Raw genomic sequence first — 72,089 nt, forward strand, 5'->3', positions numbered from 1 at the left:
ACGCAAAATTTCGCTCGGAACTAGCACGAGATGCTTGGTAGTTATCACGAAAATATTCTATATTTTCCAGAAAAGTTGTGCAATTTTCTGAAAATAGTATTGCAATAATTTTCCGGATGTTTTTATTTTCTGAAAACTTTTAAGAGCAAAATTCCGTTATTGCAATGTCACAGTTGCTAGACAGCTATAAACAGAACACGATGTAAGCTTACTGCAGTTCAGTGTTAAATTACTGGGGTTCGACAGTGTTTCAAAATGGCAGCTCTGGGCACTAAATGCAAAAAAAAAATATTTAAAAATCGAGATAATATGGTTAAAAATATTTCCAGGAAACTTCTCAGAAAAGTTCGGAATATCGAGATTTCTTTTTCTAGATAATAAATGGCAGTCGTGGGCACTTACGCCAAAAGTATCGAGATAATAATGTAAATTATCGCAATAATGTTTGCAGAAAACTTTCGAAACTGAGAAAATATTTTCAGAAAACTTTGCTATATCACGATAACTCTTTTAATTATCGCGACAGCTACCTTGCTATCTCGTGGCAGAAATATACCACCATTATTCATGAATGTAATCACAAAGACGACTCATGAATGTAATCACAAAGATGACAAGAAAAAATATTACTAATATTGCTCTTTTGAAAACGTTAACTTTATGATGAAGTTAATTAATTAAACAAATTATTCCCAAACAGACAAAAACACAATAAGAATTTTACTTACCTTGAAATATTAGTTAACAATAAACTGCATTAATACAGTCTACATTAAAACAGCATGCCTCAAGATCGTTCAACAGAAAACATTTTTTTAGATATCTTGAAATAAATGCTATATTTCATAAGGCTTAAGGCTTTAAAATTTAATAACTGACAAACTTTATGTTACGGAAGAAAAACTCCAGGTAAACTGTCTCGATTATAAATATCTATATATCTTATATTATTCGCTACTTCAGTTATAGCGCTATTGGTTACGACGGCGGAAAATGTCTTTATTGCCGCGGCGGTCCGGGGTTCGATTCCCGGCGCGGTCATATTTTTTTCTTGATTTGGAACTTTTAAAATATTTTAAAAACAAAAATTCATATTCTAATGTTCATAATATGACCAAACTTAAATTTGAAAGAAAGAATATTTTTAAGCCAAATCTGGAGGCATGTTGCTTTAATACCCTATCACAAGGTAATTGTGATGTCGAAATGTTGTTGGATTCATGAAAGCAACAACCTTTATTTAGCAGAAAAGTTCCAGTCCTCTAATTCCTTCTAGCAACGACAAAAGGAAAGCTAAACAATAGATCTGAAATCCTTACGATTTTGTATCTTTATAAAAAAAAAATACTTGTATTATGTGGTTAAGTACAAAGATGTGTATGTGACCGTGTCTTCTATATTAATGTAACAGATGATTTTATTTCAATGAGCTGTTTTGACACATTTTGATAGTCTTAGAAAAGTCATGTACATTAATGAATAAATTAAAGTTTTTACTGCATATATTATCTTTTTGTGCATCAAGCATGTAGCTAAATGCTAAATTTTCATGCACGAGGTAATCAATCCATCATTTTTATGGAATTAATGTTATTCGTTCTTTTTTGTGATGAAAATTTAGATTTTACTTCTCCTTTTTTTTTCGCAATTTTATGTCACAATTTTCTTCCCTTTTGAGGATTTATGACAACACAACAGTGCTATTATAATGTTAGGCAATATTGTCAAGATTCTAGATCTTTGAAAACTTTTCATGAAATACAACGTCATGGAGAAAAAAAGCCTCATCCAGATATCTGACTAAAGACACTACGATTAATCATATCGAGCTAGGGTTGGTTTTGTGTATGTTCTTATAATGCTACTTTTTATAAAACTTGATTTTTACTCACAGTAAGACTGCAGCACATATCAGTTGTATGATCATAATATTACGAATAAACAGATGGATATTACTGCATGTTTAATGAAATTCCATCTTAAATCAAAGTAACTTGGATGGTGTGATATATATTTTAGGCAATATCTGAAGAAAACCTTCTAACTTACCGTTAATAGTTTAAATAAATCAGTTTATGACAATTTGGGCTTCAATTTCTTCTTAAATGTCTTTTTTAAAGCAATGATAGTGGGAACGTCTTTTAAAGTGTGTTACGGAAAAAAATACGTTGTCTGACAAGAAAAGAAACATATTGTATTGTCATAGTACAAAATAGGTAATATCAGTTATGTTTCGGGAATATTTTCTAAATAATTGATGCAACACAAGGCTTCTGAAACGGTAACGTAACATGTGTAATGTATGTTACTTTTTTAGTCTTCCTTCAATAAAGTGTTCACTTATATGTCTGCTAATATTATTGGCCACATAAAATTTGTTTTTTCATTGATAACAATTAATTATACAATTTTATTCAGTTTAGGGGTCTCTAAATTTTATTCGTTGTCTGTGAAACTGGTTCATTTAATGCAAATTAGCTGAGCACATCCACTTTTTGAGTAAAACATACCACAAGAGTAACAAAATAATATATTTAAAAAGCAATTAGAGACTTTGAAAACATGTTTTAGTTTTGCTATAAAGCTGATTGGTCTGAATTGTTATGAAACTTTGTTTCCAAGTTTCCAAGTTTAGTTTATTATTAAATTCTCAGTATGTACAAAGCATAAACATGAGATTCACATTCTAATAAATAACAATAATAATAAAGACACATGATCAATAGAGGACAAATCTTATTCAAAAAAGTGAAGGAATCATAATTGGGGTTGTGTTCAAAATCAATACAGTAATTTATTACACATCATATCAGATCCAACATTTGGTTCTAATTTTAGTGCCTCGTTACCTATTCTATAATTAGAAGTTTTAATTACCTCATCATCCATCATTGGCTAGGTTTTTGATTGGTCAGATTAATTGCACGCGCTTAGAACTGTGTAGCATAATGACCATAAATATGTTACTACGTCAAACATTTGAGTTATTGTGTCATAATCATTGACCGCGAGAATTTTGAGAAAAGCATGCGTTTGAAAATGTTACTTTTAACAAAATTTTGTCATTTTGTAACATTGCCATGGAAACAGTGAAATCACATTTAGTTCAAAAACGTTTTTTTTTTTCATGGGAATATTTTTTTATAGAAAGAGTTTGTCCTGCTATATAAGTTGGTACCTATGAAAAAGAACTAGGGGGTGCATGGTAGGCCACATTGGCCCCAGTACTATTACATTACATGCTTTTGTATTCATGTATCCTTCCATATCTTATACACTATCCTTCATTAACGCATGTCTGTATCTTATGTATAATATTATTTCATATTTTATAGTATATTTACATTACATGTTTGTATTCACGTATCCTTCCATCTTTACTGCCGCATATCTATATCTTATGTATTCTGTTATTTCAATATGAAATACTTTTTGAGCTAGGTGCGTCAAAAGGTGAAAATGTTCAGGATTTTTTTTCCATTTCAGGGACCATAACTATGAAAATAGGGGTTGGGACCGGTTGAAAAATAAAAGTTCATATAATGATTAAGACTAATGCAAGGTTCCATAAATACCTATAAAATAGTTTTTGAGCTAGGTGCGTATCAAGGTGAAAATGTGCGTTTCTGACTATTTCAGGGGCAATTTCCCTGGAAATTTAGGGCGGATCCAAACGAAAAAATAGGAGGAAGAACTGCTAAGTTCATGTCATGTTAAAGACTTCTGCAAGATTTTATCAATCTATATCAAACACATTTTGAGCTAGGCGCGTCACGAACTTCGGACAGACGGACGGAAAGGACAGACGCACACGAGAAAGAACAAAAATAGATATGCACCCACAACTCATTGGGGTCACAATAAGAGCTGTCAGTTGACATCGCGCTCGACTATTCACAGTGCTTGATAGTATAATATAAGCTATGAGTAAAACTTTAACATTACAATAAACATATTCTAAGTCCAAAAGGGGCCATAAATCAGTCAAAATATTTGATAGAATTGTCTGCTCCTGACTACAGACTGGGGTCATGATGGTAAACAAGTATGCAAAATATGAAAGTAATATCTCAATGGACTTTGAAAACATGAAAGCAATATCTCAATGGATTTTGAAAATATTTGGGGTGGTACGCAAACTTTAACATTACAATAAGCATATTCTAAGTCGAAAAGGGGCCATATTTCAGTAAAAATGCTTGATAGAGTTGCCTCCTCTTTTCTACAGACTGGGGTCATGATGGAAAACAAGTATGCAATATATGAAAGCAATATCTCAATGGACTTTGGAAATATTTGGGGTGGTGCGCAAACTTTAACATTTATTTTAAGTCGGAAAGGGGCCATAATTCTGTTAAAATGCTTAATAGAGTTGCCTCGCCCTTTTTACAGACTGAAGTCATGATGGTAAACAAGAATGCAAAATATGAAAGAAGTATCTCAATGGACTTTAAAATATTTGGGGTGGTACGCGAACTTTTAACATTTGTGTGACGCCCGCGCTAACGCTCACACTCACGCCGACGCCGGGGCGAGTAGGATAGCTCCCTTATTCTTCGAATAGTCGAGCTAAAAACGGCACCATCTTAAGTGATGGTACGATTAATTTGTACCTTCTCTCAATGAGCTCTATCATTGCCTGAAGTTACAACTTTCAAAACTGTTGTAGTTATGCTCCGTGTGGATGACGGACAGAGGGACAGACGGATGGGCAATGTTGCGACTGTCTCCCACACCCAATCCCCCTCGGGGGAGCATAAAATGCTTATTTCATCAAAATAAAGGTCGCTTGGGGTCCAGGACTAACCATGTAGGTGTTAAATTAGTTACTAATTTGAGGCAGGTGTCTGGAAGTTGCGCTCGCTCGACACCGTCTAACCTAAACATTTATTCCGAACAAAAACGGATTGCATTATTCATGACAAATTCACAGCCCGGAAAGCTCTAAATGACCTTTAAACCCTAAGTGTGACTTTGACATTTGGATAAGGTCCTGGGGTTTTGCACGTGGCACTCGGACTCATATAGGTGAACATGTACATCAGCTGAAATAAGATTACTCCATACTTACCAATGTTATGGTCCTGACAAGTTCTAAATTGACCTCCGACTCCTGTAATTGTGACCTTAAATATAAATCTGAGGTTCGTGTGCGACACTCTGTCTCACTGATGTTAATATTTATTCCAAATATAAACAAAATTCCTCTATTCATGTCAAATTATGGTCTGGACAAGCCCTGACATGACATTTGACCTCTGATCTTTGAAACCTTTGGTTTGCGCCTGACACTCCATCCCATTGGGGTAAACATTCAGTTTGGGTTGGTCAAGAAATCATTTACCACTAGATTCTGTGACATGTGTGTAGTAATAGAATGAAAGACATTTATAAATATGTGAATGCTGAAGAGAGTGTCGTGATGACCCTGTATCGCTCACCCGGGTAATATAAGCTTCAAATGTCAAACTCGTGCTAAAATATTAAAAAGGTATTGACAAGAAGGTCAAGATGGCCCTAAGTCGCTCATCTGAGTAACACACAATAATGGTGTAAACATGCTTTACCTAGTGATTTCATGCAGACAAATACTCTGACAAATTTTCATTAAGACATGACCGAAAACATGGCCACTTAAGTGTAAACAAGCTTATTCTTTGATTTGACCTGGTGACCTAGTTTCCTGCACATCAAATGAACAAGAGTGTTAACAAGCTTTTCCTTTGATTTGAACGGTTGACCTAGTTTTTGACTCCATAAGACCCAGTTTACTGACTTAAATTGTGTGTAAGTGTGGTTAAAAACAAACACAAAATGTCACACCTATCCTGTACACAAGGTATAAAATTAACAAATTTTGGCTCTTTCAGAGGTCAATCAGGGGCCGTAACTCCGGAACCTATGATTGGATCTGACAGATTCCTCATGGAATCCAATATTTTCTTGTTGTTGAACATATTTTGCAAGTTTGTATAAAATCAAACCATAAATGAAGTCTCTATATGGCTGCAATAGCCAAAATAACAAATTTTGGCCCGTTAAGAGGGTCATAATGACACTGGATCGCTCACCTGAGTAATATGAACTACATGTTTCAAATGTCAAACTGATGACAAAATATTAAGAAAGTCAGTAGGTCACATTCATGGTCAATGAAATTCAGTTTTACGATTTGTGTACAAAATTGTGTCTGTCATCAAAATTTCAAGGCTGTTTCTTAAAAAAACAAGAAAGTAGGTCAGTAGGTCAAGGTCACAGTCAAGTGACATCATATTACTTGGGGTCATCAGGTAGTTATAATTAAACAGTCTTGGAATAAGGATCAGATGATTCAGTATTTTTTCCTATATAACTCACATAATAACTAAGGGACCCCAGGGCGGGGCTCTTTTAACCCCAGGGGCATAATTTGAACAATTTTGGTAGAGGACTACTAGACAATTCATCATACCAAATATCAAAAGCCTAGGTCCTATGGGTTTAGACAAGAAAATTTTTAAAGCTTTTTCCTATATAAGTCTATATAAAACTTGGGACCCCTAGGGCAGGGCCTCATTTCACCCCAGGTATACAATTTGAACAATTTTGGTTGGAACAATGCTACAAACAAAATATCAAAGGTCAAAAGTGTGGTGGTTTCAGACAAGACGATTTTTAAACTTTTTTTCCTTATATAAGTCTATGTAAAACTTGGGACCCCCGGGGCGGGACCATATTTGACCCAAGGGGGATAATTTGAACAATCTTGGTAGTAGATCACTAGATGCTGCTTCATACTAAATATCAAAGCCCTAGGCCATGTGGTTTTGTACAAGAAGATTTTCAAATTTTCCCTAAATAAGTCTATATAAACCATGTGACCCCCGGGGCAGGACCATATTTGACCCTAGGGGGATAATTTGAACAATCTTGGTAGTAGACCGCTAGATGATGCTACATACCACGTATCAAAGCCCTAGGCAAGAAAATTTTCAAAGTTTTCCCTATATAATTTGAACAATTTTGGTAGTGGACCAATAGATGATGCTACACACCAGATATCAAAGCCCTAGGCCCTGTGGTTTTGGACAAGAAGATTTTTAAAGTTTTTCCTTTTGGTTGCCATGGCAACCAGAGTTCTGCATGGAATTAAATTCTTTGAACAATTTTGAAAGGGGAACACCCAAGGATCATTCCTTTTGAAGTTTGGTGTAATTTTGTTCAGTGGTTTTCAAGAAGATTATTTTTAGGAAATGTTGACGGACGGACGACGGACGCCGGACATTGAGCGGTCACGAAAGCTCACCATGAGCCTTTTGCTCAGCTGAGCTAAAAAGCCGATGTATTATGGTAAAAAAAAAAATTGCGCGCAAGTTTGATTAAAGTTGATTGCAAAATGTGGTCTCTGTCGTGTTCACAAGCCAGAAATAGCACATGTGTTCCTTTAAGGGACCATTACTTTGGAACCCATGACGGGAGCTTGCCAGTTTTCGAAAGGAACCGAGATATTATGTCAATACAAGTTGCGTGAAAGTTTGATTAAAATTGATTGCAAAATGAGATCTCAGTTGTGTTCACAAGAAATGGTGAACGGACGATGGACAGAAGACGAACGACGGAAGGATGGATAGACGATGGACAAATTCAATCACAAAAGCTCACCCTGTCACAACGTGACAGATGAGCTAAAAACGTAGGTCAGTAGCTTACATTCACCGTCAATGAAAGTGAGTTTTAGGATCAGATCAGTGTATACTAGTCTAGTATATCATCCATATTTTACAGTTGTATCTTAAAAAACAAGAAAGTAGGTCAGTAAGTCAAGGTCACATCCATGATACTTGGGATCATCAGGTAATTACATTAAACAGTGTAGGATATGTGCTAAGTGTTAGAGTATTTTTCCTACGTAACTCTTAAAACAAGTGACCCCGGGCGGGGCCTCATTTCACCCATAGGGCATAATTTAAATAATCTTGTTAGTGAACCGCTACCCAATGCTTCATACCAAATATCAAAAGCTTAGGCCTTGAACTTGAACAGACAAAAAGCCTTTCCTATAGAAGTCTATGTTAAACTTGAAACTTGGAACCCCTAGGGCAGGGCCTCTTTTCTTTTTTTTTTTGGTGGATTTAACGTCGCACCGACACATGATAGGTCATTTGGCGACTACAGCTTTAATAGTGGAGGAAAACCCCAGGTGCCCCTCCGTGCATTATTTCATAACGAGCGGACACCTCGGTAGAACCACCGACCTTCCGTAAGCCAGCTGGATGGCTTCATCGCATGAAGAATTCAAGGCCCCGAGTGAGGCTTAAACCCACATCGATGAGGGACAAGTGATTTGAAGTCAGTGACCTTAACCACTCAGCCATGGGGGGGGGGGGGGCTCTTTTCATCCAACAGCATAATTTGAATAATTTTGGTAGAAGACCACTAGGTTAAGTTATGCTACATAGTATAAGTCTATGAAAAACTTAGGACCACGGGGCGTGACCGCTTTTCACTCATAATTTGAACACTTTTCATGGAGGACCATTAGATGATGTTATATGCCAAATGTCGAGGGTGTCAGAGGTTTTGCACAAGAAGATTTTTTAGTTGTTCCTTTCGGTTGCATTGGCAACCAGAATTCTTCAGAAGATATTTTTAGAAATTGTAGACGGGTGTATGACGCATGAAGCACGACTAACAAGGGAGGACGGGCATCGAGCGTCGCAAAAGATTATCTTGAGTCTTTGGTTCAGGTGAGCTAAAATGATTCCAGTGCTATTGTACCCTTCCACTATGAAATAGCATCCTGCCCGTTTTGGACAGCTCTTGAAATAAAACTAGCATTTCTAATAAATTTCAGCTGAATATACACTTGTCATTGTAATTATTTGACAAATATAGCACAATAGCTTTTAGACTAAGGCGTACAGATTTTTTTGTTTTCGGTATCAATACCGACCCTTATTGTTTGGCACGACCCTAAATGTTTTTATGGTCTTGGAAAAAATTGCAAAACTGGACTTTCTATGAACTAAACATGGCCACTGATATTAGAAATTAACTAACTGATGCTCAAAAGTTTCTCTTAAATTAAAAAAAAAAAAAAAAACAACTTCAGACCTACCTACCCTATTTTTATGCATGTTAACAGAAAAACAATTTAAGCCTAATACTTCTCAGTATCTTGGATAGGCTACCTGGGCAGGAATACCAAATTCTAAAATTCCTTCAATGAATATCTAACTTGTACTAAAAGAATCTGTGAACATTGACAATTAGAATAAGTGTATACGGTCATTTGTTACTTTACACTAAACCAAGCACATGACTAAACTTTGATTAACCCCCTTTAAATATCTTAATACAAGTTATTTGCTCATATCCAGTATTCACTACAATCAAATGTGTTCTGAATACAAGCTATTCGCTTATATCGAGTATACACTACAATCGAATATGTTCTGAATACAAGCTATTCGCCCATATCGAGTATTCACTACAATCGTATTTGTTCTGAATACAAGTTCTTCCCCCATATCGAGTATTCACTACAATCGTATTTGTTCTGAAAACAAGCTATTCCCCCATATCGAGTATTCACTACAATCGTATTTGTTCTGAATACAAGCTATTCCCTCATACCGAGTATTCACTTCAATCATACTTGTTATGAATACAAGCGATTCCCTCATATCGAGTATTCACTACTATCATATTTGTTCTGAATACAAGTTATTAACTCATACCGAGTATTCACTACAATCATCTTTTTTCTGAATACAGGTTATTCCCTCATATCGATTATTTACTACAATCATAATTGTTCTGAATACAAGTTATTCCCTCACATCGAGTATTCACTACAATCATATTTGTTATATGGTACAGAAGCTTTGAAGAGACATACCGGTATTTGAATCACGGTGTGTTTTTTTTTCTCATATGTTTTTGAGATTACTGATTTATTTACAATTAAAACATTTCTTTCCCGCAGTCTCCTGTATCATGTATTCTCATATGTACCACAATAATCACATTTTTATCAGTTTTCCCATATGTTGCTTCAGATTTCTCTTGTATTATATGATTGGTCACATCTATCACGTTTAAATATTTTCTTCCCGTTATGTTTATGCATATGCTTTTTGAGGTTACTACCGTAACTGCTTGCGTGACATGTATAAGCGCAAACATAATATTTACTTTCTTTTCCAGTGTTCAGTTTCATAAGCCTGTTCATTACACGCATAATCACAAACATCATAAAATGTTTCACAACTGTAACCACTGCACTATGTCTGATCAGGCATAAAATCATGAACATCATACTGAAAGCATTTCTCTTCATTATATTTTGCCATAATTATGCCTGTTCAGAGTATTGCGATGGTAACATGCAAAATCACAAACATCACATTTATTAAAAAAGGTTTTTCTCCCGTATGCATTGCCATATGCCTCTTCAGGTTACTGCTGCAGTGACATACATTGTAATCACAAACATAACATTTAAAGTAGTTCTTCCCTCCTGTATGTATCTTAATATGAGTTCAAATTACAAGAATAACCAAACATTAAATCTATGGCAAGTCTCTCCAGTATGTATTGTCATCTGTGTCTTCAGACGATGGATCTTATAACCTGCATAATCACATAAATCACAGCTGAAGCGTTTCCCTCAAATATGTTTTCTTATGTGAGATGTCATATTACTTTTCGTCTTAAATGCAATACCGCAAATGTCACATTTAAAGGATTTATCTCTTGTATGTTTTACCTTATGTATGTTAAGCTTATAACTCGTATAAAATGCATAATCACAAAAATCACATTTAAAACCTTTCTTTCTAGTGTGTTTCAGTGCATGTCTTTTCAGCCTACTTCGGTCGGTACATACATAATGACAAATCTTACATTTAAGGCATTTTTCTGTATGTATTCTCATATGGATTGTCAGACTACCACTTCGATTGCATGCATAATCACATATATTACATTTAAACAGTTTCTCTCCTGTATGTTTTACCTTATGCATTTTAAGCTTATTACTTGTATAATATGCACAATCACAAACATCACATTTGAAACTTTTCTTTCTACTGTGTCTCAGTGCATGTCTCTTCAGACTACTGCTGCCAGTAAATGCATAATGACAAATCTTACATTTAAAGCATTTTTCTCCAGTATGTTTTCTCATATGGATCTTCAAACTATCACTTCCATTACTTGCATAATCACATATATTGCATTTTAGCCGTTTCTCTCCTGTATGTTTTCCTTTATGCTTTTTGAGCTCAGAACTCGTATAAAATGCATGATCACAAACATTACATTTATAACTTCTCTTTCCAGTGTGTCTCGGTGCATGCATTTTCAGAGAATTATGGTCGATACATGCATAATCACAAACATCACATTTAAAGCATTTTTCTCCAATATGTATTTTCATATGGCTTTTCAGTTTATTACTTCTATTACCAGCATAATAACATATCTTGCATTTAAACTGTTTCTCTCCCGTCATGCCTGTATGTTTTCTTATATGAGCTTTGAGCTCATGCCTCGTATAAAATGCATTATTACAAACATCACATTTAAAACTTTTCTTTCCAGTGTGTCTAAGCATATGTCTCTTCAGACTACTGCGGCGGGTACACGCCAAATCACAAATCTCACATTTAAAGCATTTGCCTCCTGTATGTATTCTCTTATGGCTCTTCATATTACAGTTTCGATTACACACATAATCACATACTTTGCATTTTAACTGTTGCTCTCCTGTATGTTTTCTCATATGTCTCTTCAGGTTACCGCTTTCATTACATGCATAATCACAAACAGTACATTTAAAGGATTTTTCTCCTGTATGTTTTCTCATATGTCTCTTCAGATTACTGCTATCATTACATGCATAATCACAAATGTCACATTTAAATATCGTCTCTCCTGTATGTATTCTCGAGTGTCTTTTCAGATTACCACTTTGGTTACATGTATAATCACAGGCATTACATTTGAAGCATTTACCCCCTGTATGTACTGCCATGTGGTTCTTTAGATACCCTCTCTGATTACCTGCATAATCGCAAAGATTGCATTTAAAAGATTTCTCCCCTGTATGTATTCTCATGTGTTTCTTTAGATACCCTCTCTGATTACCTGCATAATCGCAAAGATTGCATTTAAAAGATTTCTCCCCTGTATGTATTCTCATGTGTTTCTTTAGATACCCTCTCTGATTACCTGCATAATCACAAAGATTACATTTAAAGGGTTCCTCTCCTGTATGTATTCTCAAATGACGCTTCAAACGACTCAATGTTTTAAATGCAAAATCGCACGTATCACATTTAAACCTTTTCTTGACTTCAGGCATTTTGTAGTAATGATTTTGTTCTGACTTTCTCTGTTTGCATTGTTATATAGATCCTCCTAATGATGTTGAAAACTGTAGTTGATATTCACCACAAGTTTTCACAGATCTGCAAAATAGTTGATATTCACCACAAGTTTTCACAGATCTGCAAAATAGTTGCTATTCACCACATGTTTTCACAGATCTGCAAAATAGTTGATATTCACCACACGTTTTCACAGATCTGCAAAATAGTTGATATTCACCACATGTTTTCACAGATCTGCAAAACATAAACAGAACATTAAACACATATATTACATAATACCAGATACTTAAGGTGCCGTTTTCATGTCATACACATTCGGAAGTGCCCAATTGGAAATAAGTGATTAGTTTTACTTTGACGGGTCATCCCAGGTGTTAAGATCATATTTTTATTCTATGTCGTAAATTATGAAATATACTTGACGTAATCTTTCTTGTATTAATAAGCATAATTATTTATTTGAAGATTTTCATACAATTTCAATCAAAGCATTTTATTTAATATTGATTATTGTAAACATGTATTTTGACTGTACGAGGGTTGGTTTAAACAGTATTTATTTAGAAAACTGCACATATAACAATATATATGAATTTGTACATGAATGGATTAGAAAACAAGTGTACAAAAACTTATATGAATTCTTCTCCATTAAGAAATATTTACACAAGTACACAGATGCGTTAGCAACATTGTCGTGTAACATATACAGATGAGGTACGAAAGACAAACTTTTGATGGTGGGATTTAGGAAAGATTAAATACTACTACAATATATGCCTATTATTAGGTAGCAAAAAGTGAGTTTTTTCGGTAAGTAGGCATTAAGAATTTTGAAAAAGAAATCAACAAGAGTGCACGGATAAAAAACAAACATGGACACAGTAAATTCAGCACACGGTTACAAGCGATGGTCACTGGGCAGGTCGTCGATGACAACAAAGACTGATTAAAATTACATATCAAAGCGCTTTGTTGATAAGATGAATTTTTGTACTTTGACAAAGAGAAGGATGTTTTCGTTAAGTGTAAGTGATAGGTGCTCGTTCCCGAACAAGAGGTTATTAAGGGTCCGCGGGCATGGGATATCTGAAAGAAACTGTTGGCGTAATTGTATATAGTTACTGCAAGTAAATAAATAATGGCTAAGTTTCGACCGATCCACAGGTGCACAACGGTGACTCTACAATCGACCTTCTGTACAAGTCACGATTTAAAGAACTGCATCCTAGTCGCAGGCGAGCGTGGAGGATTTGACCATGACGGGTACCCGAGTTGTAGTATTTGGGGGTTCGCCGTGAGGTACGGTTGAGAGATGCTTTAAATGCTTCTATTGTCGTGATTGAGCAAATTCTGGCCCTTTAAGGGGCAATAACTCTAGAACCCATGATGGGATCTGGCCAGTTTTCAAAAAGGAACTGAGATATCATGCCAATACCAGTTTTGTACAAGTTTGATCAAAACTGCTTGCAAAATGTGGTCTCTATCTTGTTCACAAGAAATTGTGGACGGACGACGGACGGACGACGGACGAATGGCGATCACAAAAGCTCACCCTGTCACTACGTGACAGGTGAGCTAATAAAAAAAAATTCTTCATGAAAAGTTCAAGAAAAGCTCAAAAAGTTTCTTTATGAACTTCATGAAATTTACTAAAAATAATTCATGAAGTATTCATGCCAAAGAAGTGAACTGCAAATGAGACAATGAAATAAAGAACAAAAACTTCATGCATTATTCATGAAGTGTTTTTAAGAATATTTACATGAAGTCTTCATGAAGAATTATTAATGCACAGTTCAAGAACTTTTCATGCAAAATACCCATGCTTGATTTCATGCATTTTTATGCATCCATCAATTTTACTGAAAATAACTCATGAAGTATTCATGGCAAACATGTGAACTGAAAATGAGTCAATGAAATTAAGAACACAAGAGGGTCATGATGACCCTGGATCGCTCAACTGAGTAATATGAGCTACATGTTTCAAATGTCAAACTGATGATTTTTATAAATTTTTTGGAAGATTTTCCGATGTACAATCAAGTAACCCCTGGGGCAGGGCCAATTTTACCCCGGGGTCATGATTTGAACAAAGTTTTTAAAAGTCTATTAGGCAATGTTACATATCAAATATCTAAGATCTAGGCCTTTTGGTTTAGTTTTAGCAAATTTATGAAGATTTCCCTATGTACAATCAAGGAACCCCTGGGACTGGGTCAATTTGACCCTGGGGGTCAGGATTTGAACAAATTTTGTAGAGGTCCACTAGGCAATGCTACAAGTCAAATATCTACGCTCTAGGCCTTCAGGTTTATTTTTAGAAAATTTTGAAGATTTTTCTATGTACAATCAAGTAACCCCATGGGGCGGGGGTCAATTTGACCCCGAGGGTCATGATTTGAACAAATTTTGTAGAAGTCTACTAGGCAATGCAACATGTCAAATATCTAAGATCTAGGCCTTCTGGTTTATTTTTTTTTTTAAATGAAGATTTTCCTATGTAAAATCAAGTGACCCCTGGGGCGGGGTCAATTTTGACCCCAGGGGTAATGATTTCAACAAATGTTGTAGAGGTCCACTAGGCAATGCTACATGTCAAATATCTAAGCTCTAGGCCTTCAGGGTTATTTTTAGAAAATTTTGAAGATTTTTCTATGTATAATCAAGTAACCCCATGGGGCGGGGGTCAATTTGACCCCGAGGGTCATGGTCCGAACAAATTTTGTAGAAGTCTACTAGGCAATGCTACATGAGAAATATCTAAGCTCTAGGCCTTCTGATTTACTTTTAGAAAATTTTGAAAATTTTCCAATGTAAAATCAAGTGACCCCTAGGGCGGGGTCAATTTTGACCCCGGGGCCATGATTTGAACAAATTTAGTAGAGATCTACTAGGCAATGCTACAAGTCAAAAATCTAAGCTCTAGGGCTTCTGGTTTTTGAGAAGAAGATTTTTTAAGATTTTCCTATGTAAAATCAAGTGACCCCTGAGTCGGGGTCAATTTTGACCTTGGGGTCATGATTTGAACAAATTTTCTAGAGGTCCACTAGGCAATGCTACATGTGAAATATCTAAGCTCTAGGGCTTCTGGTTTATTTTTTTTTTAATTGAAGATTTTCCTATGTAAAATGAAGTGACCCCTGGGGCGGGGTCAATTTTGACCCCGGGGTCATGATTTGAACAATTTTAGTAGAGGTCCACTTGGCAATGCTACATGTCAAATATCTAAGCTCTAGGGCTTCTGGTTTATTTTTTTTTAAAATTGAAGATTTTCCTATGTAAAATCAAGTGACTCCTGGGGCGGGGTCATGATTTGAACAACTTTAGTAGAGGTCCACTTGGCAATGCTACATGTCAAATATCTAAGCTCTAGGGCTTCTGGTTTTTGAGAAGAAGATTTTTTAAGATTTTCCTATGTAAAATCAAGTGACCCCTGGGGCGGGGCAATTTTGATCCCAGGGTCATGATTTGAACAAATTTGGTAGAGGTCTACTAGGAAATGCTTCACACCAAATATCTAAGCTCTAGGGCTTCTGGTATTTGAAAAGAAGATTTTTAAAGCTTTTCCTTTCGGTTGCCATGGCAACCACAGTTCTGCATGGAATTCAATTCTTTGAAAATTTTTGAAAGGGAGCCACCCAAGAATCATTCCTGTGAAGTTTGGTGTAATTCTGTCCAGTGGTTGTCAAGAAGAAGATTTTTTTAGAAATTGTCGAAGCACGACGGACGATGGACGACGCACGACGCACGACGGACGACTGACGACGGACGACGGACATCAAGCGGTCACAAAAGTTCACCTTGTCACTTTGTGACAGGTGAGCTAAAAATATATTGGTAACTTTGTAACAATTAGATTTACAGAGAATACTCCCTGTTGTTTGGTACCAGCTATCCAAAGAAGTATAAAATACATATATTTATTTTTATAGCTCTTTGAGCTATCTATACAAAACTACGTAAACAAGTAGCTATGCTGTAATTGTACGAGGGTTGTCCCAGGAAATAGCGATTTTCTTAATCATTTCAAAATAAGCAACGAATAAAATAATTATTATAACCGATGGTATTTCAATGTATACTTGACTTGACTATAGAGCTTAAGATTAAATACCTCTCATATTAGTATTTTTTAGATAATGGACGGTAGTCAGTGCTTGTCAACGCACGCTCAGTTTTGCTCTTACAAAAAGATGCGGCTTCCAAAATTTCAATAAACAATAATTTCTTCATCAAATATCATGTGATTACAATACATTTTTACAAAAGCTAGAAAGACTTAGAATTCTTTTTAGGAGGTCATATCGTTTCAAAATCGACAGCTACTACAGCAAGCAGTATTCTGGTAAGTATTGTGACCAAAAACTTACCTAAATATATCAATATTATCTACTTCCTGCGAGCAATCAATTAGTATATAAATTCGATGAAAATGCCAGTTAGTTCTGATTATTTCAGATATTTTTCATTTTTTCTTCTTTTTTTCATACAGACATCATCATTTCATTATCGATAGGACATAAACATGTGTGTTTACGACATAAACATCCATACCATTACACGGGCAATGCTCACAAAAGTCAGATCTATCAATTTTATTTTTAGAAACGGTTACTGCCACAAAGTAATTGGCAGAATAAAATGTAAACTGCAGCATTTTTTTTTACACAGAAATGTGTTTTGTGCATAAGAATGTGATCAAGAGCACATAAACAAATATTTTACTCATAGGCCTATATAGATATATATATGATTTCATATATACATATATAGGCCTATTAAGTAAAATATTTGATTACGTGTCTAGCACCTGTGATCAAGAGAAAGCACATGACCATATGGAGAACATAATTTTCGGCGCTTTACGTAAAAACGGTTTTAGGGCTGGATTCACAAACGTTAAATTTATGCTTAAATCTACGTGCTAAACACTAAGCATATAATTCAGGATAGTATCGCATATGGAAACGATTGGCATATTCGGATATTTTTACTTGACTAGGTAATCAAAAGGACTCCCGTTTGTTGACATTTTTTGACAGGTCGAGTTGTCTGCAGGAATGACGGTAAGTGCAAGTTTATATATAAATCAATTATTTTGCAACGCGTTCAAAACAAGGCGGATAAACAGTCTTCTGTATTTCAATACTTGGAAAGGATTTGCCGGGTTATGACTGTGCAAATCTTTTGTGAACCAGAGATGCTTTTGAGAAAAGCGCACATCTCCCACAACTGCCCCTATGAAAAATGTCTAGTTTCTCTAGATAGCTTAGATGAATTGACCCAGTTAGACGGCTTGGACGAATGGACTCAAGGGACATAATTCGGAAGTGCCTGGGCGCATTTGGCTAGTTATTGAACTTGGACGAGGTCTTATGGTCAAACACATTCAAACACATTTTGTTCAGTTTGGTGAAGATCGGATGAGAAATGGTTGACTTAAGAGTGCGGACAAGCTTTGTGACAGACAGACAGACACACAGACATATACAAAGACTGGAATAAATCAGTATGTCTCCCAAACCACTGTGGAAGAATTTTGTTTACAGATTTTATTTGGAATCGTTACAAATACATTGTACATGTACCAAAAAATATTCCTAACTTATCTCATTGGAATTTTTCCTGACAAAAATATCTGCATATGCAGAATAAATTTGGACGTGATGGGACAGCGACAGTCATTTTAGTCCCAAATATAAGACTTGACATAACTCATACCACTTTATAAGTTCATAAGAACTGATATTTCGTTCAATTTCCATGTTATGTCAGGTCTTAACGTTGAACTGAAAATAAAAACGTATAGCACAAATATCGCTTCAGATCTGATTTTTGATCTGAAGGTTTTTTAACGACTTCTTGGCAAAAATGACTAAAACTTTCGTATCGAGTATGAAGAATAAATGTGCTTTATGGCAGCAATTAAAAGTTATATTTTACCTTTTTTGTTATTACTTATCAGATTTATCAATCGAGTACCCAGTCCGTTGAAAATTTTGAATAGTGGCACGATAACCCAGGGAATTTCAGATGTTAACATGATATGCATATCAGGATCATTTTTCGAAGGAAAGGTACCTTTTCACTATCACATACAGAAAAACTATAAATGTCAATAATCTTTCTATTTTCAGAAGAAACATTAAAATTTATAAGGATACAAATCGAAAATATATATGTATGATGAAAATAAATCAAAATGAAAATATTTGGCGGGATATATTTTTTCGTCTTCCGCCGATCAAATTTAAGTGGTACTTTCAATTTCGAAACAATATGGTGACACGTCAAATATAAACATTCGATGTCCAAATCATGTAGCGACATTTTGTGGGTAATAATGGATTGTAAATCATTTTAACCTTGCTGAATTGACGCAAAGGTATTTTTGTTCCATCTAGGTACAGACTACTGTTTACCGACTTTATCTGTTTATAATGTTTTAGATATTGAATTTATGCTACATTTCTTTCATACTAAGCGTTTAGACGTCGAAAAAGGCTTTGTTAGTAAAAATATAAATGTCAGAATATTGAATGTTGAACGTCAAATGACAACTTTTTCACGTCTAATTACTGGACAACAGTCATTCATCACGCTGTACCAAGACCATCTTGTAATACAATGTACCTTAGAAAAAACTTTTCAGCTTAGCAATATTAGAGCATTACAAAAGATCAATTTAAAACTGACACAAAAGAAAATGGAGTATAACTTACTCAAAGAAAACTGCATGATAGTAGACGCCGAAAAATGTGTAAATCCTGTACAAATGGCGTATATCTACCGAAGGGAAGAAACTGTAGTAAAATTTAACGGTAGAAAGGGTACTGTACAAGAAAATTTAACGAAGAATAAGGTCTGTTCATGTACACAAAGACAAAGATGACAAAAACATTTGAAAAATATAATATTTCTCTTTTACAAACGTTATCTTTATTAAGAAGTTAACAGATCTAGATAAAACAAATTATTCCAATACAAAAAGACAAAAAGACAAAAACACAATAAGAATTTTACTTACCTTAAAATGTAGGGATAACGCATTTTTTTTTTCGTGTTATAACATTTGTAGAATCCCGAGGGACTGGTTGGTTGAAGTCATCTCCTTTTAAATTATCCGTTTCGAGGCTGTAATACGTTTACGCTTTGCCAAGGAACGCGCATAAACAAAAAGGTGTTATAAACAGTACGTGAGCGCGAGAATCTCTCTGTTAACACACGTTTTATCTCCTGTTAAAACACCCTCGAAAAGTGAAAATAACAGCAGTTTTATGCTAGAATATTAGTTAACAATAAACTGCATAAATAAAATACCCTATCAGAAGGTAATTGTGATGACGAAAAGTGGTTGGACTTATTAAAGTAACAACCATTTCTTTAACCAGAAAAGTTCCAACCCTCTTATTCTTTCCATCAGCGGCATATAGGCAAGCTAAACAAAAGCAATCCTCACTATTTTGTATTTTGATACATAAAAAATCTTAAATTACCATCGGCGCTTTGTGTACAGGTATGCGTTTATGACCGTGTCTGCTATATTATTGTAACAGATAATTTCATTTCATAGCTCTGTTTTGACACATTCTAATAGTTTTATAAGGCGTAAAATATTTGTTCCGATATCCACACCTACATCTTTGAAAACCATTTATCTTGGAAACGTAAAGGTAAAGGTAAAGGTAAGCTTTATTTTACGTCGCATATAATCCAACATATAACATGAGCTACAAAGCTCTTGTGCGACAAACTAGGTATCCAGTAACAGATACTTACCTGTGCTTATTTTACCTCCTGGTACAACCCTTTCAATGCTGAGTGCCAAGCAAGGGAGCTACCAGTACCATTTTTCACGTCTTTGGTATGACGCGGCCGGGGATCGAACCCCAGACCTCCCGCACTCAAAGCGGACACTCTACCACTAGGCTATTGACTGTTAGTAAATAATCTTGCCGGGATTCTGTAATTTTCTGTGTGTTAAACAGTCGGAGCTACCGTCAATCTTAACGTGGAATTGTAAAAATCTAGCTGAAACAGATGTGTGTGTAAATGGATAGAGGAAGTTATAGCCGTTAACCCCTTATACCAAACCTTTAATGTTGATAGTACGAAATGTTTCCAAATATGACTTTTCTTATTTTGACTGTATGTTCTCCGTGACTATTTAATAAACGACATTGTGTCTGAAATCATTAGTCCTCCACCTCTGATTCATGTGTAGAAGTTGGCAGTTACTTGCGGAGAACAGGTTTGTACTGGACAGAATCCAGGAATATTGGTTAGGTTAACTGCCCGCCGTTACATGACTGAAATACTGAAAAACGGCGTTAAATCCAAAAAAACAAACAAACTTATTCTGACTGGGGCAGTCTTCTTAAGAAAAGTCAAACTGCGCGCAGGAGTTGCTCCCTTCAATATTTAGAAATCTTCATCTATAGGTAAGTGAGATTACTGTGTAGAAGACTGAAGGAAAGAATTATTGTTTGATCAGTTCGGTTTTTTGATTTCTTAAGTATCAACTTTCAAACACCTATGCGGCATTATCATTTAATAATTTAGCATTCACAAAAGCATACCGGCATGTTCAATAAGATACGCATAATACCACTTCAAGATTATTTTTTAATCTGATACGAAATAAAATGCAGTGTAAAATTCGAATTATGATAAAATAAAACACACTGACTTATACATTTTATTTGGCCTTATGACTGACAATGGGTAATTCTACATCTTTGAAAACGTTTCATGAAATACAATGTCATGCTATCTAAAAACTATACATCTTTGAAAAGGTATCCTGGATTGCAATGTCGTGCTATCTAAAAACTATACATCTTTGAAAACGTCTCAAGAAATTCAATGCCATTCATTCTAAGAACCATACTACATCTTTGAAAACGTTCCAAGAACACAATGCAATTTTATGTAAGAAAGTACTACATCTTTGTAAACGTTCCAAGAACACAATGCAATTTTATGTAAGAAAGTACTACATCTTTGTAAACGTTCCAAGAACACAATGCAATTTTATGTAAGAAAGTACTACATCTTTGTAAACGTTTCAAGAAATACAATGCCATTTTATCTAAGAACTATACTACATCTTTGTAAACGTTTCAAGAAATACAATGCCATTTAATCTAAGATCTACAAATACTATAAAAGCAGTCCGACCGCTTAGCTCAATAGGGAGAACGCGGTTCTACGGATTATTTTTTATACTAATTTGTTTTAGCTCGATTGTAATGAAAGCTTTAAGCTTATTGTAACCACTCTCCAGTCCGCTTCCTGGAAAAAACTAGTACTGGTGTCATATGAGAAATCATGGTCGTGACCCCAGTGGGGCTCGAACCCACGGCCCCTGGAATGAGCGGCCGACACCTTATCCACTAGACCAAATGCTCCCCTTCTACGGATTGAGGGTCATTGGTTCGATTGTGATGATCTGAATAAAAACATGAAATGTCGGCAATAACTTGCACAGAACATGTTTTTACGGGAACCAGGAACACCGGTTAAATTAACAGTACTGCCCGAAAGTACTTAACTGAAATATTGTTGAAACTTGAAACGGTGTATTAAACCCGAACGGAGGTAGTTTTACTTAAAACCAAACATTAAAATAATTCTTTTATGAAAAAATATTCATAAGATCCAGAAAAAGGTTATTTTTTTATTCTTCTTTGTTAATATTAGACAAATTTATCGATTTCCCGTTAGGTCGATGCTAAGCCCTACTAAAATATCGCTATGACAAACAAACAAAATTCTTTAAAAACAGTAAATATTTCTGTGTTAGCCTTAATAAGTTCATCTAAAAAAAGCGCAAAAAAATTAATAAGTCCTTCTTTCAGTCAGTGCACTTATCCACTTGTTCTTGCCTTGAAGTGACGAGCTGTAGAGCTGGTCTGGAAATACATTCGGTATTTCTTCTACAAGGCGATTGCTAACATTCCAAATATTTGGACTTTTGTTGTAAAACATAGTTCCCCTGCAAATAGCTTCGTAAGACTTTTAACTAAAGAATTATCTAGTTTTACACAACTCTCATGCCATTATTATATAAAGATAGCCAGATCTCAAATATCAGAATTCTACTATAAACCATAAAGTTAAGACGTTTTATTTAACTCTTATCATGCTGGATACGATTAATTCTACCTTTGCCAACAGTGTATATCATGATTAGCCTGCACAGCCATGCACTCGGATCATGATCTTCACTTTTTTCCATCCAGTCAGTAATTATTTGGTATGCATCCCCTTTAAGTTCATTACATTATAGAAAGTTTAGCAGGCAATGGTAGGCAATCCTAAATGGTGCAATCAGTAGACTTGGTTTATCAGAAGTTTTAAAATTAAACTCAGATATTATTTCTTTTTTGTTATTCTTTCGGGGATGGTGTGTGTCCTGGTGTTATTGGTGGACGATCAGAGCGCTAATGTGTTAAATGTGTGCTACTTGAGAGTAACTGAAAGAAATCCCTTATAAATAGATCCTGTTTCTTCTGTTCGGTTGCGTAAAAATGAATGCTGTAAACACATTTTATCTGTTAAAATGTCGTTGAAGAGCATGAAACAGCCGTTATACCTGTTAATGTGTGAAGGCTGCTGATCTTGATAATAAAATCATACGATTTAAATGAGTTCTACATGCGCAACGTTACACAGATTCGTTTATTTTAAAAAATTATTCTGAAAAAAAAAATTCAGCTGGCCAGTGTGGGGGTCGAACCCACGACATTCGCGTTATTAGCACGACGCTCTAACCGACTGAGCTAACCGGCCACGTTCTGCATTGTGCGATTGATAGTTTTAATGTATAAGATGATAAACGCATATACTAATACGTATAGATATTTATAGTTGTATAAACCATTACTATTTTCGTATTGTTCAGTATATACTTGAAGGAGGTAGCGTGGCCGAGCGGTCTAAGGCGCTGGTTTTAGACACCAGTGTCTTCGGACGCGTGGGTTCGAATCCCACCGCTGCCATATAATTTTCCTTTTATTTTAGAAAAATACTCTGGTACTTATAACATTTGTAAATGTTGAGTTCTGCTCAACCCGGGGCTAGAGGGCGTAGACGGTAGTTTGCACTTCCACTACCGTCCATGAACAGGCTCAATCAAACCGAGCCTGCAACATTTTCATTTATGTCGTGTCGTGCGACCTGTGGTTTTCCACTGTTTTATTTTACTTAGAAGAACTGCCTTGTTATCCTGAAGTTACTGACAACTTTTCCACATGAAACTTTGCTTAAATCACTGGTAGACATTAAATAAGTGCTCGAAATGCGGAGAAGATTTCTTCCGCCCAGAACCGGAAGTGTTGGCATTTGCGATGGTAATGGGAAGCAGGCTCCCCGGTGAGCTTTCGGGTTCATTGCAGGTGTTCGTGTTAGTAAATTGCAGTTGTATTCCACTTTATAAAGCATAAATTGTACGCCAGAGTTTACAACAGTGCTAATTATGCTGGGATTTTAGTTAAAAGGTTGGTCATATAATGGCGATTTTCCAGCTTCCGTGATGGAGAAAGATCCCCGGGTGCCGATCCGGGCGATTTTCAGACACGCGTTGAATAGAAGCCTTCCTTAAGCTAGAGCGTGATGGCTTCCTCACATGAAACAATTCTACATCCAAAGTGGGGTTTCTTAAACACACAGGTGAGGGTCAAGTGACTTTTTTTAGCATTCCTCCACGACAGTGTAAATTAAGATAAGAAATGAAATAAAAACAAAAATATCAAACCTTGGAGAATCCGGGTATCGATCCCGGTACCTCTCACATGCTAAGCGAGCGCTCTACCACTTGAGCTAATTCCCCGATGCACTGTTAAACGCACCAATAGTTCGTTTGTTACACATACTAGTTTACTACAGGTACACGTTATTTTCTTTATCTAAGGTTGACATACGAAGCTGGTAGCGTGGCCGAGCGGTCTAAGGCGCTGGTTTAAGGCATCAGTCTCTTCGGAGGCGTGGGTTCGAATCCGGAGTCGCGCCGTAGACAGTCAACATATTGGCTTTGCGACCAGCTAGATCCGCGCAGTCTGGTCAGGACCCATGCTGTTCGCTTTTAAAGCCTTTTGCAATTAGGGAAACCATCTGCGGATACGCAGGCTGGTCTGGAACCGTGCTGGTCTCAAACCCACTGTGTTGGTTTTCTAATTGCGCGGCTCGTTCTATAATATACGGTACAGACTTTGTGGAAATTATGTTACCTACATAATAATAATTCTTAAAGACTATCTATTAGAAGCAAGAAAAAAAAAGAAAAAAAAGTAGACTTGGCTGATGAGAAGTTTTGCAATGAAACTCCGATATTATTCATTACTTCGACAAGTGTTCTTGTTCTATTACAAAAGTACATCAGTTAGGACCGACAAACATCCGTATTAACCTTAATCATGCTAAACACGACTGAATCTGCCTTTGAGACCAGTGTAGATTGTGATCAGCCTGCACATACGTTCAGTCAGTATTTTTATGTAAGCACCCCGTTTAACAATAATGATACGTCCCATTGAGAGACGGACAAGTTCATTATAGAAATTTAGCAGGTAAGGGTTTAAAACTTAAATTCGAAGCGCATAATGAAACTTGGAACTTTATGAAGTATATACAAGTGAGATCACAGGTACAAGACACAGTATTTAATTCACCGCGTCCATTTGTTGGTTTGAAAAAGAAGACCAGTAACGTATGATCTCGGATCAAGTGGAGCGAATTGTGGGATTTTAGGTAAGACGACTGTCATTTATTTTGTGTTTTAGATATTATTAGACATTTAGCGCAAATATGCTCTTAAAATTGCATAATTATCGTTGCTATTCGTTTTCCACCACACCTATGCATATTTTCTTTTAAACTTTAGAAACAATGCGAAAACAGCAGATAAACAATATTGTGATACAGTAAAAGCATTATTTCCAATACGTTCCCTATAGCAAAAATACACGTTAGCTCATTCGGCATTCTTCGTGACTTTCCGTAAAGAACGTATTATCATAACGGATCAACTACCTTAAATTGAATAAAGCTTAAGATCAGTTATCAGGTGTTCCGGCTCTTTTAGTACCCGGTAATTCAAAAAATCAACTGACACGGAAAAATTCGCCTCGGTTTTGGATTAGGCACACGACCTTATGACTAAATTGCATGCGCTCTACAAACTGAACTTATCCGGGGCGGCTTTTAGACAACGATGTGTCAGTTGTTAAATTTTATTGCGCAGTCAATTTTCACAAAGAGGGCAGCCGTGTATGTCTGTTTTATACCCGTTGTTGCAAATTATTGCACAGTCGAATATTCCCGGACATGACGTCACTTGATCCGTCACAATTGGACGGCTGCTGGTTGTTTTTGATGCAAATTTTCCTGGAGGATCAGTTGCATTGACTGGAATAAATTAAAAGAGTCATAAGAAATCAACATGAAGTCTGATACAAAATTTATCACAAAGATGCCAAAAACTCGTTCCTTTTTAAAAGCATAATTATATAGTTTTATCATTTTGAGGTACAAATCAGGTTAAGAATGGATAGCAATTTGAAAAAGGTATGGTGGCATTCAGTCAAAAGACTTAGAACCATACTTGGTAAAGAACAAAATAATATTTCTATCAATGTAGTTGCAGACGGGAATATCCGGCTAGAGGGTAAGTCTTTTTGCGGTAGTGAGATTTTGAGAAGTTACCAAGATAAGAGATACCCAAGAACCGGATATTTCACCTTACACCTGGAAATGATAAATTATGTTTTCTCCAATGCCGTATTCTAGAAAAAGCAAAAGAACAAACAAAATAATCGAGTCACTCTCTTTAAAGCACCTTTTTTTTTTAAAAGTAGCGTATTGATCTCGAGGTACTGAGCTGGATACAGAAATGACCGTAATGCGACGTTTTAGAGACGAACAACAACGTAAAGCTCTGGTTTGTCTAACAATTTGTAGCACTTCTTAAGACCACATTTTCTTATAGACAACTACACTGCAAGGAATAGAGAACAAGTATAAAGGTATTTTATTATTATCGAGTTTACCATGAAAAAAAAGTTAATTTACTTCTAAAACAACGAACTTGGATAGAAGTCATTTACAGCATGAGTTATCTGGCATTTCCTCCATTTCCGGTATACGCCATTTCCGGTATTGGAAAAACCACCGGAAATGCTTGTCAAGTGTGCAAGCATGTCTATTTCGCTGTTGTTTTAAGAGAGCAATATGTAATATATACCTCGTAAAGTAGTCTTTGAGCAAAACGAGAAAAAGGACTGAAAACAAGGGTCTTAAATCAATTACTCAAAGCAATTACTCAAAGAGATTGATATTGTTTCGATCTACAATACCATTTAGTTTGAGAAAACGGTTTATTTTGTTTAATTGATAGACAAGCAGACGTACAATTTTATTTATACTATGCAGATTTTAGGGAAAATCGGAATACTTTTACAAGATCATAAATTCCTGTCACTGTTACCAAAAGCATAGTTCTTCACTTTTTTTTTTTTTTTTGATTACCTGGTGTGTCAATCAAAGTTCCGTCCAAGCATTCACACAAAGGACAGTTTGAAGAATCGGTCTTAAAACCAAAATCACATATCTTTGTACAGTAGAAAGTATCTAGGCAAGACTGAATCTTAGTGGATGTCGTCGGCGCATACGTAGTTTTATCAGGCGTCGTGATTGGTTGAACGGTTGTTGTGTCATTAAATGGTCTCTGAGTTGTTTGTATTGTCTGCCCATTCAGCGTTTGCACGTAGGCTACCAGTTCTTTTGAAAAAGAGGAAAACAGTTTAATGCGGCTTAAAAGGAGAATCGTATAATGGCGGGTTCAAATTGTCCTCCTTTTTTATTTTTTCTTTCTTTTTGTTGGTTTTGCTATGTACATTTTCTTTGCATGCTTTTGCTGAAATCACACGACAGATCTATGCTTGACAATTAAGTAGCATAATAAAGTGACAAAAGTCGGCATTGATACTTAAGTCATACACCACCACTACAATTTGGGGTCTAGTTTTTAAGCTGATTTTTGCAGTTTATGTTTGACTGAAAATATTTTCTTGTATCAGAAATAACCCAAAACTTTTCCGTTTAGAATCAGTACTGACAATAACCTCCAAGAAAATATAAAATAAAGTCAATTAACAAGATTCTTCAAGTGATGAGTGCTGCAGCTATTGGGAATATGTCAACATTATGCAGAAAAAAAGAGTATTGTAGCCAAGTACTTCCCAGTGCGCATGAGCTTCTTTTCTTGAATGCACTTCTTTTCTGAATAGGTCTGATCTGATAGGTGCTTACAAGAATGAAGCGCGTTCGCCTCTAACTGAATATTGTTTTATTTTTCAATTTAATGCTTATGTATATTTCTTTTCTATCAAGCAATGAAAATGAATTAATTCCCAACTGTATGACTGAAAATATATTCCGGCTGAAAAAAGGGTTTGGTTGCTGCCCGAGCCCGCAGGGAAAGGTTAACAACGTTTCCCAAGGTAATCTGAAGATGTTATAACACGAAACGAACATGCAATGACGCTAATTTTACATAAAATGCGTAAAAAAACTAATAAACGAATAAATTGTCCCTCAACATGAATAACTGTCAATGAAATACGTTGTTTTTTCGCGTTGGCGTCATTTCCTTTTGAATTATCCGTTCTGGACCGTAACGCGCATATATAAAAAGGCGTATTAAAAGCACGAGAGCGCGAGAACCTCTCTGCTAAGACATGTTTTCTCCCCTGTTAAAACATCCCCGAAAAGTGAAAAGAAAGGCAGTTTTATTTTATGCTAAAATATCTATCTATAGCTGAAAATTGTTAACTTGTATGCAACATCAACAAAATCTAAAAACCATAAACCGCAACTAAGCTAGATATAAGCTGGCTCGGTTTGAACGAGTCCCTACGCAAGAGGTACATGTAATTCGAAAATGTGCAACACCACTCACGTCCCTAGCACACGGTGCATATTTATACCGGGGTTTTGAATAATTCCATTTACATTTCGGCCTATTTGTCAGTATTTCTTTTTGGAAGAATATTGTAAAATGAATACAAATAGTCCATTTGATATCAAAGCAAAAACTCGTTAACGACTGTGGAAAAGGTCAGATTAGTGTTCCATGTCAGTACACCATTAACTAATTTCATCGAGTTTGCGAGCAAAATCTCTGATAATTAAAAAGTAAACACTACAATACATAGTAAAGACTTTCTAATGTTCCGTGCTCTACTTATTTTTTGAGCAGCATACCTATTTTCATGGATTGCAGCTCATTCTTTCGCCTCCTCTACCGACCTGGACATCGTTTTTAGCAAAGAATAGCCGGTGCCGACGCAAAGAAACCGCCGATATAGCAGATTTCGCAAAGAGTCCGCCGATATGGATATGCACCGTGTAGCACAAACTTAAGCAGAAATCCGTTACTAAAAAAATGAATGTACTCGGGGATCCCAAAGGACCGCAAATTGTTTCAGAGAACGCTAGGAACTAATTACACATACCCTTTCCACAGAGACATTTAATACACCCATTGTTGTCTGCTATTCTTTCACACCATGGCTGAGGCACCGGACATGTTGTTGGGGTCGGGGGACACGCTGTTTGTCCTTGTTTTTGGACACTCCCGGTCATTGGGGATATTCCGCCAGTCAGTCCTGGGAACATTTGGGCCATTTGACCCATTGGGTGCATTCCCATAGGATTCATTCCACCGCTCATGGGGTTCATGCCACCCATTGGGCTTATTCCTATAAAGAAAACTTTGTAATTACGAAAAAGCGGTTTCATCTTTTTTTCTAGTAAACAGCAACACCAATCACAATTGAAAACAGACTATAGATATCAAAATTCTGAGTTTTGAATAGTGTTTAAGCTGATTCATATTACAGAGAAAGTGATAACTACGCCTAAAGACTACCCCTGTCTTTAAAATAGGATAACCAGTCCTAGCTGAAATTCTGCTCTTCCCGGGATTCCAACCTGACGCTTCCTGGCTAGGAGTCAGTTGCTCTGTACATGCACTATTGCAATATTGTGTTAAATCTGAACATTACGAACAATGCAGTCTGATACTTGAAAAACATAATGGCACTATGTTTATAAATTTCAATGATAAAAGAATTGAGTTACCTCCCGTATTGCAGTGACATACCACACACCCACTTGCATCGAGACTTCTGCTACACCAGGGGGCGCACGACATTGATCTAGATGTACATCCGGTGCCATTAGTTTTATTTCCATTTCCGGTATTCAGCATGGCGGAAAATGGATTCTGAAATTGTGCTAAAATACAACAGATATTTTGAGTCCTTAAATATATGAGCCGTGCGATGAGAAAACCAACATAGTGGCTTTGCGACCAGCATAGATCCAGACCAGCCTGCGCATCCGCGCAGTCTGGTCAGGATCCATGCTGTTCGCTAACAGTTTCTCCAGTTCCAATAGGCTATAAAAGCGAACAGCATGGATCCTGATCAGACTGCGCGGATACGCAGGCTGGTCTGGATCCATGCTGGTCGCAAACCCACTATGTTGGTCAGTTTCTCATGGCACGGCTCAATTATCTGCTGTAGTGATTGATATTCTAAAAATACGCTTAGGCTTTGCGTGATATCATTTTAATGCCTTTGTGATAAGTGTTGAACATGATCAGTCTTGTCCGTGCAGTCTGATCAAGATCTGTACTGTTCGCCATTCAGTCTGTATCTTTTTGGCAAGAACCCTTTTTAACATTTAATAGGACTATCCAAGTTGAAAGATGAACAACTTCATTATAGAAATTTAGCAGGTTAAGTGTTAAACGCATGAAGTTGTTCAAATTTCAAAGTCGTTTCAAAGTTCAAATTTGCGTATACATGTACTAATATATAAACAATTCTTTTATAAACATTTCAAATTTTATATCCGAAAATGTATTACTTTTTATATTACAGTTTTGACAAATTTATGTCATACCTTATTGATAAACGAAGAAACTGCAAGCAGAATATGGAAGATAGATACCGTTGCCGTTGAAATTATATCATGTATACGGAGAGAATTTCTAAAAAGCTATTAGCTTTATACTCAATCCTCTAGGATGATATATGTAATATTTAAATAACTGCAATTATGTTGAACAAGTATTTTTTTAAACCAGAACGCATGACACTAACGCTATAAAATTTGCTATTGTACAAATATTAAAAATGACAAATGAGCCGCGCCATGAGAAAATCAAACATAGTGCATTTGCGACCAGCGTGAATCCAGACCAGCCTGAGCATCCGTGCTGACTAGTCAGGATCCATGCTTTTCGCTTTCAAAGACTACTGCAATTAGAGAAACCGAAAGCAAACAGCATGGATCCTGACCAGACTGCGCGGATGCGCAGGCTTGACTAAATCCATGCTGGTCGCGAACGCACAATGTTGGTTTTCTCATGGTGCGGCTCAAATATTTCAAATATTGAGTTTCTACCTTACATCACATTGTCGCATCACCAGTTTTGAAATGTTTTAGTGCTAATAGATCTATTACCAATTTTGGTCTACAGTAAACTTTAACACCGAAAGAAAACAAACTAAAATGCAGGTACTTGCCTGATACATGTACAAATACAAGAAAAAATATAAACGCATTTCCCATGTTTGCCATCTTTCTACAATAATGACTCTAAGAAGCTTTTATCAATGGTAGAGCTCATTCCTTGAGATAAATTCAAAATAGTGACCGAACTGCACCTGCTCAATGTCACTGGTCAGTGGACAATCTACATCTGTCATCTATCTGATTAGATTCTATTTATAGTTCTATATTCAGATAATCGCTTTAAACAGACTAACCCTCACATTTTAGGCGAAAAATATTTTCTCTCTAAAATCCATGAAAAGTGAGTCTTCTGAAAGTGACTACCGGTTAACTGACAAAAGATGCTTGTAAGATATTCTTAAAAATAACCTTTGCAGGAGGTGATTAAAACCGTTGCAAAGCCTCTGAAATGATGATTTAAAGAACAATCATTATATTAGAATCATTTTGCTAATATAAAACTTTTATTTTTACCCCATTTATTATTTTATGTGGCATATTCTGTACCAAACTTACTGGAAACGAACATGATAAAAAGTTCAAGCAAATTGTGGGCGAGTAATTTTAAAATAAATAATTTAGTACAAAAACCAACAACAAATACATTTTAACTATACTTAAGATATGGTAATTGGAAAACAGCAAGGATGGATATCAGGATGCTGCCCGAGAAAAATTATCTCAAGTTGTTCTAATTGGCATTTCATTTTCTAAGTAAAATAATTAATCAAATTTGAAAGCGCTATTTCTCCGTACGTACAAAATCCAACAACAAGTACAAGTTAATTATATTTAAGATACAAAACGGCTGTGACTAAAAACAGGGCTGATGCGCCCGTTAACTAAATTTGAACGAAAAATACCTTAAATGCATGTATTTTGTAACCATGGTGATACTAACCCTAACTTTCAGTCAGTATATTATGCATTTTATACACTAAATGCGTGCGGACATGCAAAAAAAAAAAAAAAAAAAAAAAGCGTAATTTTGCAGTGTGCCCCTGTTGATAATTATTCCGGGCATGCGCAGAACGATTGCACCAGCTCTGTAATGAGAAACATCGGTACAAAACTTGGTAAGTGGAAAATAGCAATGATGACTATTTAGCAATGGTGAATATTTGACAGGGAAAGTTACTATCCATAAACTCGGTGTCTCCCTTTACCGCAAACCACAGCGTCGGGTGCACGGAACGAACCGTGCTCGTGCTTTCAAGTTACCCGTTGTTTATCCTTACGTCAAATATCTAACAACAAATAAAACTGACTGTAAGAGGTGGCTTGACAAAGCAGTTATATTATTTGTGTAATGATTTTCCTCTGATTTTCTTGCCTAAAAACGAATTTGCTTATTATACGACCGTCTCTAAAAGAGCGGGGCGTATTATGTGAACACCCGTGGCAGCGGTCGGCTTCCAAAAGCATGTTCTCTCTCTAAGTCAAACAGTTTTTTTCCGATCATCACCAAACTTGTTGACAATGTTTGTGGGCATAATATCTCGGCCAAGTTTAATAACAAGCAAAATCGCTCCATGCTCTCTTGAGGTACGGCCCTTGAATTTCTCAAAATCTGCATTTTAGCATTGTCCGCCCTCAAAATGTTTTCATGCGATCTTCACTAAACTTGGTGACAGTGTTTATGGGCATAATATCTCGGTCAAGTTTGATAACCAGCAAAATCCCAAGAGGTTCTCTTGAGTTATGGCCCTTGAATTACTCGAAAATCTTCAAGTTTAGCCTTGTCGGCCGCCCTCTAAGTCAAACCGTTTTCGTTGTATATTTACCAAACTTGCTGACAATGTTTGTGAGCAAAATATCTCGTCCAGGTTCGATAATCAGCCAAATCGCCCCAGGCACTCTTTGATTATGGCCCTTGATTTAGACCAGATTCGATGACGGGCGTATTCTGTAACAGTCTGCCCACTCTTGTTTTATAGATTATAAAACCTGATGTATTTCTTTTTTAATTGGGAGTAGGTAGTAAAATGCACTGAAGCATATGATGTTATATATTATTGCAAGTTTAAAATGTTATCACTGAGCGCAGTGTTTTTATATACGTCAGTCATATTTATTCTAAAAATTCTAAAAATAGATAATGCTCTTTCGTATATCAAAAATTTCAGTTTGGTAAATTATTGAGATTTGCATTAAAAATACACACTTATAACGAATGTAAACAAAAGTTTAAAAGGAACGGGCCCTTCGATAGAACCCAGATTGCTGGCTCGTGAGTTATATCAGGCATGGCATTTTATCTGATATGATATCATTCGCCCTCCACCTCTAATTCATGTGTGGAGGCTAACAGTTACTTCCGGTGATCAGGTTGTTACTGGTACAGAATCCATGAAAACTTGTTAGGTTAACTGACCACTCATTACATAACTGAAATACTGTTGTAAACGGTCAAAACAAACAAACATATTTCTTTTATTGTAACTTGGCAAGAAATATCCTAATTCGTTATTCTTCCTGGAATATCTTAAGAATGCCTTTTCGTGTTTAGTTTAGGGGTGCTCGGCTTCTGTAAATATTGAATGAACCTTGCTAATATTAGAAAAAAATATATCATATCTTAAACCTTAGCCTGCTGGCGGCATCTGCGCTGCTTGCCATTCAGCCAGTATGTAAAGTGTGTTTAAGGTAGTGGACCTGAATGTCAGCCTGCGAACTGCGTATTCTCCAAGTTAAAGGAATGTTAATAAGTAATCTGTTAACATTTTATGTCCGATGGATTTGAAACAGCATACTTTTGATTTCAACAGAACAGAACATTTTATTTAGAATTTAAAATTTACAGTAAATTAACTGTTTTTTTTTATCTATAAACATAATCAGTAATACAAATACAAGGTCAAAATATATAGTTAATAATAGAGGATGACAATAAACCACTTGAACCTATGTAAATACATACAGTGGCACAGAGGTGACATGCACTTCTTCTTTTTTTCTCTCTCTCTCCAATTGTAAAAACAGCACTACTTTAAGAAAGAACATAGCTGGAACTTCTTTCACATCTGACAAATACACATGTATCCGTTGTTTTTTTCTTTTTTCTCATTTGTCTGGTAAAGTTGTTTTTGTCCGTGTACATAATCTTACACAAAAGAAATATTACTATATTAAAGTGGAATGATGATGATGATAGTAATCATCATCATCATCATCATCATCATCACTATCAAATAATCATAATTATTTAATTAATTATAATATCATTGTCAATATGAATAAAGATAGCTCTATAAAGCACTTTAAAATGTGTTCATAAATAAAAAGAATTCTATGTAAATTTGGTACAATAATAATAATAATAATAATAAATATTATTATTGGTATTATTGTTATGTTGTTGTTGTTGTTTCTTTTTTTTTTAATTTAGAAATGTAAGGATAGATGCATATACTTTTAGGATAAAAGAAAAAAAAAACTTCATAAAATACTTCATTTCTTTCGCATGAATTCTTCCGCAGTTGATTAATAGCCATACGTTTGTATGCAGTTATGCTTTGGGCAAACTAAAATTATATTTCTTTGACACATTTATCCATCTAAACAACGCTTAGACATCATCAGATCTTTATCAGTCGTTAATAGACTAAATATTTTATTTTTTGACACTGATAATAAGTATCATCGATCTCGAAAATTTTTCATTATACAAAGCTTTATCTTTGTGAGTTCAGCCACATTTGTTCATGATATTAATGACTTTTACCTTAAGGTAATGTTGTGACGGATGATACATTTAGCGGCCGTGTTCCTAAAGGTTGGTATTATTAGTGGTGTGATACCTACTTCCGGAAGTCGTTAGAGGGCGGGATTCTCCAACTAGAAGAGCAGACTTTACAGTGTCACCACAGAGAACAGACGTATGTAATCTCTTCTTACTAATTTACATCTCCGTGGGTAAGTCCCCGTCCTCCCCCTGGCCAATAAGGTATATCTGACTGTGGCTTAATTCAATGATGATACAATAATGGCGACGAGGATTCAAATGGCAATTTAGCGGGCAGATACAGTCATTTGCCGTAAGGGTAGACAGCATCAATTTCGAGTTGACATTTTTGTCATAGGCCGGCACGGCATAAGGGCGAATTGATTACACTACATAAGGTTTGGCAGTGACTTGAAGGTTTTCGTTTTAAGCGCAGTCTGAAGGGTTGAGCAGGCTGGTAAATAAATTCCAGACTTCTAGTTTGATTTATTTATCATATAATCAACAATAAGGTTTCGGTCAGGAAAAAGGCTTTTGTAGCTTGGGAGAAGAAATATAGATTTAATTGTAAAGTCTCCAGGTTTCAAGCCAAGTAATTTTTCAACTTCTGCCGGAAATTAGTTGAAATTTTTCACGAAACCTGTCACTTCCGGTGAAGTCTTCTAGACTCACTTTGCTCTTCTTACAGGTTCTAACAGATTACAGAATAAAACTATAGAGTAGCAGTCTTCTAGACCTACCTATTTTCAACAGATATACAGACAGAAATAAGGTTGGTTTATTTTTTCCATATAAATGGTGGTGTCTACCAAAGAGCTGGTGTCTACCAATGGAAAAATATTTTAGTGTATCCAATACACTGCTATAGAAATTTGAATATTTATTGTTTGAGTCTGGGTGACCGGTTTAAATATTTGAAAAAAAAAGTGTATTTTATACACAAGTGGCTGTCTGTAGCTTGTAATCTGAGGTATTTTGTTTTCGGCGTATTCTATACACGAAACAAATAAGTTCTACCATTGAGACCTCTAATATTAAATTATTTCTTCAGTATTCTATACTGGAAATAGATTTAAATAGATAAACATTGGAGATAAATTGTTTTTGTTGTATTCTATACACAAAACAAAACAGTTCTACCTACTTGACCATAAAAATTGAATTATTTCTTCAGTATTCTATACTGGAAATAAATGTAAATAAATAAACAAGAAAAATAAATTGTGTCTGAGTATTCTATACTTAAATCAATTTACAACAAAAAGTATAAAATATTTTGGTGTATTCTATACCCATAATATTAAAAATTGTGATTACGCTTTGTCCGACAACTGACATTTAATTACACACAAAATGTCCATCAACATTAATACGGCAGGCAAAGAGGAATTGCAGAACATCCCTTCAATAGGACCGAAGAAGGCGGAAAAAATAATAGCATTTAGACAGACATATGGATTTGTCACAAAAGAAGCTTTGGCTATGGTGTTCCCTGGTGAATTAACAACAGATATACTGGAAAATATTGATTTCACAATTCCAGTTACTTCACCAGATAAAATTAATAAGACAGGGGGGAATGTAGCAGTTAGTGTTTCACCAAAACCTGCGCCTAATCCAGATACTTTATCTGTAAAAACAACAACAGATGCACCTGTTACAAGCAGTCCACTAGTGCAACAGACTGCGACAGATAGTTTTACGACTCCGAAAGGGACGTCACTCATGACAGGCGCCTTGGGACCATTATCTCCCCATTCCCCACACAAAATATTAAATCAACAAATTGAAGAATGTCTTGAACAGTTGTTAGCTTTAAGTCAAGGCATGAATAGAACAGACATTGCTTCAATGATAGCAGCCTTACCAAAAACACCACAGTCTGATGAACGCCCAAATCAAGCAACATCACTACATACAGGGCCTAGTACTTCTAGTACATGGTCAAAGTCAAGGTCTCCTATCAAGAAAGAAATTGTCACACCAAAAATATCTCTGACAAAAAATATTTCGCACCCAGAACCGGTAGCAGATAAGTCAACATGTAATCACGAAAGCCATTCAGGATCAAGCGACAAAAAGTCAGGCGACAGACATGTACACGAAGAACCGACCAAATCCAGCGACAGTAATGTTACAGATAAACATTCCACACATCACAGGTCAAGGTCGCCCAGACATCAAAGATCTGATTCAAGGCAAAGATCTACTAGACACAGATCTTCTAGATCTCCGTCTAAACATAGGTCAGATAGATCTAAATCGCGACATGAGTCACATCATGGTTCTTCAAGAAATAGGTCTCAGTCTCCACACCGAAGGTCAAATGGTCATAGATCAAGGTCACGTGATGTAAGGTCAAGATATAAAAAATCATATCCATATCAGTCTTCGCCTCAACGTTCTGCATCTCCCAGTAAACATCACAATCAAGATAAATACAATTCAAGATCAGATGACACTAAATCCGGTAATAAAGAAAAAAGGTTAAAAGACACTAAATCTGGCAAAAGAACACCAAGGTCAGATGATACTAAATTACATCATCAACATCCACAAAGTGAAAAGGTGGATAAAACAGCAAGGTCAGATGACACTAAATCATCAAGAACAAGGACAGATGACAAGGGTGCTAGGTCTCATACATCAAGGTCAGAAGATACTAAAGATAAAGAAAGATCTTCAAGACATCAGACATCTAGACACTCGAACAATAAAAGCTCAAGGTCCTATGATAGGTCATCGTCATCTGAAAGTTCAAGGTCATCTGAATCATCAATGTCATCTGAAAGGTCATCAAGGTCAAGTAGTAGTAGCAGATCTGGGGATAGACACAGTTCAGGAAACCATCATAGTAAAGCAAACTCCAACAAAAGGTCAAGGTCACGATGTACTTGCATAAAATGTAGACAGACAAGACATAGTGATAAATACAGTTCCAGAGTTAAGGAATCTGCATATTATGACAGTAGAAAAACTTCTTCAAGACATAGGTCTTCTAGATCTTCGTCTACAGATAGACAACAACACTTTCGACCCCGACGCAGTAAATATGGTAATCGACATTATTATTACAGTAGTTCAGAGGAAGATGATAATGATTACCATAAGTATGTACCAAAGTATCAAGAAAAGCGGGGTGACCCAAAGAAACTTCCTAAGAATTTAAGGTATGATGGGAAGTCCTGTTGGTTGTCATTTAAACAGAAGTTCAAGAGCTACATGTCGGTCCTGAACTGGTCTGAAAATGAAAGCAGAGATTATCTGAATTGGAGTCTTGAAGGAAAAGCTTTGGATTTCTTTACGTTAACAACTAGAATGGGAGATCACTTTTCCTTCAGTCAGATTATGAAGAAACTTGAAGGTCGTTTTGGTGCAAGAGAACTGGCGGAAACATCCAAGGCCAAATTTCAGCAAGCTTCACAGCGTCCCGATGAGTCACTTGAAGATTGGTCAGACAGAGTTCTTACTCTAGCTACACCTGCATTTAGAGATCTTCCTGAGCAACACCGAATGCAGGAGGCCATTTCCAAATTCTGTCAGGGGTGTATTGATAAAGAAGCTGGAAAACATGCGTGTTTCGAACGACCAAGAAGCATGGAAACCGCATTAAATTCAGTAAGACATTACCAGTATATCTCACAGGCAGTCGACGGAAAACAAAAGCCGCGAAAAAGTAAAGAAGATATTTCGGTGAATGCTGTCGATTCTCCATCTGAAGCAAGGGTTGAGAAGATGATAGAAAAAGCAATAGAGAAATTGACCGGTAAAATGCAGAAGATGAATGTTGGTACAGAAAAACCAGCCAAACGATACAGTTCTATCGAGTGTTTTTTCTGCAGAAAGATAGGCCATGCCAAGAAAGATTGCCTTAGATACAAAGCATGGGTAGCACAAGGCAAAGGCAGAGGTAGAGGTAGAGGCATGAACAGAGATTTAAACAAGGAAGGGCCGGGTGTGCAGGCCTCTCATCCGAGCCCGAAGAAGTAAGTGGCCTAGATACAGAAAATGCTGCAGCGACTTCTAGTCCTCACACAGACGAAACGGTCAATATCTTGAGCAAGTCTGATAATATTCCAGAGAACCAATCTTCTGTTAGCAAGAATGCAAACAACTGTAAGACTTCTAGTCTACATAGCATTCAGGAAACCGGTAAAGTTTGTGATACTTCTAGTACACATACAACAGTAGAAGAGGGACGACTTACACAAGAAACCAATGAAGATGAAGTGGTTAGTGTACACCAAGTTCGCGCAGGGTCTTCCTATGTGTACATAACAGTTGGCAACACCAAGGTCAAGGCCAGAATAGATTCGGGTGCAGAAATAACCATTTTATCATTGCAAGTGTATGAGAAGCTACCGAAAAAGCCAGGCAAGGTTAAAGAAGTCGTTATGCAAATGGCAGATAAGGACGCCGTCTTAAAGGGTTTTACAACCACACCTTTAAGAATGCAAATAGGTTCTCAAACATTTCACGAAAGAGTTTATGTAGCACCAATTAGCGATGAAATGCTGCTAGGACACGACTTCCTACATCATTTAGGTGTGATGTTAGATATGCACTCTGACACATTGGTGCTAAATGGGGAAAGAATTCCAATGAATACCAAGTTCAAAGAAGGTAAACCAGTTGTTGCAAGAGTAACAGTGGCTAAAAGAACCGTGGTTCCACCAAATTCAGCTGTTTGGTTGTCATGCAAGATGGATGGTCAGCTCAGTGACTACTTCATAGAGCCAAATGAGTTACTGGATCGGTTGGGTGTAATGATGCCAAGAACAGTTAGATCTTCAGAAACGAAACCAATAGTTTGTATAGTCAATGCCACAAACTCTTACAAGACATTCAAGAAAGGTAAAGAAATTGCCAATGCCTTCGAAGTACAGGGTATATTGGAAACAGATGATGTAGAATCTGAGGTGACTTATAGCCACTCAGATACTTGCAAGTATGGTGTACATGAGGAAACAGAATTGACTTCTAGTTATTCTGTTAAAACAGTCGAAAGAGAACCTATGTCAAAGATAAATGCAGCAGTAAAGAACCAAGCACCAAAACAGAAAGAAGATGCAATAACACAGATCCCAGATCATTTACAAGAAGTATTTAAAGCTTCTAAAGAACAATTAGATGAAGGGCAATGTGAGAAGTTAGCAAAACTTCTATGTGATTACGCAGATGTATTTGCAAAAGAAGATTTTGATTTGGGGAACTTCACCGCAATTGAACACAAGATTGACACTGGAGATGCCCGCCCAATAAAGCATCGTATGAGAAGAACACCAGCTTGTTTTGTTGGAGAGGAGGAAGCACATTTGAAGAAGATGTTAGATGCCGGTGTCATTCAAGAATCAGTTTCAGAATGGGCATCCTCACCTGTTCTGATCCGGAAACGTGACAATACAGTCAGATGGTGTATTGACTATAGATCTCTTAATGACGTCACGATTAAGGATACATTCCCCTACCATTGGTGGAAGATTGCCTAGATACATTGTCAGGTAGTTTCTGGTTTTCTAAACTAGATGCTAATTCAGCATATTGGCAAGTAAAAGTTAAAGAAGAAGATCGAAAGAAAACAGCATTTTCTAACCAAATTTGGACTCTTCGAACATGTTAGAATGGGTTTCGGTCTCACCAATGCACCAGCAACGTTTTCCCGAGTAGTAAATTTAATACTAAGAGGTTTGACCTGGAAAACAGTATTGGCCTTCTTGGACGATATACTGGTGATGGGGACAAGTTTTGAGGAACACTTGAAGAATATAGCAGACGCCCTTGAGCGGTTCCGCAAGTATGGTCTCAAGTTGAAGCCCCGAAAATGTATTTTCTTCCAGACTGAAGTCGAATTTCTGGGGAGAATCGTTAGCAAAAATAATTTGGCTATGACTAGAAAAGACACAGAAACGGTAGCTAATTGGCCAGTACCTACATCATCGAAAGACGTAGAAAGATATTTAGGATTGGTCAACTATCATCGTTCCTTTGTAAAGAACTTTGCGGAACAAGCACAACCACTCTACAACTTAACAGGGAAAAATCAGTTTAAGTGGGGCGATAAGGAGAGAGCGTCATTTGAGGCGTTGAAGAAAGCTTTAACTGAAAACCACCAGTTCTGGCTTTACCAAACAACAAGGATCCATTTATCCTTGACTGTGATGCCTCAGACAAGGCTATAGGTGCAGAACTTCTTCAAGTGCAAGATGGAGTGGAAAAAGTAATTGCTTATAGCAGTTTCACATTGACTCCAGAACAGAAAAACTACTGCACCACCAGAAAAGAACTTTTAAGCATTGTTAGGTTTACTAGACAGTTTAGACATTACCTTCTAGGCAAAGTCTTCACAGTGAGAACAGATCATTCGAGCTTGACTTGGTTATTAAGGTTCAAAGAACCGCAGGGTCAGCTGGCACGATGGATTGAGGAACTGTCTCAATACAACATGGTTGTAAAACATCGGCCTGGGGTTAAACACGGAAATGCGGATGCACTTTCAAGGATTCCGGACACCTTGGTACCGTGTTCAGCATATATAGCTGGCATAAAGCCTGCAGATTTGCCATGTGGTGGCTGTCATTACTGCAAACGAGCTCACAACCAGTGGAACCAATTCACAAAACAAGTAGATGATGCGGTCAAACTGTCAATGCAGGAAGGTCAGACAACCGTAAGGAAGAACAGCAATGTTTATTTAGGGGCAACTGCAGAGATGAAGAAGTCAACGCCAGAAGAGGTAGCAATGGTAAAAGATACTGTTCGTTCGAAGTATAACAATGCAGAGTTCAACAGTAAACCAGAGTTTAAACAGCCCTGGGATCCTGAACGATGTACAGGTCTTCTAGATGGTACATCTGACAGGGAAAGTACAAGTCTTTTAGACAGTACTAAAAACAGTGAAGAAACTAGTCTTCTAGACAGTATTCTTACAGTAGACCTCATGGGTCTTGGCGGAAGTGAATCACATTTCGATATCGTTACAATAGGGGATGGTGAGAAGCGGTACCTTTGCGCATGCCCAGTAAATGCAGCGATAGATTCAAGTATAACTCAACTTTCTTGTTGGGGGTTCACTTTCGAAGAGTTGCAAACAGAACAGGCAAAAGACAAAAATTTGCGTATCATTATCGACTGGTTGAAAAGACAGAAAGAACCGGATGAAGGAATTCTATTCCTATCCAGTCCAGAAGCAAAATACTACTGGCTTAATAAAGAAGTATTCCTGTTGATTGATGGTGTACTTTTTAAGAAGAATCCAGATGCAGAAGATCTTCAGTTGGTAGTGCCAGAAAGTCTGAAAGAGCAAGCATTGATTTGGCATCATGATATACCTTCTTCAGGGCATCAAGGGGTAGCTAGAACGAAAGCCAAGTTAAAGGAAAAATTCTTCTGGGTCCGACTTTCAAAAGATGTCGAAGCATATGTGTTATCCTGTAATGTTTGCAATCGGAACAAGAAAACGAAACGCTATGGTAGAGTTCCTTTGACAGAATTCCAAGCGGGAGCACCTATGGAACGTGTGCATATAGACTTTATGGGACCATTACCAAAGACTACACACGGAAACGAACATTGTTTGATGATGGTAGACCAGTTTACCAAGTGGGTTGAATGTGTACCACTACCTTCACAGAGAGCTGAAGTTACTGCCAAGGCAGCCATCGATGAGTTCTTCAGTCGATTCGGCTTTCCACTTCAGATCCATACAGACCAAGGGCGCAATTTTGATGGTAAATTGTTTGAGACCTTGTGTAAAGCATTACACATTCATAAAGCCAGGACAACGCCGTACAGACCGTCTTCGAATGGACAAGTCGAAAGGTTTAACCGTACGGTGATGGATGCTGTTAGATGTTTCATTGGTAAATCGCAAGATAAATGGGACCAAAACATCCAACAGATAGCAGCAGCTATAAGGGCTTCGGTAAACAGAAGTACGGGGTTTACACCAAACATGTTAATGTTGGGAAGAGAGGTGAATACACCAGCTCAGCTAATGTTTCCAAATGCCAAAGCAGAAAAGTCTGAAGAATATGGTGAATATGTCTCTAATTTGTTGCAGAACATCCAGAAAGCACACGAAGCTGCGAGAGAAACTCTGAAAACATCGTTGAAGCGCATGAAGCGGGACTACGATTTAAAGATCTTATTAAGACCTTATTCAGAAGGTGACATTGTGTATCTTCTAGATACAGCAGTCAAGAAAGGCAAATCTCGCAAACTCTGCTCGCCTTGGAAAGGTCCAGCCATCATCATGAAAAAGATCACATCATATTTGTATCGGGTGAAATTGCGGAATGCAGTTTTCGTAACAAACCACGACAGAATGATGCCTTGCAAGGATCGAAAGATACCCGTGTGGATTACAAAATACAAGGAATCACCTGATTACACTGATCTTTCACAGCAAGATGACAGTGATGATGATAACGATATGTATTGTATCTGCAGGAAACCATGGAACGGAAGATTTATGATACAGTGTGACTACTGTGATGAATGGTTCCACGGCTCTTGTATCAACATCACCGCGACAGACGCTCTTGACATTGATAAATATAAGTGCAAGGCATGTAAGGCCAAAAAACAATGATAAGGGTGAGCGTAAATCATGTAAGTCATTTTGCTTGTACTTTTCAGATATGGCTGTACCATCAAGTAACGTCAAGGACTTCCTGACCACAGTTGAAGAACACCTAGAAAGGGGTCATGTCTATTTTTCAGCCGATGACTTCGTCAAGAACCTTTCACTTTGCCCAAGATTGGCAGGGAGGGAAAAGGCTGAACTTCTGCTAAACACCCTGTTGAAAATGGTAAAACTTGCGAAGGAAAAGAAAGATGCCACCAGAAACAAAAGAAGGCTCACACAGTGGCTAAAAGAGGCAGCACACAGTATGTTGACCTTCCAAGTAGCCAACAGGGATTGGATAAGCAACAATGTTTGGAAGCTCCCGGATCTACCTAAACCCGTGGAACAAGTATATGATCCAACAAAAGGGAAAAGGGACATCCGATACTTTCCAACTTCAAAATCAGATAAAGCGTTGGAAAAAGAAGTAGGAGACGAAAGTGTTGATGAAGATGTATTGGATTTGGAGTTAAACGAAGACGAACTTCTTGCGTCACCAAGAGTCCAGTCTAATACAGAAACTGCAGCGGATCCAACACAACCCATGGAAGTGGATCAGCAGGCAGATTCACCATCAGCTACTGCCATAGTCAGTCCCAGGAAGTCTCCAAGACTGGCTGAGAAATCCAGGATTTCACCGGTAAAAGCACCTCCTCAGGAAGTCGCCAAGCCAAAGTCTCCTAAAGCTTCCAAGAGATCTACAGACAAGGAAGACCAGAAGAGGGCTTCTAGCTCCTCTTCTAGACATCCAAAAGAACATAGACCAAAGGACAAAGAAGACCAGAAGAGGGCTTCTAGCTCCTCATCTGGACATCTGAGAGAGAATAGACATGAACCCAGAAGGCACTCTGAAGATACTTCTAGGACATCAAGTATGGCTGAAGACAGAAAGAAGCATTCAGACCGTTCTAAGTCTCGCCAGGATGACCGGGCTTCTAGTTCATCTCATCATCACCAAGAACGGGATGCTTACTCCGTAGCAAAATCGAGGCCACATTCCAGTACCTCCAGTGGGGCTTCTAGCTCGGGGAAGAACTGGAATGAGAAGGCACCAAGATCATCAGATCGAACCGGCTTCAGAGATGTTGAACGCCACGTGACATTTGGCAGAGGTATGACCGTTGATTACCAACAAGCGACTGTAGGCCTGAAGAAGAGATCAGCTACTGCAGTCCCTCTAGAATCTTTGGTTATATCTACAACAGTTCTGAAGAAACAGAAGACTGATGATATTCTGCATCAGGTCAAAAAAAACGGTAGAGGAAAGAAGAAAATCCTCGGGTAAAAGTCGTTCCAGACCTTGCTGGGTACCTGGCTGTACAAAACCAAACAGCTATATGAAGGTACACGCTTTCAAGTACCATGTGCCCGGGATTTTCGACGAAAGGCTCAGACCTGATGATGAACAAGTTCTACGGGGTAGGAGAAATGCTTTAAATCAAGCTACTAGATGGCTTTTGGGTAGGCCTGCTTCGTTAGATGAACTGGTTACTTTCGTTGTTATACAGAGAATGCTCAGTACGGCTGATAACACCGAGGTAACGCCTAGACAAGAAAAAGCCATGGCCGAGTTGTGCAGATTTCTGCGGATACCAGTTCCTGATAATTTTATATTGGAACCAGCTAATTCACCAGGATGCCTCATTCACTGGAAAGCTGTCTTGCTGATTGCTGCAAGTCTGGACGCAGATGAGAGACAGTATTGGCAAGACTACTATCCAGTGCCAGAGAACGCAGAAATCCAGCCCCAGGTTGAAGCACAAGTACGCCTACCAGCAGCCTTCGACAGCCATTTCCACCTGGACAGAACGCTACGCAAGCTTAACATTAATCCAGCCGGAAACCTGGATGACATTATCAATTGTGTTCCAGTAGACGCAGATAAAAAGGTCAATCTAGTTGGAACAGTCGCCGTCTACTGCGATCCTAGAAGCTATCCGTCTGAACAATGTCTTCTAGACTTGCCAGAGGATATGACAGTTGCTATTGGATTTCATCCAAAACATGCAAAGAACAGCGTACGTAGCCTTGATGTGGACACGATGCAGTTATCGAGGCTTTTACAGAATCCTCGTGTAAAAGCGCTCGGCGAGATAGGTCTCGATCATTCCGAGCCAATAAAATACTGGTCGTACCAGGTGGAATTACTGGAAAAAGTACTGCCATTGCTTGAAGACCGTCACATATTGATTATTCATTGCCGTGGGATGAAAGGGAATTGTGGTACAGAAGCCTTCCTATTGCTTCTCCATTTCTTACAACAGAAGGTACGACAAAATCACCCCATTCACCTACACTGCTTCACGGGAAACCAGTATGTGATACAGAGATGGTTGGAGATATTCCCAAGAACTTATTTTGGATTTACCAACTTGGTCGAGTCGTTCAATCCTGAACAGGTTGCAGCACTTCAAAGTATCGACGAAAACCGCTTACTTCTGGAGTCAGACGCGCCATATTTTCCAAGTATGGGTTCCGAGGCATCATCTCCAAGTCAGATCTTCGCAGCAGCCAAGAGTGTAGCCACACACCGACAGATGACTGTGGAGCGAGTGTTAGAGATCACAGTTGCCAACGCGATGTATCTCTACAGAGGGCAGTCCCAGTAATGTAACGTAAAGTCCACATTAGCCTGACTTCTAGTCGGCTAAGGTGCACCATCGTCCGCACAGGATGGACTTATAGTCCGTCATCACCAGATGTCCATGAGTGCCAGAAGCCAAACCATTGGATTTCTAATCCAAACTATGTACAGAAGGTGTTCAAGATGACAGTTATTGGGCTTCTAGTCCAATATACAGAGTTCCAGTCCAGTTCGATGACTACCAGTCATGTACGGTTAAAGGACTTCTAGTTCTCCACAGGCTAATAAATCTGTGATGGTTTCTAATCATCATTGGTTTATTATTCACAACATTTCTCCCACACTGGACTGAGGCTTTCATTATAAAGTTGGGGGGAGTGTTGTGACGGATGATACATTTAGCGGCCGTGTTCCTAAAGGTTGGTATTATTAGTGGTGTGATACCTACTTCCGGAAGTCGTTAGAGGGCGGGATTCTCCAACTAGAAGAGCAGACTTTACAGTGTCACCACAGAGAACAGACGTATGTAATCTCTTCTTACTAATTTACATCTCCGTGGGTAAGTCCCCGTCCTCCCCCTGGCCAATAAGGTATATCTGACTGTGGCTTAATTCAATGATGATACAATAGTAAATAACTGTAATTTATTGTGGATTAGAGCTATTATTTTCAGGTAGGGATTTTCTTCCAATAATTTGTTCACCTGTTTATTAAAATTCCATCATAAAGAGAACTTTTATAAAAGAATAGTATTAGATTTTTGTCTAGTCAATTTTTCATTGATAATCATTCAATTTCGTACATGAAACTTATCTTTCACAAAATTAATTGAACTTGGGCATACTATGCATATTTGAGCCGCGCAATGAGAAAACTAACATAGTGGCTTTGCGACATACATAGCTCCAGACCAGACTGCGCGGATCCATGCTGGTCGCAAAGATACTATGTTGGTTTTCTCGCGGGGCGGCTCATTTCTATAAATAAAAAGTACCAGAAACCTTGATACTACTGCTTACCTTTTACATTTAATTTTGACAAGGGGATTAAGTATACATTAAAATATTCGAATGTTTAATGAACTTATATACCATTGTCGCATTATTTATTTTACTGCCTATCTCAAGCCAATGTTGAATAATATTAAATGTATGTAATTGTTGTGTATTAATACTTGATGTATATACTTCTCCGTCTTTTCCATGTTTATACTTCAGTCTTGTAAAACATGTTGCATACTACGGATTGTTACATGTTATTATTGTACACTTTACTGTGTTTGATCAAAATCTCAGTAAATGAGAAAATAAAGAATACAAATGTATACAGATCGTTTATTTTCCGCAAAAGTTACTTCCCTTACATAAAATACGCCATATTTTTCTTACAAAATAATGCACGGAGGGGCACCTGCGGTCTTCCTGTACAAACAAAACTAAACCGGTCCTATAATTGTGTCAGTACGAGGTTATACCAACAAAAAAGTACAGATAAGTAACATTACACTGAAATGTGTAATTGCATCCTTTTTTTTGTTAGGCGTGTTTTCGGTATCCTAGCCTACCATATTTTTTTTTTGCCCGATCCTAAATAATGTTTTTATGGCCTTGGAGATTTTTTTAACTTTCGCACAGAAAGTTGCCAAATTGAACTTTTGATGCTTGTAGCATGGTCATTGATTTTAGAAATCAAAGAATTGATGTTCTTAAGTCATATCCCCCTTATTTGTATTCATTTTTATTGACATAAAAAATATTTCTGAAAAGTCTGATTTTTTTTTTAAATTCCGACCTACCTACCCCAATTGTTCTAGCATGTTATCGGAAACAAAGATTTTTTGGGTCTAATCATTCTACTGGCTAAAACGTCTGGTTTGAAATTGGATTTCCAAGACGAAACACGTTCTGTCATGATGCTTACCAGCAAAGAATGCCAGAAATCGTTTGCATTATAACTTCGTCAGGCCAAATGCAATGGAAAATAGATACAGAAGCGCTTCTGGACTTGTTAGAATTGAAATGGTAATTCTAAAATCTTGTAAAATGTTATATATATGTAATGTTCTGTAACTTTTTCATCTTTTGCAGATCTAGGCAGATGTTTGCTTATACCAAATTTCGTATGAACTCAACAACATTAGCGGAGTAAAGGGCAACGTTTAGCAATACATGCAGACATAGCAACTCAAAACAGGAGTAAAATTCCTTATAGCATATTGCTTCACAGTTTTGATATGAATCACTGAACAGAGGGAGAGAACTATTTTAAAAGTATAGTATGAAGGAACATTAGAAGCATGCATCTTCATTAAGAAAACATTTGACTATACATACAGGAGAAAAGTATTTTAATATGGATGATATATAAACAGAAATAAATGAAAATATGAAAATGTATGAAGTGGAGAAAAATTTTAAATGTGATACTTGTGAGTTTGTATCTGCCTCGAGTAATGGTCTAAAGGTTCATAAGAGAATACATACAGGGGGAGAAAGCTTAACATGCAACATTTGTAATTATGTTTGTAATAAAAGCGCCAATTTGACAAGACATATGGCAATACATACAGGGGGAAAATGCTTTGAATGTAGTGTTTGTGGTTATACATGTCACTTTAAAAGTATTTTGAAGAGACATATGATTAAACATACGGGAGAGAAACCCTTCAAGTGCAAGATATGTAATTATGAATGTATTCAAAGCTCTGATCTGAAGAACCACATGAGAATACATACAGGAGAATATTGCTATAAATGTAAAATATGCGATTATGCATGCAATAAACGCACTAATATGACGAGGCATACGCTGAGACATACAGGTGTGAGAAGCTTTAAATGTGATGCTTGTGAACATGCATGTTATACACGTACTGAGCTAAAAAAACACAAGGTTATGCATTTAGCAGACAAAACTTTTAAATGTGATAATTGCGGTATGACTTTTAAGTCGAAAATTCTTCTGAGGTCACACATCGGATCACACGTTGGAGAGAGACGTTTCAGCTGTGATATTTTTGATTCTTCATTAAGAAAACATTTAACTATACATACAGGAGAAAAGTATTTTAATATCCAAGATAGACAAACAGAAATCAGTGAAAATATGAAAATGAACGAAGTGGAGAAAAGTTTAAAAGGTGATGCTTGTGAGTTTGTATCTGACTCGAGTAATGGTCTAAAGGTTCATAAGAGAGGACATACAGGGGAAGAAAGCTTAACATGCAACATTTGTAACTATGTTTGTAATAAAAGCGCCAATCTGATAAGCCATATGGCAGTACATACAGGGGGAAAATGCTTTAAATGTGATGTTTGTGATTATGCATGCTACAAACGTAGAAATTTGAAAAGGCATATGACAATACATACAGGAGAGAAACGCATTAAATGTGATGTTTGTGATTATACATGTCGCCAAAACGGTAATCTAAAGAGGCATATGGCAATACATACAGGAGAGAAACGCTTTAAATGCACTGTTTGTGATTACATGTGTAACCAGCGCACTCATCTTAACAGACATACGGCAGTACATACAGGAGAAAAACGCTTTAAATGTGTTTTTTGTGATTATGCGTGTATTCAAAAAGGAAATCTGATTAGGCATATGAAACTACATACTGAAAAAGAATGTAAATGACATGTCTGCACTTTAAGAGAATTTCGGTACATTACCTTTGAAAAGAACACATGAGCCGCAGCATGAGAAAAGCAACATAGCGGATTTGCGACCATCATTGATCCAAACCAGCCTGCACATCCGCGCAGTCTGGTCAGGATCCTTGCTGTTCGCTAACGTTTTCTCTAATTGCAATATGCATAGAAAATGAACAGCAAGGATCCTGACCAGACTCCGTGATGCGCAGGCGGGTCTTGATCCATGCTGGTCGCAAATGCACTGTGTTGCTTTTCTCACGATGCGGCTCATATATAGAATTTTGGTATGCTACCTGAATAAACGATGTACAGTCTAACCTGTCTTAAGCAGCCAGCCAGAATAAAGCAGACAACTTGGCCGCTTAAGCCAGCTGACCGCTGATCAGAGGTGCAGCCACAATATGTTTTTTTTTCAGACTTCTGACCAGTTTAGTCTTTAGGCCCATTTCTTTTTCGATTTTCTATTATTATTTTACCACGATACAATGATGTACATGTATATATAGAATTTCTTTCACACCTGACAAACGTGTGTATCAGTTTGTGTGTGGGGGTTATTTTTAGCTCGACTTTTCGAAGAAAAAGTAGAGCTATTGCACTCGCCCCGGCGTCGGCGTCGGCGTTGGCGTCGGCGTCGCCGTTGGTTAAAGTTTTTGATTAAGTCATATATCTCTGTTACTATCAAAGCTATTGACTTGAAACTTAAAATACTTATTTACCATCAAAGTCTACATGAGGAGAAACAATTCCCATAACTCTGTTTGAATTTTGACAGAATAATGCCCCTTTTTAACTTAGATTTTTTTTGTTAAAAGTCAAATATTTCTGTTACTATTAAAGCTTTTGACTTGAAACTCTAAATAGTTATTTGCTATCAAAGTCTACACCAGGAGACACAATTCCCATAACTCTGGTTATGATTTTGACAGAGTTATGTCCCTTTTTAACTTGGAATTTTTTTACTGGCAAAGCTCTAATTCAAGAGTCAGGCACTGAGAAAAGTCGAGCGCGCTGTCTTACGGACAGCTCTTGTTTATAATTCCTCTTGTATAGCTCTTTGTACATGTGATAATGATAATAATTATAGTGATAATAGCTTCGCAAAGCACTTTTGAATGTGTTCATAACCATCTGAAAAATTTTTATATGATAATAATAATAACTGTTTCAATTATTTGAATTTTAGACATAGACAATGACGTTCCGGTATATTATGTAGTTTAAGAGGTGTACTGTTACACACATAAAATACTGTGTGTAGTACTGTTATGATATAAAATACTGTGTGCAGTACTGTTATGATATAAAATACTGTGTGTAGTACTGTTATGATATAAAAAATACTACACAATATATTTCATTCCTTTCACATAAATACTTCCGCAATCAATAACAGTACAATTGTTTGTATGTTAATGCCAATGATATTTCTTTGACATCTTTATCAATTTAAAACGCACTTTAATTTAAAGCAAACATTGCTTACAGTCAAACCTATTACAATTTATCAGATCTATATCTGACTTGACTTGACTTGACTTGAAGTTAATAGTTTAATTAAGAGGTGAAGTGTTTAGATTTCCTCTGGATAATTGCAAGATTTTGACGCTGATAATGAGTATCACCGGACTGGATTTTTTCACTATACAGTTTTTAGCCAGTTTGGGAGTTTCAACCACATCTCTTTATGATATTTACCTTGTGATGAAATAAAGCGAATACCTGTAATTAATTGTGGATTATAATTTTCAGGTAGGTTAAATTATATTTTTTTGTGTGTGTGTTTAGATAATTTGTTCTGTTTATCAACTCCAGTAATTGAACCACAGAAGCTTGAAGCTGTACCAATTGGTATCCATGCATTATCATATCTCACCCACTTAATATATTAAAATATTTATCATGCATATAATTGAGCCGTGTCATGAGATAACCAACATAGTGACATCCGCGCAGTCTTGTCAGGATCAATGCTGTTCGCTTTTAAAGCCTATTGAAATCGGAGAAACTGTTAGCGAACAGCATGGATCCTGACCAGACTGCACGGATGCACAGGCTGGTCTGGATCCATACTGGTCTCAAACCCACTATGTTGGTTTTCTCATGACACATACGGCTCATATTTTATTGATTAAGCTTCAAAACACCTGTGATTGAGCACCATTTAAGTTTTGTATTGTCATGTTTTCATTTATAAATACTCCGTAATTGTTTTAATTGTACACTTACACCTTTCAGTACTTTTCACTTTGGAGTAAGTTTTTTGTCATTTTTTGTCGTATAAGTTGTAAATTTATCTGTTGTAATTTTCTAATATTGCCGCTGTGCTGACTTTACAGTATTTGAAAAAGGGAAGCCACCACATAGAAATTTTCAACCTTTATCATTTTATAATATCTACGATGAATCAAGTATTTTAGAATACTGAAAACATTTATTCTACCACTTTAATTAAAGATCTTCTTTTATATAAACAAATAAGGATTTAACGTGTATTGTCTTCTTGATTAGAAGGTGTACTTTTATATACTTTTAATTTCTCATATTTCAAACCGCATTTTATTCCAAATCAGTAGTATTCTTTCCTGGTAAAATTTGAACGTGTTAGAATGAAAATATATTTCAGTTTTGCGTGCTTTGTTGGCAAAAAAAACACGCTTATTTCGTTCAGATGCATTGTTATTAATCACTCAGGCTTTCAGTCTTCGACAGTACATCGCATCTGAACTCAAAACCGAGTTTTATTTGCCAAGAAAGCGCGCAAATATAAAATCCATTTCCAAATTTAAAGTGAATATTCATATTTTTGTTACCTATGTTATCTATATGTCAGTTATGTTCAGTGTGTTAAGTGAGAATACTGGCCGTAGCTTTCGCAGAAGCGGTGGTTCCAACGCCGCGACGGTTGAGGATTCATCGTGGAAGAGCGAGGGATAAATATGCCCGTCTGACTACGTTACAGTAAGTTTTCTTATAAGTTTACCAATATTTGAGCCGTGCCATGGGAAAACCAACATAGTGGGTTTGCGACCAGCATGGATCCAGACCAGCCTGCGCATCCGCGCAGTCTGGTCATGATCCATGCTGTTCGCTTTTAAAGCCTACTGCAATTAGAGAAACTGTTAGCAAACAGCATGGATCCGCGCAGTCTGGCTTGGATCCATGCTGGTCGCAAAGCCACTATTTTGGTTTTCCCATGGCACGGCTCATTTATCTACTGCATCTTCGACGAATCCTCCTCCGCCGCGGCACTGGTACCACCACTTCTGCGAAAGCTATGGCCAGTGTGGTGATTGTTGCATTGCTCAGACTGAGTTTACTTATCTGGATGTCGTTTTTCTAATTCTTTAACAGATTTGTTCTTGGAGAGCTTATTGATAATTCATTATGCATAGCAGCAACCGCAATGTTTAGCCATATTATTTTGTTTTTATCAAAATAGGGGAGCGGTGGTCTAGTGGTAAAGGTGCCCGCCGCTCAATCAAAGGGCAGCGGGTTTGAGCCCCACATAGGTAACGTCCACGCCTTTTCGTACGACACCAATACTGATTTTTTTTTTCCAGGAAAAGGACTCAAGAGTGATTCAATAAGCTAGAAGTTTCTATCACATTCAAGCTAAAACAAATTCGTTCTTTCTTTAATATCGTTGTACAGTGAGTAGAAACCATTTATAAATTACCGATAATTCATATAATTTGATAAGACAATATACAACATTCTAACACGATCCGATTCATTTTCCTAAAAAGCAAAGAAGGTTGAAAACAGTGAATTATTATACCTATAATTTTCTGTTCTGACGTCACAATTATTGTGTCATAACGTCAAACTGCATAGCGACGCGCTGGAAAAATAAGTCGTTTGAAAACTGGCAAATATTTAATGAATGCCGTCAAAGATGTAGATTCTACTTTTAAGTCCTTGGTAACATGTTAGAATCGAAATAATATATTTCATTTAGAAATTTGCTGTTGAATAAAATCATTGTTTGTCGTTCCGGCGCGTATATTTATAATACTCGGGCTGCGCCTTCGTGATATAATTCTTTCTCATCTGAACTCCAAACTATGATTTATTCAGTGACAAATCAATAAATGCGATATATTATTTCTTGAATAAATACAGTGACTTTTTTACGATTTCTAGAAGTAGAAGTCTAACGTTAAAAGTGATAAATTAAATATATTTTTGCGTTTGCTTAATAGACTGGATATTTTACTGAAAATTAAAATGCTGATTTTTCAAAAGGTGTTATTTTCTATAAGAAAATATTACAGACTAAGAATGATTGAGTTGGAAAGTTAGACGTCATGAAGACTTCGCTTTCGTTGGCTGGAATGTGTTTAAAACCCATAAATATTGATAAAAGATAAAACATGCCGAATATCTGTGTGTCAGTTTTGGTTCAGCAGTACACAGCGAAAACGGCATTTTTTAAATTGAGGGGCCAGGGTGAAAGTGATCGAAGTGAACATCTATAAAGAAACGCTTAGAACATTTTTGATATCGCTGCTCTTCGTATCTTTGTTTTTGATTTTGAAGTTAAAACTGAAGTCTACATTTTTCAACACCCGATATACTTTAGTTTAGAGAATAGAGTATTTACTTTGTTCAAGTGGTCGCCGGGTCAAATTACATAGAATCATTTTAGAGGATAGAAGATTCGCTCTTTTGTTTATAGTTAACATTGGCTATCTGTCACTTATCTAAAATAAAAAAAAGCTTTTTAAGTCTATATACAGATCTGCTGAATATTTTTAACATGCTTGTACGTCTACTAAAATTATACATTTTGCAAAAAAAATGTTTCTACAAGAAGAACAAAGTTTAAATTCCCGATTTACTTCACATATACACTAAAAATGCATCATTTCCATATCTCGCTTTTAAAAAAAATCCATGTAGAGGACACCCCCGTTAACTCCCCCCCCCCCCCCCCACCCCACTGCTTACTATAAACAGAACAGAACAGAATTTTATTGAGACTTATACATCATGCATCGTCTAATTACCAACATTTACAATATACAAAGTCTGGTTCGTACAATTTCAAAGGAAGTAATACACATTTTGTTAACATCAGAGAAAAGAGAAAAAATTACCTCGCTATTATAATCAAATATAATGTAATTAACAAACAGAGTGAGAAAATATTACATATTTACTTTATGTTGTATTATTGATAATTTCTTTTTTATTGCTGCATTGATATATCATTTACAAACATTAATAAGCCAATCTTTATTGGCCGAATGTAGTAATAAAAGAACTTAAAAACTGATGGATTTACAAAATGCTGTCCCTTGATATAATGACCTTGATTTAATATATACATGTTGTAGTGATGAGGAGCCCATGGCTCAATTCTTAATAAAGCTTTCTGCATTCTATTCTGTTCTGTTCTGTTCTGTTCTGTTCTATTCTATTCTATTCTATTCTATTCTATTCTATTCTGTTCTGTTCTGTTCTGCTCTGCTCTGCTCTGCTCTGCTCTGCTCTGCTCTTTAATTCAAGCAGTTACATTAAAATGCTCAGCTGCTCTGCTCTTTTCTATTCTATTCTATTCTATTCTATATTTGCCTAATTTGTAGATAATATTGGCAAATACAAATAAAATGAAATTCGTTCACTAAATCTGGTTTCATTCAATCTTAAAGTACAAGCAGAAAGTCTAAGTCTAACAAAATAAAATCTAAGACTTCTTGGTAGTATGTCTAATTAGCATTCGTATTCTTGTCTTGATTGACATAGTGTATACATATCCAGTACTTGACTGTTATTAACTCTTAAGTTTCAGTCCTGTTTATATGTATCAGTTATTCTCAATCGAAAGCCATGTATGAATTTATCACTATGTATAGAATAAGGATTATCAAATGCATATGAAATTCTGTATACATTCAATAACTTTTTAACATTACCCAGTTTACACAAGCACTATAACATTCGTCTAATGCCATATTGTATATTTCATTACTTTATATACAAGTTTAAACCAATATTTAATAATTCTTGCGTATCTAACAATATACACGTGGTATCTATTTAATTCTTCAAACATTAAAGGAATGAATGTCATATTTTTGTTTGTTTTACACTCTTGTAAAACCCGAAACCGAAGTACACATATCTTCCATTCCGGCCGTTATGGAAGATATGTGTACTTCGGTTTCGGGTTTTACAAGTATGTAAAACAAAAAAAAATATTACATTTTATTTCTTTTTATAGTCGTTGTTTTCAAGTCAATACAAATTATTTCAAATCTCTGTACTGGCAGTTTAAATAGAACGTGAAAAAAGAAGTCCAACATCGGGAGCAGCACAAAAGTGATCCTAATAAATCTGTTTTACACACATGTAAAAAAAATCGGTCAGCCAACCAAATTGAAGGAAACTGTCCAAAAAAGGAACAATGCGGCATTACACGTATTTATTTTGACTCGCAATAGTCTGTTACAAAACATTAAATGTGAACGTTTTATTTCTTAAGATTTAGCTACGCGCCTCTCTATGACTGGACTAATAAAAATTCAACTAAATCCATACCCTAACTAATTTTTTTTCAGACCGTTGCCCTTACTACACATTTTTTTTTTTGCCTTAGCGTAGAAAAATGATGTTAGTTTCCGGTATCTAGACCTACCCTAAATATTTGGCCCGACCTTAAATGTTTTTATGGCCTTGGATATTTTATTTTTCAACTTAGCACTTTTTATGCTTAAAACATGTTCTGTGATGATAGAAATCAACTTAGTGATGCTTTAAAGACATAACCCCCGTTATTTTGAATTCACTTTCGACACAAAAATAATTTTCAAACAATCTCACTTAAGAAAATCAAAGCCTTGAAATGTCTGATGGTTGCGGGTTTTTGGTAGTTTTATTTTCTGTTTAAATGCCAGTCTATGAATATACATGAATGAGAAACAAATTGGAATTTAATGTGCCTCATATCTAAGATGAACTTTGCCTGACCCAGCTTGTGATGTAACCATGGGCTGGAATACCTTATCATTGATAAATCTTATATAATCTAAATGGTCAATGTGAGTGGATACAGGCTGAATAAGAACTGCTTGTTCATTGATAATTCATCCGCATTGTTCATGAATGGGACTATTTTGTATAGCGCATGAACATCCTTTTGATGTGATTCGGAATAAAATAAAGATGCTATGATTGTCAGAAATACACTTAACTTTGGTAGCGGGATAAACCCGCAACCAAAAAACAACAATTCCAACCTACCAACATTCATTTTTTTATCATATTACCGGAAACAAACTAAAGATGAGTCTTGGGGCTTTTTCTCTGTTGACTGTGTCTATACAGGCAGTGGAGTGATTTGCACATTGAGTAGGCTGATTTTCATATAGAATATTTCTTAACGTGTTTGCCATCAAAAGGACGCTATAAAAATTTGTTATTATGTAATATCAGTCTAACAAACTTTCAATCTTTTTGCAGATCTATGCATACCAACTTCTGTAAGAACACGGAAGGGCAAAGTTAAGTAATATATGCAAACATAGAAAGTCAGATCAACTTTATACAACCCTCGACATGCAGAATTGAAATTCCTTTTATTATGTTCCTTGAATCACTGAACAAAGGGAGAGAACTACAGTGTGTACGTGGCTACAGGAGTAACAGGCGTCTTAACGCAGAAAACATTCGATAATACATACAGAAGAGAAATATTTGAAATTATGGATGATATTCAAGCAAAAACTACTGAAAATTTAGATATGCATGACGAAAAGAAAAGCTTTAAATGTGATACTTGTGATTATGCATTTAAATCAAAAAGTGAACTAAAGAGACACATGAAAATACATACAGGAGAAAAACCATTTAAATGCACTCTTTGTGATTATGCATGTAATGTAAAGAGTTCCTTGAAGGTACATAAACGAATACATACAGGAGAAAAACCATTTAAATGCACTCTTTGTGATTATGCATGTAATGTAAAGGGTAACTTGAAGAAACATAAAAGAATACATACAGGAGAAAAACCTTTTAAGTGTACTCTTTGTGATTTTGCAGGTAATACAAGCAGTAACCTGAAGGCACATATGAGAATACATACTGGAGAAAAACCCTTTAAATGCACTCTTTGTGATTATGCATGTAAAGTAAACAGTTCCTTGAAGGTACATAAAAGAATACATACAGGAGAAAAACCCTTTACGTGTACTCTTTGTGATTTTGCATGTAATGAAGAGAGTAACTTGAAGAAACATAAAAGAATACATACAGGAGAAAAACCCTTTAAGTGTACTCTTTGTGATTTTGCATGTAATATAAGCAGTAACCTGAAGGCACATAAAAGAATACATACAGGAGAAAAACCCTTTAAGTGTACTCTTTGTGATTTTGCATGTAATATAAGCAGTAACCTGAATGCACATATGAGAATACATACAGGAGAAAAACCCTTTAAATGTACTGTTTGTGATTACGCATGTTTTGAAAGCAGTAGCCTGAAGGTACACATGAGAATACATACAGGAGAAAAACCCTTTATATGTAATGTTTGTGATTATGCATGTAATAAAAACCGTTACCTGAAGATGCATATGAGAAAACATACAGGATAGAAACCCTTCAAGTGCGAGATATGTGATTATGCGTGTCATCAAAGTGTTAGTCTTAAGATGCACATGACAAAACATACAGGAGAAAAATGCTTTAAATGTAATATTTGTGATTTTGAATGCAACGTAAAAGCTTATTTGAAGACACATATGAACAAACATTCAGGAGAGAAGATATTTCGCTGTGACATGTGTTAGCTTGCATGTAATACAAGCTGTAACCTCAAGGTACATGGGAGAAAACGTGCAGGAGAGAAACAGTTAAAATGCAATATATGTGATTATGTATGTTTTCAAAGTGATTATCACATTAACAGTGATTATGCATGTTATGATAGCGGTAGTCTGAAGTGGCAATATATGGCAATACATACAGGAGAGAGACTCTTTAAATGTGGTATATGTGATAATGCGTGTATTCAAAAAGGATCTTTGATCAGGCATATGAAACTACATACTGAAGAAGAATGTAAATGACATGTTTGCGCTTAAACATTTAATTCAAGCAGTTACATCAAAATGCATATGTAAGAAAACAGAAAGGGGAGACAATCTTTAAGTATATGACTGTGATTTTACAACAAGAGGTAAACATGAGGTACTCTAAGACAACATATGAAAAACATACAGGACAAGAAATGATAAAAATGTGATTTTTAATAGACCTGTCTTTGGTAAATATGAAATTTGTTTGTTTTGTTTTTTGGTTTAACGCCATTTTTCAACAGTATTTCAGTCATGAAACGGCGGGCAGTTTTCCTAACCAGTGTTCTCCGCAAGTAACTGCCAACTTCGCCACATGAATTTTCAGACGTTGAGGACGAATGATTTCAGACACAATGTCTTTTATCAAACCGCAACTGAGAGCATACGTGCCCGCCCGGGGATCGAACTCTCGGCCCTGAAATCTGTAGATCAACGCTATTCCTACTGAGCTAAGCCGGTGGGCTATTATACATAGGAAAATACATACAGGAGAGAAATGTTTTAAATGTTACATGAATGTGTGAAGTGTTTAATCAAATCAATAACTTGAATATACTATATGAGAAACATTTTGAACTTGATTTATGATTATAAATGTGTTATTTTTATTTTTAGGACCAATTTCGGACAAAAATATGGCTTTGATAGACGTCTGGCAAGGGAGAATTACAAACCATTTACATATACAATGCGCGTTTTAAATTCAAAAGACAAACTATTTCTTAAAGTTAATGTTCAGAATTTTACTGAAAGAAAGACACTGTTTGCCAAAATACTCGAACCCTCCTCTTTAATTTACTGCACTGCTAGCAGCGCATTGGAACCTGACATCAAAATAAACCGCTTGTAAAATTTTCAAATGAACGAGTTCTGTTACAATATTTTCAAAATTCATTACAAATGAAATAACAAAAACTAATAAATAAATAAGAAAGGAAAATATGTCCTAGTAAAATAAAGCAAAAGAAAGAAAAAAGTATAAGAGGCTGATACTTTAGAAATTAAGAAATCGGAGTTCTTATCTTCATTCTTCTACACAGTGGTCTCCCTTACCTATAAGTTGAGACTTTTTATGTTGAAGGGAGGTAACTCCTGCACGCAGTTTGACTTTTCTTAAAAAGACTGCCAGTGAAAATAAGAACGGTCATATTTTGAAGCTTATGATTTCGCTTATTATTTCGTACGAGTAACATGAAGAGTTTGATGTATTGGGTTAAAGGCTTCTTCCTTTTTTGTACACACACATATATGCCATCTAGGTTGTTACTGGAAATATGCCCATATATTATAATTCCACTTTAAGAAAAGGCATATAATTATTAAGAATTTCGGGACACACCTTAAGAAAAGACATTAATAGATTTTCGGTCTGCTACCTTACGAAAGGACATATTCGATTTGTATTGAGAAGTATGCTTGAGTATGCATCTGCACAGTCTGGTCAGGATCCATGCTGTTCGCTTTCAAAGCTTATTGCAATTCGAGAAACTGATAGAAAACAGCAGGGATCCACCCCAGCCTGTGCATCTGCGCAGTCAGGTCAGGATCCATGTTGGTCGCAAAGCCACTATGTTGGTTTTCTCGTGGCGCGGCTTATACATTGACGTTTCAGGTTCCATTGAAACTTAAAAACGGAGTATTTTAATGAGAATGTAATAAACAGAGTTTCTGTCACATATGACAAATGTGTGTGTGTTTCTTTCCTTTTTTCAATTATTCTAAAAGACTTGTTAAGCTCTTTCTACGTGCACAAAATCTTACACGAAATTATTACTGTATAAATATACATGAAAAACTGAATAATGGTATAGATACAGGTGTTAAGCCAATTACATCTTGAACTTCCATCAACAAATCTAAAACTGTAAGCAAAGTTTACTTTAAATTAAGGCGCATTTTTAATTGACAAAGGTGTCAAAGAAATATCACTGGCATTAACTTGCAAACAATTGTAATGTCATTGATTGCAGAAGTATTTATGGGGGAAAAATAAAATATATTCTGATTTTCCTATATTATCACAGTAGGCCTATTGAACATCTATCACACTAAATTTATACCAGGATGTCCCTATGTCTAAAATTCAAATACTTGAAACAATTATTATTATTATTATTATTATTATCATCATCATTATTATTATTATTATAATACCATATTTGATTTACCAGTATTTGCAGAGGATAATGTTACCTTTAATATAGATGTACATGCTTATGAACAAAATGTTTCCTATGATAAATTTGACTAGGAAAATATACCTGACAGTTTCATAGAGTAAGACTCCCATATGGGAAAATTAGACCCATCGATTTTTCACACGAGTGAAAATATTTTATATAGCGCAAAGAAGGAGCCCTTTACTTTATTTAAATTCATGGAAAAAGTATTATAGGTATTTTAGCTTTGGAAACGATGTGATAATATTCAATGCATTGTCTTTCTTACGAATATTTTATTTTAAAAATGAATTTAAAAGAAAACGGTCTTTTTTGCGTATACTTTATGTCTGTCTATCTACAATTAGAAATATAGTAAAATATGGATAATTTGCTGAAATTTCTTCTGTTTAACAAAGAATAAATAGATTCTTATGTGTGCTTAAAGAACTTTGCAAACGACTTAGTAATCTATATTCATCAAGCTATTGTTTCATACTAATTTCAGTTTTCTAGCTGAAGAAGAAAATGGTCTTTTTTAAGCATTTTGCAGATGAGTATAGGTTTTTTTTTCTTTATCGGAAAGACTCGAACATTCTCGTATGTTTCCGTCAATTCTTACGGAATTTAAGCTCCTTAACGGTAAAGACTGATATCTTCTCACCCGCTTAGTGGACGCTCCATAATATGATTTGTTTACAGCCAATAGTCAATTTTAAACAGCTTGAGGATCGAAGTTCAAAATTTAAAAAAGAAACGTTGAAATTTTAGGCGGCATATTTTGGGCAAGTTAGAAGTAGAAAATCAAAATTCAATTTTGAAAGGATGATGTTGAATTTCGCTTACATTGAATTTCGCACAGACTAGGAAATCGAAATTAAAATAAAAAGAATTCGTCGAATTTCGAGGCAGAATTGAAATTAGATCCAGCAGGATGACCGAAATTCAAATATTTTGAGGGAAGCGGTCGTCCAGTGAATAATGTGTCGGCCGCTCAACCCAGGGGTCGTGGGTTCGAGCATCCGTGAAAGGGGTTACGACCATGACTTCTCATATGACACCAGTACTGGGTTTTCCCGGAAGCTGCCTGTTTAAAAGATAGTTTCACATTCAATACCAGTTTTAAATTCGGTTGCTTTGAAAATTCGAGCATGCTTGAAATATAATACCGAGAATAATCTACATGTATTTAGATTTTTAACAAGGAGCTGTGTTCAATAAACGCTTGATGCCCCCGGTGGCATCCTTGTCGATACAAAGCAACCTAAGTCCAAAACGAGGTCAAGTTCAAGGTCAAGGTCAAACTGAGGTCAGGTGATGTCTAAAGATGAGGAATGGTCACAGGTTACATCTGCATTAGTATCAAGTCATTCTAGTAAGGGGTATTGATGCTAGACGAAACGGTCCCATTTGGTTAACCTCGTACGGATGGACAGACGGACGGACGAACGAACGGACGGACAGGGCAATCACTATATGCCTCCCGCATCAGATGATGGGGTCATAAAAACTTGAATTTCGATATATCCGATCTTGCACGATTTTTAATCTTTGAACCTTGAGCAGATCGCAGTTTCAGTATTATACTGAAATTCTGCTTTTCAAAATTTGAAGTACGATTTTCGAGATGGCTCGACACTAATTGCTTGCTCGATGTTTGACTTTTTCATTTCAATATCAATCTTGGAACAGGCTGTTCATTCAATACGAGATCGAAATTTGGCTTTTGGAATATTATAAATTTCGATCATTGAGCTGGCCCGAACTTAAAAGCTATTTTGCAATTTGACACTTTTCAATCTTCAGGTGTAGTTTAGGATCAAAATTCGATAAGTTATGAAGTTGAATTTCGATCTTCGAGCTGGCATAAAATTCTAAGCTAGTTGGACACCGCTCACGACATAATAATAAATGTGCAGTTATTTGATTACATAAAAAACTACTTCATAATCATGAACATCAAAGAAAGTATTATAAAAGCGAGTTTCCATCTGACTGTAAGAAAGTAGAAATTACTTTTGGAAAGTCATTGTTTGGTTTTATAATAATGTGTTTGTTGAGAATACCGTTATAAATAGTATTCTGATTAAACCACCAACAGCCATTTAGGTTTCTATTTTCTAATCTTTGCAATCACTATAAATTAGACTTAACAATATCCCTAAATCCATATGATCAAAAGTATTAATGTAACGGTACATTGGCGAAGAAGGGTTAGACATCGGCCTGAAATACGGAGTAGGCCGAAAACTAGCGAACATTCTCGATAGCCGATTTACCTGGCCAAACGTATTATCGGTTTTTGTGGGGTCTAATTTTCCCATATATGATTATTTACAAAGTTCGTGGTACTGTTTTTAAACTAGAACAGGGAATGAAATGTCAAACTGATATTGACAGTGCTTATAATGATCTATGTAAATTCCTCAAAGATAAAATGTATGAAAATATCAACCATAGAACTATTTATATATCTAATAAATATAATAAGAAACGTCGAATTTCTAAACGATGGTGGAATGATGACCTATCCTTCCTTTGGAATTCCCTTAGCATATCAGAAAGAAACTGGCTAAAATGTGGATCTGTCTCACAATTTGAATCAAAGCCTTGAGATGTCTGGTGGTTGCGGGTTTTGCTAGAGTTATTTTCATTTTAAATGCCAATCTATAAATATACATGTATAAGAAACAAATACTAATGTGCCTCATATCTAAGGTAAACTCTGCCTGACCTTACATGAACAGCTGGAATTCAGTGATGTAACCATGGGCTGGAATACCTAATCATTGGCAGATCTTATATAATCTAAATGGCCAGTGTGAATGGACAGAGGATGAATTAAGAACTGCTTAATCATTGATAATTCATCCGCATTGTTCATGAATGGGACTACTTTGTGTAGCACATGAACATCCTTTGGATGTGATTTGGAATCAAATAAAGATGCTACATGATTGTCAGAAATACACTTAACTTTGGTAGAGGGATAAACCCTCAACCAAAAATGGCTTTGAAAAATTTATTTATTTGGTACACCTCGATCGCAAACAATTTGATAGAGCAGTCCAGCGAGCAAAATACTCTTACTGGGTCACTTTTTCAGGAAGATTTAGCTGCAGACTGTGATACAAATTAGCAAAAATTTTGGAAAACTATTGGTAGGATTGGTGTTGCACATTTAAAAAATAAAAATATACCGATGGGAGTAGTAACGGAAGATGGTAGTGTTTCCATTGATATATCTCACGTTCTTAACAAATGAAAAAAAAAGATTTTAGTTCCCTTTTGAATAAGAACTATGAGTGTAATCAAAACTAAGATCATAATGGTATATCCTATGATAACTCAGAATTTGATGAAGAAATTAATATTTTGAATTCTAACATTACTGTTGAAAACAGCTATACCGCTATATAAATCCGGTATAATATTCTAAAGGCTAAAAAAGGCAAGGCAACTGGTTTTGATGACATTCCCATTGCTATATTTAGAAATAAGTGTAATATTTCTTTTCTACAATTTTTTTTCAATGTATGCCGGTTTTAAAGTTGAAAAATACCAACAAATTGGGGAAAAGTAGTTACTGCTACTATTCCAAAGTCTGGTCCTCGTGATCTTACCGCGAAATAGTTTTATCCTCGTCAATGTACAAAATCTACTGCTCTGTATTGAATAATATATCGTCTGTCTTGTCGGAAATATCTTAGCAGATGAACAAAATGGTTTAAGAACATCTTGAAATAATATAGATCATGAATGTATCGACTCTTTCTAATATAATTCATGCAAGGAAGAAGCTTAAACAGTCTACCTTTTTTGCCTTTATTGATTTCAGAAAACCGCAGTCTGCTGTGGAAGAAACTTCTTGATATATGCTTAAGGGTGGCATGTTTAATGCTTTGAAATCATTGTATCAATCTGTATTATCATGTGCTGGAATTTATGGCCGATATACTGATTGATTTGAAAATACGATGCCTCTAAAACAAAGATCAGCACTGGTTAAGTTTAGGTGTGGAGTTGCACCTATGCGACTAGAAACAGGAAGATATGGAAACATAGCTGTACATGATTACATTATGTTCAATTTGTAAATAAAGTGTAGAAACTGAAATCCATGTATTAACTCAATGCCCAGCATATGAACCACTTCGAAATGTGTTGTTTGATCAAGCTAAGGATATCAATGCAGATTTTGAAAATTTGAATGGTGCACAAAATGTATGTTTGTACTCTGCAATGTTAACATTGCTAAGCTAACTGCCAAAACCTGTTATTATATTCTTCAAGTACGTTTTTGAGACACTATATCGATAGTGTTTGGTTAATGTACAAACCATGTATTTTAAGCTTCATAAATTTATTAGTACGTAAGTGTGTACACTTATGGTTTTAATATAATAATTACACTTTTATGATAATGTAAAAGATATCTGTTAATCTGTTCTCTACCAATCTGATTGGTGGTGATACATGATAGTTTAGACCATTTCATACTTGAGCGCATGTAGTGCACCTTTCACCCAATTTTTTCAAATTTTATCATTCCTTTTTTTTTATTGAAATCTTAAGACACTAATGTAAATGCTGTAAGCGCTTTTGAACGTTTACTTTATAGAAGAAAAGAGCGCTATAAAAATCTGGTAAATAATGATAATTTCTTGTATATAGATAAAAACATGTGTATGTTGTAGCTGGACCTTTTGAAGTATTTGATATGAAAACTTTATGCATTGTATTTGATGAAACATTTATGATACAAGTTGTATGAAGGTTTAGTAACAGTATCCCAGTATCAGAGATAAAAACTCGTTCGATATTTCTGGATACCAGTATGCTTTCTAGACTCTAAAATTTTTTCGAGACATATTAGTCAATCTTATTTCCACTTATTTTGGATATAACTGTACTATTTGGGTTTTTTATAAAGTTGATAAAGTTTTTGATAAAGTCAAATATCTCGAGATCTGTCACAGTACTGTCAAAGCTGTTGACTTGAAGTTTAAAATAGATTGTCTACACCAGCAGAAGCAATTCCCATAACTCTGATTTCAATTTTGACAGATTCATGCTCATTTTTTTAAGTAAGAATTTTGGGTAAAGTTTTCAATACCATCAAATATATTTGTTACTATGAAGTTATTGACTTAACATTTAAAATGGAAACAAACCACATAACTCTGATTTAATTGTTGTACTTTAATATAACTATACTTTGGGTCTGGGTAACTATGTTGATGAAATATAAATAAACTAAATAAATAGATGAATAAGTCAAGCCTATTTTATCTGATCTATAGCTGTCGTTAATAGTTTAATTTTAAAAGTTCTATTATTTAGTTTCCCTCTTAATAATTACAAGATTTTGAACCTGATTACGATGATCATAAGCCTGGAATTTTCCCACAATATAAGAGCCGTGTCATGAGAAAACAGACGTATAGTGGCTTTGCGACCAGCATGGATCCAGGCCAGCCTGCGCATCTGCTCAGTCTGGTCAGGATCTATGCTGTTCGCTTTCAAATTCTATTGGAATTAGAGATAATGTCAGTGGACAGCATAGATCCTGACCAGACTGCGCGGATGCGCCACTATGTTGATTTTCTCATGGCACGACTCATATAGTTTGTAGCTTTGGGAGTTCAGTCACATTTCGTCATGATATTTACCTTGTGATGAAATAATGTTAATAGGCCTAACTGTAACCAGGGTCTTTCAATAATACGGTCAATTTTTTTATTTATAAATATATATATTTAGTGTTCTTTTAACTGTAAAATTGTCATATTATTTTTGTCAAATTTAGGCGTCGGTGACCGTTCTGTTTCTTGGACAGTTATTTCCCTTTGATAAAATACGTCATTTGTATAATGCAGTGCTTTTACGACCTTTTTGAGTAAGTAATTCTCACGTCATCTTTGTCAAATACTTTGTAAATTACTCTATGGTATTTTGCTAATATTACTAGATCTAAGCAGAAACAGTTTTTTTAAAGAGTTTCTTTTCTGATTTTGATGCAATCTAGTCTGAATAACGAGACCTCGGGTGTTCTGCAATTTCTGGTTTTTCACGTTGTCTTCCTCAGTGTTCATAGCGTTCCTAGAGGGATATCGACCATCAAAAAATGTAACGATATACAACACGTCAACTCATAAGTATAATTATTTGGACTATTGCAGTCTTGAATTCGATTTCTTTGCAGACTAGGACATTTTCATTTCATTCAAGTTTTTAGCTCTACTTTCTGAAGAAAAAGTCAAGCTAAATTGTACTCATTTCGGTGTCGCCGCCATTGGTTAAAGTTTTAATAAATCAAAGATAAAGTCAAATATCGGCAATATCCTGTAAACGCCCCCGGTGGCATTTTGTAGTTAGGTCTGATCTGGGTTAATTAGATCAAAGAAGTATAAAATACACAGAATGCCAACTGGCTGTAATCTCGCGTGATCTCGTGTCAGAAAGTGAATCGGCGATAACTTAGTAAAAACAAACATCGGCGAGCATGGAGTTACAATTTTTACCTTTAAAACTACATTTAAGATACATGTTAGTTTCTAAAACAACATAAGTTTAATGTGAAATAGTCTTAAGACACAAAGTACACGTTTCTTACCATCGAAAGAAGCGTGGTCATACGGTGATAATTAATTTACCGATGAATAATTGCTTTCAGATACAAAATGGCGCGTGGAGAGTGCGTCGCTTCCGGCAAATGAGATCTCATTCAGTTGTCACGTTTCTTTGGCGAGATTTGCTCTATATGCCTTTTAAGTTGCCGATCTACAGTAAACCTCACTTATAAGGAACTCGGATATAAGGAACACTCGGTTATAACGAACAGTTTTCAATTCCCCGATCTAATTCCTTCTTTATTCAACATAAAAATCCTCGGTTATAGGGAACTCGGTTATAAGGAACACTCAGTTATAAGGAACAGTTTTTCCAGTTCCAAAGTACGAAATTTAATTGAAAACTCCTCGGTTATAGCGAAAAGACATTACGAATAAAAATTATTGAAAACCGGAAATAAACAGGAGAATCGCTGATGACTTCAGAGTTACGTCGGCACTTTCAAGCGCTTTCATGCACATAAATAAATGCAAATTAATTCATTTCTTTGATCTTAAGTTTGTTCATTTATTCGATAAAAAGAAAACATATAATTTCTTCAAATTACCAAATACTAGACGATAGCAAACTTATATTTACTCCAAATTATGTTCGAGAGCTACATGTATTAGGTATTTCATGTTAACAATAGTGAACGAAAATCAGTCACGGTTATACTATCCTAAATAAATGTGCTAATTATTATGTGATAATTACACGTGATTAACAATGGCAAACAGTCCAGTTTACAAAATTTCAAATTGTAAAAATTATAGCAGGTGCTAAAATGGACAATAGCAAAAGCATAGGTATGATTTATACTTTAATCTGTATGTATGGCACAGTTGTCTATTCGTAATACACTGTATGTCATAAACACCCCACTTTTAAATTTTAATGGGTAGTCTAATTTAACATTTTTGTAAGAAAAAAAATTAACATTTGTTTTATATTAGTATTGATGTCAATCTACCTAACATGTAGCCAAGCAAGATAAAGGGAGTAACTGCAACATATCTAATAGTCATCATGGTGCGCTCTCTAAAAAGAAGATAGAAATAACCGATAAAAATATACACAAATTACAGTCATTCTTACCGACGAACATTTTGGCTTGGTTTAGGTTTAACGTCGCGTTTCAACACTACTTCAGTCATATACATGCAGGAAGTTCACCTTACCATTTCTCCAGAAAAGAACTGGTGCTAGAAACTCAACTATTCAAAGTCGGCCCTGAGTGTGAACACATAGCCATTATCAAACGTCAGTCAAATAGTGTTCGCTATACAAATTGTGTTCGTTATACAAACCTCGGTTACAGGGAACTAGTTCGCTATACGGATATAAGGAACCTCGGTTATAAGGAACAATTTTTAGAGGTCCCAAGCTGTTCTTTATAACCGAGGTTTACTGTATTTATTTTTATAGCTCTTTGTTTAGATGCTTGAAAATAGAAAAAAGTATATATATTGGGTTGAGAAGGAGAGAAGAATGATGAATGCTAGTTACTGAGAGGTTCATATAGGGAACATGAATACAACCAACTTTCATAAATCGTAAATATCTTAATTTGCCTAGTACCTAAACTTCAGCGTAGAAGGAATAATCCAATGCTAGTGAAATGTATAGTATACCAAGTATGTTTTCATTCTGTTAATATTTTTTTACGGAATGAACGTACTTGTAGAATCTTACAGGAGAGAAATACATAATATGAAATACGCGTTCATTCCGTAAATAATCATTAAGATACTTCCCCCAAAAGATTACCAAGCCCCATTTTCTGAAGCATTGAAGCCCCCAAAGAAAACCCTTTTCCCAGGAAGACTTCCCTTTCAGACTCGGTAGCATGTTATAAATACTTTATGCGTAAGTTCAAAGTAAAATACATTGTAGCTGCCTTATATAATAATTATATACTAGTCATTTGCCCCGTGGTGAGATAAATTGAGTATATATATAGCGACAGATATTTCTCTTTCACTGCTAATATGCCACTGGAGGGGAAGATCTCCACAGGAGAATGGTTTTCTTTTGGGGCTTTAGAAAATTTTTGGGGCACGGCAATCTTTTGAGGGAAGTGTCTTAATGATTGTTTATGAAATGAAAGCTTCTGTGGTGAAGTACAGGTCACTCGGGGCAGATTCCTTTTTAATCATCAATGTTCATTCATTCCATAAATATAAAAAAATCATAAACATAATAAAAGTCCCATTTTTGAGACTACATGCGATACAGAATTTATTCCATCGTTACAATTTATAAAACCATAAAGCACGTGTTCGTATTCATTAAATGTTTACGATTATTACAAGGTAACCCCTTTCCAGTGTGTTTCAAATTTTACTTTATGAAACACAAAAAAAGACAAAATTTTAGTCACAATCTTTTTGTGCATCTTGTGAATGTGTTGTTATTTTCGGTAAACTTATGACATTAAAAATGCTGAACAGATTTGTGAAATTTATAATCAATGAACAGTGAATCAAGATAATATCGAACCAGTTACAGAACATATATAAGAGAAGCATACGATGATTGAGTCAGATTGACGAAAATATTTTCGCGCCTTCTCAACCCATTTGATACTTTTTTTTATTTTCAAGCGTTTAAATAACCCAGATATGATGTTGAAACAACAGGGGGCGTTTACCAGATATTACCCGAATATCTCTGTTACTATCAAAGCTATTGACTTAAAACTTAAAATATTTTTTTGCTATCAAAGTCTACCCCAGGAGAAATGATCTCCGTAACTCTGATTTGAATTCTGACAGAATTAAGCCCCTTTTTAACTTAGAATTTTTTGTTAAAGCTTTTGATAAAATCAAATATCTCTATTGCTGTCAAAGCTATTGACTTGAAACTTAAGGTAATTATTTACTATCAAAATCTACACAGAGAGAAACAATCCCCATAACTCTGGTTTAATTTAGACAGAGTTATGCCCCTTTTTATGACCACTCTTCGAAGAAGGGGTATATTGTTTTGCAGATGTCGGTCGGTCAGTCGTAATGTAGACCAATTCATTTCCGGATTGTAACACAAGAACGCTTTGGCCAAGGATCATGAAAGTTGATAGAAAAGTTGAGCATCCCCAGCAGATGACCCCTATTGATTTTTTAGATCTGTATGTCAAAGGTCAAGGTCACAATGACCCTGAACAGTTTCCGGATGATAACTCAATAGCGCTTGGGCTTAGGATCATGAAAAATGATTGGGATGTTGACCGTGACCAGTAGATGACCCCTATTGATTTTGAGGTCAGTATGTCAAAGGTCAAGGTCACAGTGACCCTGAACAGTTAAATGGTTTACGGATGTTAACTCAAGAACACTTATGCCTAGGATCATAAAAGTTGATAGGGAGGTTAGTCATCACCAGCAGATGACCCGTATTGATTTTTAGATCAGTAGGTCAAAGGTCAAGGTCACAGTGACCAGGAACAGTAATATCGTTTTCTGATGATAACTCAATAATGCTTGAGCCTAGAATCAGGAAAGATCTGTCATGACCAGCAGATGACCCCTATTGACCTATAGGTCATTATGCAAGGAACAGTTAAACGGTTTCTGGACTATAATTTGAGAACGCTTAGGGCAAGGGCCAGGAAAGATGATAGAGAGGTTTATCTTGACCAGCAGATGACCCCTATAGTCTAGATTAGGGGTCAGTAGGTCAAAGGTTACAGTGACTCAGAACATTTAAACCGTTTCTTGACCATGGCTTGATAACACTTGAGCCTAGGATCGTGAAACTTGATAGGGAGATTGGACATGATCAGTAGATGATCCCTATAGATTTTGAGTTCAATAGGACAAAGGTGAAGGTCACATTGACCTGGAACAGTTAACCTGGAAGATACCTTCAGAACGCTTGAGCCTAAGATTACGAAAATTTAGAGGGAGGTTGATCATGACCAGCATATGACCCCTGTTGATTTTTGGGTCAACAGGTTAAAAGTCAAGGTCAGATTGAACCAGAACAGTAGAACTTTTGTTTACAGTAAGCATATAATTTCTGTTCCTTGTGCAATTACTGATTGCATCAAGGGGGCATTTCGTGTTCGATGAGCTCTTGTTAACTTAGAATTTTTTGTTAAAATTTTATACGCCCGTTTGAAAAACGGGACGTATTATGGGAACGCCCCCGGCGGGCAGGCAGGAGGGCGAGCGGCATCCAAAGACTTTGCTGGAGCATATCTTCTTCATGCATGGAGGGATTTTGATGAAACTTGGCACAATTGTTCACCATTATGAGACGGAGTGTTGTGCACAAGACCAAGGTCTCTAGGTCTAAGTTCAAGGTCACACTTAGAGGTCAAAGGTCAAATTCAAGAATGACTTTGTCCGGAGCATATCTTCTTCATGCATGGAAGGATTTTGATGTGACTTAGCACAATTGTTCACCATCATGAGACGCAGTGTCATGCACAAGAACCAGGTCCCTAGGTCTAAGGTCAAGGTCACACTTAGAGGTCAAAGGATACAAGAATAAAAACTTTGTCCGGTGCATATCTTCTTCATGCAGGGAGGGATTATGATGTAGCTTGGCACAATTGTTCACCACCATGAGATGGAGTGTCTTGCGCAATAACCAGGTCCCTAGGTCTAAGGTCAAGGTCACACTTAGAGGCCAAAGGTCAGATACAAGAATGACTTTGTCCAGAGC

At 36.1% G+C, this 72,089-nt stretch overlaps 3 protein-coding genes and 3 non-coding genes across 6 annotated transcripts; 3 read left to right on the forward strand and 3 right to left on the reverse strand.

Moving 5' to 3' along the window:
- Nucleotides 1–23,103: 23,103 nt before the first annotated feature.
- Trnai-aau (transfer RNA isoleucine (anticodon AAU)) lies at nt 23,104–23,177 on the reverse strand. Its single transcript has one exon. It is a non-coding gene; the product is annotated as a tRNA-Ile (tRNA).
- A 127-nt stretch (nt 23,178–23,304) lies between these two features.
- Nucleotides 23,305–23,386, forward strand: Trnal-uag (transfer RNA leucine (anticodon UAG)). Its single transcript has one exon. It is a non-coding gene; the product is annotated as a tRNA-Leu (tRNA).
- Nucleotides 23,387–24,143: 757 nt separating this feature from the next.
- Nucleotides 24,144–24,216, reverse strand: Trnaa-agc (transfer RNA alanine (anticodon AGC)). Its single transcript has one exon. It is a non-coding gene; the product is annotated as a tRNA-Ala (tRNA).
- A 1,410-nt stretch (nt 24,217–25,626) lies between these two features.
- On the reverse strand, nt 25,627–29,132 carry LOC128551305 (uncharacterized). The gene is made up of 4 exons (XM_053532118.1): nt 28,898–29,132; nt 26,910–27,161; nt 26,489–26,662; nt 25,627–25,790 (listed from the first exon to the last, which is right to left on the reverse strand). Exons 1-4 carry the CDS (start codon nt 29,130–29,132, stop codon nt 25,627–25,629), a joined length of 825 nt encoding a protein of 274 aa, XP_053388093.1.
- Nucleotides 29,133–34,712: 5,580 nt separating this feature from the next.
- Nucleotides 34,713–44,603, forward strand: LOC128551306 (uncharacterized). The gene is made up of 3 exons (XM_053532119.1): nt 34,713–34,846; nt 35,381–35,464; nt 43,330–44,603. Exon 3 carries the CDS (start codon nt 43,332–43,334, stop codon nt 44,601–44,603), a length of 1,272 nt encoding a protein of 423 aa, XP_053388094.1. The 5' UTR covers nt 34,713–34,846; nt 35,381–35,464; nt 43,330–43,331.
- Nucleotides 44,604–44,655: 52 nt separating this feature from the next.
- LOC123550638 (uncharacterized metal-dependent hydrolase BU355-like) lies at nt 44,656–45,927 on the forward strand. The gene has a single exon (XM_053532120.1). It carries the CDS (start codon nt 44,656–44,658, stop codon nt 45,925–45,927), a length of 1,272 nt encoding a protein of 423 aa, XP_053388095.1.
- The last annotated feature ends 26,162 nt before the right edge of the window (nt 45,928–72,089 follow it).

This window comes from Mercenaria mercenaria, chromosome 19 (assembly GCF_021730395.1).
Source record: "Mercenaria mercenaria strain notata chromosome 19, MADL_Memer_1, whole genome shotgun sequence".
In the NCBI taxonomy this organism is placed as follows: Eukaryota; Metazoa; Mollusca; class Bivalvia; order Venerida; family Veneridae; genus Mercenaria; species Mercenaria mercenaria.

Bases quoted from the DNA above. Each gene is read 5' to 3' on its own strand.
- LOC128551305 (XM_053532118.1), bottom strand. From the start codon at position 29,132: ATGGGTGGCATGAACCCCATGAGCGGTGGAATGAATCCTATGGGAATG. The intron at 27,162-28,897 runs GTATGTGTAATT...CTTTTTCAAAAG, and splicing joins TAAATGTCTCTGTGGAAAGG to AACTGGTAGCCTACGTGCAA. The intron at 25,791-26,488 runs GTAAATGACTTC...AATTTATTCCAG, and splicing joins AATGCCAGATAACTCATGCT to TCAATGCAACTGATCCTCCA.
- LOC128551306 (XM_053532119.1), top strand. From the start codon at position 43,332: ATGGCTGTACCATCAAGTAACGTCAAGGACTTCCTGACCACAGTTGAA.
- LOC123550638 (XM_053532120.1), top strand. From the start codon at position 44,656: ATGAAGGTACACGCTTTCAAGTACCATGTGCCCGGGATTTTCGACGAA.